Source organism: Nicotiana tomentosiformis, chromosome 6 (genome assembly GCF_000390325.3).
Source record: "Nicotiana tomentosiformis chromosome 6, ASM39032v3, whole genome shotgun sequence".
Lineage (NCBI taxonomy): Eukaryota > Viridiplantae > Streptophyta > Magnoliopsida > Solanales > Solanaceae > Nicotiana > Nicotiana tomentosiformis.
Window position 1 is genome coordinate 139,044,948 of NC_090817.1, and position 54,968 is coordinate 139,099,915.

General features: G+C 34.8%; 3 protein-coding genes across 4 annotated transcripts; 1 reads left to right on the forward strand and 2 right to left on the reverse strand.

Annotated features, from left to right (window-relative positions):
* Window positions 1-4,771: 4,771 nt before the first annotated feature.
* On the forward strand, window positions 4,772-17,919 carry LOC104113515 (lysM domain receptor-like kinase 3). Its single transcript, XM_070177897.1, has 10 exons — window positions 4,772-5,426; window positions 5,671-5,886; window positions 5,978-6,117; window positions 6,205-6,294; window positions 6,544-6,649; window positions 6,849-7,000; window positions 16,778-16,875; window positions 16,987-17,125; window positions 17,387-17,485; window positions 17,592-17,919. The coding sequence occupies exons 1-10, from the start codon at window positions 4,772-4,774 to the stop codon at window positions 17,754-17,756; spliced, it is 1,860 nt and encodes a 619-aa protein (XP_070033998.1). The 3' UTR covers window positions 17,757-17,919.
* Window positions 17,920-17,985: 66 nt separating this feature from the next.
* LOC104117014 (suppressor protein SRP40-like) lies at window positions 17,986-21,337 on the reverse strand. Its single transcript, XM_070177896.1, has 3 exons — window positions 21,203-21,337; window positions 20,240-20,303; window positions 17,986-19,975 (listed from the first exon to the last, which is right to left on the reverse strand). The coding sequence occupies exon 3, from the start codon at window positions 19,934-19,936 to the stop codon at window positions 18,449-18,451; it is 1,488 nt and encodes a 495-aa protein (XP_070033997.1). The 5' UTR covers window positions 19,937-19,975; window positions 20,240-20,303; window positions 21,203-21,337; the 3' UTR covers window positions 17,986-18,448.
* Window positions 21,338-22,082: 745 nt separating this feature from the next.
* On the reverse strand, window positions 22,083-26,844 carry LOC104117013 (uncharacterized). 2 transcript variants are annotated; one of them, XM_009627990.4, is made up of 4 exons: window positions 26,348-26,844; window positions 24,797-25,108; window positions 24,417-24,657; window positions 22,083-23,962 (listed from the first exon to the last, which is right to left on the reverse strand). In XM_009627990.4, the coding sequence occupies exons 3-4, from the start codon at window positions 24,642-24,644 to the stop codon at window positions 22,310-22,312; spliced, it is 1,881 nt and encodes a 626-aa protein (XP_009626285.1). In that variant the 5' UTR covers window positions 24,645-24,657; window positions 24,797-25,108; window positions 26,348-26,844; the 3' UTR covers window positions 22,083-22,309. The 2 variants fall into 2 exon arrangements, with proteins under 2 accessions (XP_009626285.1, XP_009626284.1); XM_009627989.4 differs by lacking the exon at window positions 24,797-25,108 and having other exon boundaries at window positions 26,348-26,843.
* Window positions 26,845-54,968: the final 28,124 nt, after the last annotated feature.

The window sequence follows — 54,968 nt, forward strand, 5'->3', positions numbered from 1 at the left end:
TTCTCATAAGGGGAATTTTACCTCTTATAGCAAAGGTTTACACCCTATTTATTATAAATCAAAACCCGTTTAAAAAATTATTTTCTATAGCTATTTTTTATTTTTTATAGCAAAATAGGTATTTATGGTATACACTACCATTAAGGCATTAAATACGCTATGTACCATTTTTCTCTCTCATTCTTTCAGTTATTCTCTCCCAAAATTAATGGGTTGATAATGAGGCATGTTAGAATTAATTTTGTTGAGCTATATTAGGAGTGTATCATGCTAATTGATATTATTCCCGTTATTAGACAGCTGAACATACTTATTTTTAAGGTTATTGATGTTACTGTATTCATGAATACATGGCTCGAATACATGCGCGTACAGCTGGACTGCCCTGATTTTAGGCCTTTTTTTGCTGTTGTATGCATGAATACAGCAGATACATGCGCGTACACCTAGACTGCCCTGATTTTAGGCGATTTTTGCTGTTGTATTTATGAATACATGGCGCGAATGCATGTGAATACATGCACGTACAGCCGGACTGCCCTGATTGTTAGACACTTTTTAATGTTCTATTCATGAATACAGCAGCGCGAATACAGCGAATACACTACCTTAACAACTTAATAGTAGCTATAGGAAGTAATTATGTATATGGTAGGTATAGGAAGTTAATAGCCACTAAACAATAGTGGTTTCTGAAGATTTCTCATAAGGGAAATTTTACCTCTTATAGCAAAGGTTTACACCCTGTTTATTATAAATCAAAACCCTTTAAAATATTATTTTTTATAGTTATCTTTTATTTTTTATAGCAAAATATGTATTTATGGTATACACTACCATTAAGGCATTAAATACGCTATGTATCATTTTTCTCTCTCATTCTTTCAGTTATTCTCTCCCAAAATTAATGGGTTGATAATGAGTCATGTTAGAATTGATTTTATTGAGCTATATTAGGAGTGTATCATGCTAATTGATATTATTTCCGTTATTAGACAGCTGAACATACCTATTTTTAAGGTGATTGGTGTTACTGTATTCATGAATACATAGCTCGAATACATGCGCGTACAACTGGACTGCCCTGATTTTAGGTCGTTTCTTGTTGCTGTATTCATGAATACAACAACGCGAATATATGCGCGTACACCTAGACTGCCCTGATTTTAAGGGATTTTTGTTGTTGTATTCATGAATACATGGCGCGAATACATGTGAATACATGCACGTACAGCCGGACTGCCCTGATGTTTAGCCACCCTTTGATGTTGTATTCATGAATACAGCAGCGCGAATACACTACCTTAACAACTTAATAGTAGCTATAGGAAGTAATTATGTATATGGTAGCTATAGGAAGTTAATAGCCACTAAACAATAGTGGTTTCTGAAAATTTCTCTAAGGGAGAATGCAGATAACACAAATTCATACCAATTGGGTTGGAGTTGCAAGCAATTTAACAAGTACAAAGTCATTGAGTTTGTGAGTTATCCAACAGAATAGCTAAATTGGATATAGCATGAAGTTCTACTAATTTATTATGAGTCATGACTTACAAACAGTTCTTAAAACTATTTTTATTTCTTTTCTTTGTTTTTCCATTTCTTAAACAATTAATTAACTATATAATTTTGCATATTTTTCCCTTTTTCGTACTCATGGACTGGATTAGGAACTTCACTTCAGGTGGGGTGATACTAGATTCCTTTCTTTCTAATTTCTATAGATTGTTTTGTTAAGCCCCCTGTAGTATATTAACGATATTAATTGCTCAAGATACTCTTGGGAAAGTTAAAGCATCCTTTATACGAATAAGAAGGGAGGCCTTCAATTCCAACGGTACCGAATTGATAAGCTTCACCGAGCAATTCATTAAACTTAAAGGCCATTTTGGTACAAATATCAAAATTGGGACAATATTTAAATACTTTTATAAATGAAAACACCAAATATTATTTTCAACTTAATTATATTACAAATATAATATCAGATTTTTTATGTCCAAACGATTAAAAAAATACTAAGTAGCTAAAAACATAAGTTGTAGCGGTTTTCATCTTTTTTGTGTTTTTCAAGTTCTTTGTTTTGTGTATCAAGTTAATATTTTTTTTGAAATCACATTTGCAATTGAGAAGTATTGGAATTGATGGGAGATTTTCTGGGAGCTTTTTTGCGGGAGTTTTTCGTTATTTTTGCCCGTCGAAGTGACGTGGCTGATTCAGAATCATGTTTTTTTTTCTTTGTTCTAGATCATCGGTGTAGTTTTAGTCTCTAACTTCTTGTTAGTGTCAGTTTATGATTTTAGCAACAACAATTTCTCGACACTGAAATACATCCACGCCGAGCAGTCATTGAAGGCCCTCAATCTCAAATATGAGCATAAACCAAGTGTTTAATGGAGTTAGAGTTTCATCTTCCAACAATAATTTCTCGACATTGCTAAACTATACAGATAAATGTTTTACCGCATTTTATTCAAAATTTATTTGAACTAATACAATGGAGTATGCATATATTTTTATTTGAACTAGTTTATAACAATGGTATTCGAACCATGCATCTTACACACTTCTCTACCATTGACAAAGACTTGTGTAATGTTTCAAGAAGTATTCAATATTATGTTTTTTAAAATTCTCATCCTAGTAATCAAAAACTTTTAATAGTAAATAGAATGTTAAAAATGATTTCGTACATTTTGAATAGCATATTGTGAAATAGGAAAATGGCTTGGTTCATGTTTTTTCCAAGCTCTCATCTGGTGATCTACATTTTTAACCACTAAGTAGATTGTCAATAACTTCATACTTTGAATAGTTCAAATTTATCTTATAAAAACAACAACTACTATTACTATTGTGCTCAATCCCAAAAAAATTAGGGTCGGCTCCTAACAAGTGTAATATCACATGTTAAACTACTCTGATATACAGATATATCGATAGTACTATAACATATCACAAAAAGATGGCCGGCATATGACTAACAGTGACTTACTGCTAGTATCACATGTTAATCTTTGGCTTGCATTCATCTCCTTAAATCCAAAGATAATTTGGTTCGCCGGCACCACAAAAGTCCGCCAAATGTTCCACAAATATTGAGTACTTAGGTTTGATTTTGCCGTAGGCTTTAGTCTTCATTAATATAGTAAACTCAGTGTAGCAATAGGTGATGGTGATAATGACATGAGCTATATATATTAAGTAGGATTTAGAGCTTAAGGTCAGGGTTATGTTCCTGCAGAATACAATTTACAAAAGTTAATTCTTTGAATCAGTCATGTTTTAGGAGCGGGGTATGCCGGGAGGTTAAAAAAGACAATGTAAATTTTTCTCTTTTCTTATACTCAGATCTTATTTTTATGTGATGGCGTTTGGTTAGGCAAACACTTAATTTGCTAATTTGACTTAGATATTATATAGTGGTAGTAAACGAACATATGAAAATAATGACTGAACATTAATCTGATAGAGAACTGAAATTTTAAAAGGTGAAGAGCTATTGAAAGTTGTATAGACTAGTGTTATTAGTGTAATTGGTGTCAGAAACTTTGAGACTCTCAAACAAAAAAAGTGTCATGTACAAAGATGGATATGAATTTAGGGGTCGTTTGGTAGGTTGTACAAGAATAGTGTGGAATAAGGTGTATTAGTAATGCATGGATTAGTAATGCAAGCATTAGTTATGCAGATATTATTTCTTATCTATTGTTTGGTGTGGTGTATTAAAATTATAATGCATTGCATAATTTTTAATAAAAATAGTTAGTTTACAAAAATGCCCTCCATATTCTCAAGCTTTAAGGGACTTTAAGGATAATTTTATCTTTAACCAACCTAATGCATGCATTAGTAGCCTTGATATTACTAATGCCATGGTTTTCTATGCATTACTTATACATAGGATAATACCAAGTATGATGTATAACTAATACAAGGTTGAAAAAATATACTAAACAAGGTATTAGTAATGAATAAAGCTAATGCTTGCATTATTTTTTCTAATACCTCCTACCAAATCATCCCTTAGAGTTAATGAGTTCGGTTTATGGAGTAGGTGTGATCTGTTTTTTATGCGCCATTTGTAAATTTTTTCATAGATATACATGAACAGAGAAAAAGCAATTGGTTCAGTCAAATCCTCGTAAATTAAAGACAAAATCGCTTCTGGTCGTATACATTGTAATGAAATGAGTATTTATTTGATTATTTTAGATACAACAACAACATACCCTTTCCGGAAGAACCTCGGCTCAGGAATATTTGATTCTTTCAGATAATTTTTCATTTTCATGAAATGTTCTATCCAATTCTAAATGAATTGTCCTCCTCACTTGGAAACTCCACCTCCACTACATTGGTTTAAACAGCTTACAATAAAACTTGTAATTTAGCCTTAAAAAGCAAAAACAAAATATAGAAGCCCTAACATTACTTCTTGACTCTCATATATTTCCATTTATGCATTGTAAAAATCGGCAAGTGTGCATTGTAAGCAGTAGAATATTAAAAACCATAAATTCCAACTGATGCAGTATCCTGAAACAGACATTGTAAAATACAATATGATACAATACTATGTTTCAATATATGGCAGTTTACTATTTGAAAAGATAATCAAAATATAACTAAAAAGCATTATGTTAGTATGTATTATACGTCAAAGACAAAGCAACAAATAAGCAATGACAAAGAAGTGTTCTCTTAGAATAGCATGATTTTCTTGATCTGATATGTTTTCATTTCATTTCATTTCACTCCAAAACTTATGGCTTCTTGGGGTTACATCCTTATTCTTTATTTCTTGTTTCCTCTGATTTCCCCTAAAATTACAAGAAATTTGGCTTCTGGTGCACCTACACAGTTAACTAATATCTACCCTTTTCCATGCTCGGATCACATCAAGACGTGCAGCGCTTTCCTCTATCAGCATAATGGCCTATCAAAACAGAATATAACCAAACTTTACTCTGTCAATGCATCAGCAATTAAGCCGATTAGCTACGATGACAGACAAGACTACCTAGTAACTGTACCTTGTACTTGTAAAAATGTTAATGAAACTGTTGGATATTTCTATGACACAAGTTACAAACTACAGCTATTGGATACATTTGCAAATGTTTCTAATAACATATATAGTGGCCAGGCTTGGAAAGTTGGAGGAGAAGAAGAAAGTTACAAAGCTGAGGATGTAGTAACTATGCATCTCTTGTGTGGATGTGTAGAAGATGGCCAAAAAACTGTAGTGACATATACTGTTCAGCAGCGCGATACGCTATCAAGTATTGGAGATTCACTTTCTTCTCAAGTTAGTGATATAGAGAAGTTGAATCCTTCCTTGACAAGTCCACAGTTTGTAGATATTGGATGGCTTTTATATGTGCCCATGTATAAAAATGGAGTTCCTCTACCAAATACCGGTCAGTTATACAGTCAAATCTCTCTATAATAGCCTCGTTTGTTCCAGATTTTTTTGGTTGTTATAGCGAAGTGCTATTACAGGGAATATATATTATAACATAGCATGGAAATTGATTCCAAAAGGAATTGACTTTTATAGTGAAGGGTTGTTATATATCGATGTTGTTATAGAGAAGTCTGTCTATATGTACAATTATTACATAGAAATTTACTTTCCACTGCCTCATTTTCCCCATCATTCAGCAGGAAAGAAGCACGAGGCGCACAAATGGACGATATTAGTTGGAATATTATCAGCTGTGACAGTACTGTCAATGTGTACAGTGATGATATTTATTATCAGGAGAAATAGATTGCAGAAACGCGCCAAGGAAGATCGTGCAGCTATTTCCAAAAGCTTAAGTACTAACAAAACCATGTCTTTGCAGAAGCAGTACATGTATAAAGATCAAACTGAAGGTTTAATTACTGTTTGTCAATTTGTTATGATAACAGGAGAAGATTGAATTATAGAAAAATTAACAAAATCAATTGATTCCAACTCTGACAGACATCCCAGTTTTTGAATCAGAAAGGCCAGTAATATACAGTCTTGAAGAAATTGCAGAAGCTACGTGTGATTTTGACGAGTCTAGAATAATTGGACAAGGTGGATATGGGAGTGTATATTATGGGACAATTGGGAAGCAGGTATATATATAGCAATTCCTTTTGTTTTCATTTCTTCATTTTTGCCCATCAGATGCAATTAAAAGGCAATTACCACACTGATATTAGGAAGTTGCAATAAAGAAGATGAGGTCTAACAAGTCCAAGGAGTTTATTGCAGAGCTCAAAGTCTTATGCAAGATCCACCACATAAATGTGGTAAGTAAGTCAAATTGTTAGGTACTTACTTTTAGCATAACTCGTAAAGTTGCTGCCATGTGACTAGGAGGTCACGGGTTCAAGCCGTGGAAATAGCCTCTTGCAGAAATGCAGGATGAGGCTGCGTACAATTGACCCTTGTAGTCCGGCCCTTCCCCGGACCTCGCGCATAGCGGGAGCTTAGTGCACCGGGCTGCCTTTTTTACTTTTGATGAAGATCCAGAATTTATGAAGAGTTTCATCCTGTAGGTGGAGCTGTTGGGTTATGCCAGTGGGGATGATCACCTCTACTTGGTCTATGAGTACATCCCAAATGGTTCTCTCAATGAACATCTTCATCAACCAGTGCTAAAAGGTACTCTTTATAACATGTAAATTCAAACTTTGACCTCATTTTGCTACAGGATTTAATGTGACATGTAGTATAACTGAAGTTCACAAACTGTATAAGTTATAACCCTGCAAAGCACATCGAAAACTAAGATTTCGAAAAGCAAAAAAAGAAAAATTATGCAGAATAATTAGGTAGCTTACATCAACTTGCTGTGAACCAGGTAATAAACCTCTAAGTTGGACTACAAGAACACAGATTGCTTTAGATACTGCAAGGGGTATTGAGTATATCCATGACCATACAAAATCTCGGTATGTTCATCGTGATATAAAAACGAGCAACATTCTACTGGACGAAGCCATGAGAGCAAAGGTGCCTTCTTTCGACTCTTCCTTCAAGTACACCGATATAACATTTATAACTTGTTGAGGTTTTTGTTATTTAAGATAGAAATAGTCTTAAAATGAGGGTGAATGGGAAATAGAGGAAAAAATAAAAATTTTGAGTAAATTTTAAGTTTTTCCCTCTTGACAATGAGACATTGTCCCATATTGGAAGAGGAAAAGATTTTTGGTGGGTATATATATAATTGCTCTTCTTGTAGCTCTTAAAGAGTTAAGAAGAAAGCAAGCCTCGCACCGTCGTCGTCGTCGCTCCCTCTGCTCCGGCTCCGGCTCCGGCTCGGCTCGGCTTCGGTCAAATGATTGATTAATTAATTTTTTGGACCAAATTTATTTGTTAATAGTCGTTCATGCATCTTCAAAGTTGACTGCTATAAATATGTGCAGCAGCTGTTGAAGAAAGATACACAAAACTGAAAACTACATTGCACTCCTTCCTCTCAGCATTTCCATACGATTTTCTGAGTTTCTACTCCTTTGTTCTGCATTGTTTTAATTTCAAACAAAGTAACTGTAAGTGTGATTTGCTACCGAACTTTGTGTTCGCTGAAACACTGGGGTTTGAAGTACCGCTACACCAGTGTGTGATTCGTTCTATCCTGGGAGAAAATAATCCATAACCTTGGGTACTAGGAGGGATTAAATTCCTTAAGGAAACACTGTGAATTTAGTGGGCTCGAATTAATTACTGTTTCATTACGATAACTTATATTTCCCAGAATTATTATTTACAAATACAGCAATATTGGCGGGACTAACAATCTTAAGAAATTTAATATTTATTTCTGTATTTGTGTTATTCTTATTATTCTGCAAACTAAAACCTTTGTGGTTTTGTGTACTCCCGTTTTGGAGAGTAAAGCCTTCGTGGCATTTTGTTGGAGATAAAAATCTACGTGATTTTTACTCCAGTTTGAAAACGTTTATTAAACGTTTGTTTGTGTCATTCTTTTACAGAAAAAAATGACGACTGAAAGCGAAAACCAAGCTGTTCCGACGGTGACTGCCAACGCATCGACAAGCCGAACACCGGCGTTGGCACCGGCAGAAAAACCCGAAAAATTTTCCGGTAGCTTAACTACGTTATGTCTACAGAAGTTCATCAAGAAAAATGTTCCTGATCTGCCAGATAAAACTCCAGAGAATGAACGCTTTGTCGTGATTGAAGCGTGGAAGCATTTTGATTTTTTTATGCAAGAATTATATTCTTAGCGGACTGGATGAAAATCTGTATAATGTATACAGTGGCGTGGAGACGTCAAAAGAATTGTGGAATGCGCTTGAAAAGAAATATAAAACTGAAGATGCTGGGATGAAGAAATTCGTTGCCGCAAAATCTTTGGACTACAAAATGGTAGATAGCAAGTCTGTTATTACCCAAGTCCAGGAATTGCAAGTGGTTATTCATGATCTACTTGCTGAAGGTCTTGTCATCAATGAAGCATTCCAAGTAGCAGCAATGATTGAGAAGTTGCCTCCGTTTTGGAAGGACTTCAAAAATTATTTGAAACACAAACGAAAGGAAATGTCCCTTGAAGATCTTATTGTTCGGTTGAGAATCGAAGAGGACAATAAAGCTGTTGAAAGGAGAGGCCGTGGAAATTCAACAATAATGGAAGCAAATATTGTTGAAGATAACAAAAAGAGGAAGAAGGCTTCTGTTCCGAAATACAACCTAAGCAAGAAGCGGTTCAGTGGAAACTGCTATAACTGTGGAAAAATCGGACACAAATCTACGGAGTGTCGTGCTCCGAAGAAAGACAAGAAAAGGGGTCAAGCAAACATGGTAGTAAAGCATGATGATGTTGATAACTTGTGTGTCATGCTTTCTGAAATGTAACTTGGTGGGAAATCCTAAATAGTGGTGGTTTGATTCTGGAGCCACTCGCCATGTTTGTGCAGTTAGAGAAGCTTTTGCTACTTATGCTCCTGCTGGACTCGGAAAGACAGTTTATATGGAAAATGCTTCAACAGCAAAAGTTGAAGGATATGGGAAGATATTTCTGAAAATGACTTCTGGCAAGGTCATGACTTTGAACAATGTCCTTCATGTTCCAGAAATGAGAAAGAATTTAGTCTCTACTGGACTTCTTGTTAAGTACGGTTTAAATGCATTTTTGTGTCCGACAATGTTGTCATAAGTAAGAATGAAATATTTGTAGGAAAAGGTTACCTCACCGAGGGCCTTTTCAATCTAAATGTAATGGTTGTGAAAAACAATAATAATATTTTAGCTTCTTCTTACTTACTTGAGTCAAATAATTTATGGCATGTACGTTTGGGTCATGTCAATTACAAAACCTTGCGGAAAATGATTAACTTGGAAGTACTGCCTAAGTTTGAATGCGAAAAATCAAAATGCCAAACATATGTGGAATCTAAGTATATTAAACATTCTTATAAGTTAGTTGAAAGGAATTCAAATCCTTTAGACTTAATTCACACAGAAATTTGTGACATGAAGTCAATACCATCTCGCGGTGGAAAGAAGTATTTCATAACTTTTATTGACGATGGTACTCGATATTGCTATGTTTACTTACTGAATAGTAAAGATGAAGTAATAAACGCATTCAGGTAATACAAAAATAAAGTTGAAACGCAACTTAACAAGAAAGTAAAAATGATAAGAAGTGATAGGGTGGTGAATATGAATCTCCTTTTGAAGAAATATGTTTAGAATATGGAATTATTCATCAAACAACAACCCCTTACACGCCCCAATCTAATGGGATTGCGGAAAGAAAGAATCGCACATTAAAGGAGATGATGAACGCGTTGTTGATAAGTTCTGGTTTGCCACAGAACTTGTGGGGGAAGCCATTCTTACGGCTAATCGAATATTAAATCGAGTGCCCCATAGCAAAACACAATCCATTCCATATGAAAAATGGAAAGGAAGGAAGCCCAACTTGAATTATTTTAAAGTGTGGGGGTGTTTGGCAAAAGTGCAAGTTCCAAACCCAAAAGGGTAAAGATAGGACCGAAAACCGTTGATTGTGTTTTCATAGGATATGCGACAAATAGTAAAGCATATCGATTTTTGGTTCATAAATCAGAAAATCCCGACATTCATAATAATACGGTTATAGAATCAGATAATGCTAAGCTCTTTGAAAATATATATCCGTATAAAAAGGAATGTGAGTCGTTTGGTGAAGGATCTAAATGACCTCGGGAAGAAACAAAAGAAAGTATATGTAATCAGGAGGATCCAAGACGTAGTAAACATCAAAGAACGTCTACTTCATTTGGACCAGATTTTGTGACTTTCTTATTGGAGAATGAGCCTCAAACATTTAAAGAAGTTATGACTTCTTCCGAATCATTGTTTTGGAAAGAGGCAGTCAACAGTAAAATAGAATCCATATTAAACAACCATACATGGGAATTGGTTGATCTTCCTCCTGGAAATAAACCTTTGGGTTTTAAATGGATTTTTAAGAGAAAAATCAAAGATGATGGTACTATTGATAAATTCAAGGCAAGACTCGTAGTCAAAGGGTATAGACAACGAGAAGGTCTAGACTACTTTGATACATACTCTCCAATTACAAGAATTACGTCCATACGGATGTTAGTAGCATTAGCTGCAGTGTATGGTCTTGAAATTCATCAAATGGATGTTAAGACGGCCTTCTTAAATAGAGAGTTGGAGGAAGAAATTTACATGGAACAACCTAAAGAGTTTGTGGTTCCAGGTAAAGAAAAGAAGGTATGTAGACTTGTTAAGTCTCTTTATGGACTAAAACAAGCACCCAAACAATGGCATGCGAAATTTGACCAAACAATATTGTCAAATGATTTTAAGATAAATGAATATGATAAATGTGTGTACATTAAAAATGTTCCAAATCACATAGTCATTGTTTGCCTATATGTGGATGATATGCTGATAATGAGTAATGACATTGCCAACATAAATGCTACTAAGCGTATGCTCAATAGCAAGTTTGATATGAAAGACTTGGGAGTTGCTGATTTAATTCTGGGAATTAAGATCCATAAGACTCCTCAAGGTCTGGCATTGTCACAATCTCATTATATTAAGACAGTACTTGAAAAATTCAAGCACTTGAGCTTTAAAGTTGCAAAGACTCCAATTGACGTGAATCTTGCATTAGCAAAGAATAAAGGCCAAAGCATATCACAATTGGATTATGCTCGTGTGTTGGGATGCTTAATGTATATCATGAATTGTACATGACCAGATATAGCTTGTGCTATAAGTAAACTGAGTCGATATACGAGCAATCCAAGCCAATCTCATTGGATGGCAATGAAACGAGTTTTGGGATATTTAGAACATACCCAGAACTTTGACTTGCACTACAGTAAATTCCCTTCGGTGATTGAGGGATACTGTGATGCAAATTGAATCACCGGTTCAACTGATTCTAAGTCCACGAGTGGATATGTATTCACTATTGGTGGAGGAGTGGTATCTTGGAAGTCGTCCAAACAAACATGTATTGCCCGCTCTACAATGGAGGCTGAATTCATAGCCTTAGATAAAGCCGGTAAAGAAGTTGAATGGCTCCGGAATTTCTTAGAAGACATTCCATTTTGGCCCAAACCGTTGGCACCAATATGCATACATTGTGATAGTCAAGCGATAATTGGAAGGGCTGGGAGCGTTATGTATAATGGTAAATCTCGTCATATATGACGAAGACATAAAATCGTTAGGCAATTACTCTCTAGAGGAATTATCACGATTGACTATGTAAAGTCAAGTGATAATATGTCGGATCCACTTACAAAAGGCCTAACTAGAGAGGTAGTTGAGAAATCATCAACGGGAATGGGGCTATGGCCGAGAACAAGTCATTGTGGCGGTAACTCTACCTAGAAGACTGGAGATCCCAAAATCTAGGTTCAAGGAGATCAAACAAAGTCATTAATGACGGTTCAACATTGTCAAATAAAATTTTAGTCCCTTCTCGTGATGAGACAATGTTCAGTACCAAGGATAAAGCATTAAGGCTTTTTAATAATTTCTAAATTTGATACGGGGTATATCAAATAGTGTATCTACAGGATGACACGTTTAGGAATCACCTATGTAAGTGTGAAGTGTTAGCCGCTTCAAGGAGAACTTTGTAAGGTCAGTTCTCTATGCACTTATGAAACCAGGCGGTGTTCATGGCTGAAACGAACACAACAATGAGAACCAAAGACGGTTAAGGGTTGATTGTGTGACTTATGTTTGTCTAGGTATACACCAAAGATCGACGGTTCAAAGATATCAAATCTACCGATTGACCGAGTATATCCGACATAAGTTCACTACGGAAAGTTCAAAGGGAAACTACTTATCCAGATGCGATTAATCCTTGCTTGCAAATCACACAGTTTTTCCATGCATACTTCCGTGATATAGCCATTCCCCATTCATGTGGGGGATTGTTGAGGTTTTTGTTATTTAAGATGAAATAGTCTTAAAATGAGGGTGAATGAGAAATGGAGGAAAAAATAAAACTTTTGAGTAAAATTTTAAGTTTTCCCCTCTTGAGAATGAGACATTATCCCATATTGGAAGAGGAAAAGATTTTTGGTGGGTATATATATAATTGCTCTTCTTGTAGCTCTTAAAGAGTTAAGAAGAAAGCAAGCCTCGCGCCGTCGTCGTCGTCGCTCGCTCTGCTCGGCTTCGGTCAAATGATTGATTGATTAATTTTTTGGACCAAATTTATTTATTAATAGTCGTTCATCTTCAAAGTTGACTGCTATAAATATGTGCAGCAGCTATTGAAGAAAGATACACAAAACTGAAAACTACATTGCACTCCTTCCTCTCAGTATTTCCATACGATTTTTTGAGTTTCGACTCCTTTGTTCTATATTATTTTAACTTCAAACAAAGCAACTATAAGTGTGATTTGCTACCGAACTTTGTGTTCGCTGAAACACTGGGGTTTGAAGTACCGCTACACCAGTGTGTGATTCGTTTTATCTTGGGAAGAAATAATCTATAACCTTGGGTACTAGGAGGGGATTAAATTCCTTAAGGAAACACTGTGAATTTAGTGGGCTCGAATTAATTACTGTTTTATTACGATAACTTATATTTCCCAGAATTATTATTTACAAATACAGCAATATTGGCGGGACTAACAATCTTAAGGAATTTAATATTTATTTCTGTATTTGTGTTATTCTTATTATTCTGCAAACTAAAACCTTTGTGGTTTTGTGTACTCCCGTTTTGGAGAGTAAAGCCTTCGTGGCATTTTGTTGGAGATTAAAATCTACGTGATTTTTACTCCAGTTTGAAAACGTTTATTAAACGTTTGTTTGTGTCATTCTTTTACAGAAAAAAATGATGACTGAAAGCGAAAACCAAGTTGTTCCGACGGTGACTGCCAACGCATCGACAAGCCGAACACCGGTGTTGGCACCGGCAGAAAAACCCAAAAAAATTTTCGGGATTGATTTCAAGCGCTGGCAGCAGAAGATGTTCTTCTACTTAACTACGTTATGTCTACAGAAGTTCATCAAGGAAGATGTTCTTGATCTGCCAGATAAAACTCCAGAGAATGAACACTTTGTCGTGATTGAAGCGTGAAAGCATTCTGATTTTTTTATGCAAGAATTATATTCTTAGCGGACTGGATGATAATCTGTATAATGTATACAGTGGCGTGGAGACGTCAAAAGAATTGTGAAATACGCTTGAAAAGAAATATAAAACTGAAGATGCCGGGATGAAGAAATTCGTTGCCGCAAAATTTTTGGACTGCAAAATGGTAGATAGCAAGTCTGTTATTACCCAATTCCAGGAATTGCAAGTGATTATTCATGATCTACTTGCTGAAGGTCTTGTCATCAATGAAGCATTCCAAGTAGCAGCAATGATTGAGAAGTTGCCTCCGTTGTGGAAGGACTTCAAAAATTATTTGAAACACAAACGAAAGGAAATGTCTCTTGAAGATCTCATTGTTCGGTTGAGAATCGAAGAGGACAATAAAGCTGCTGAAAGGAGAGGCCGTGGAAATTCAACAATAATGGGAGCAAATATTGTTGAAGATAACAAAAAGAGGAAGAAGGCTTTTGTTCCGAAATACAACCCAAGCAAGAAGCGGTTCAGTGGAAACTGCTACAACTGTGGGAAAATCGGACACAAATCTACGGAGTGTCGTGCTCCGAAGAAAGACAAGAAAAGGGGTCAAGCAAACATGGTAGTAAAGCATGACGATGTTGATAACTTTTGTGCCATGCTTTCTGAATGTAAGTTGGTGGGAAATCCTAAACAGTGGTGGTTTGATTCTGGAGCCACTCGCCATGTTTGTGTAGTTAGAGAAGCTTTTGCTACTTATGCTCCTGCTGGACCCGAAAAGATAGTTTATATGGGAAATGCTTCAACAGCAAAAGTTGAAGGATATGGGAAGATATTTCTGAAAATGACTTCTGGCAAGGTCATGACTTTGAACAATGTCCTTCATGTTCCAGAAATGAGAAAGAATTTAGTCTCTACTGGACTTCTTGTTAAGTACGGTTTTAAGTGCGTTTTTGTATCCGACAATGTTGTCATAAGTAAGAATGAAATATTTGTAGGAAAAGGTTACCTCACCGAGGGCCTTTTCAATCTAAATGTAATGGTTGTGGAAAATAATAATAATATTTCAGCTTCTTTTTACTTACTTGAGTCAAATAATTTATGGCATGTACATTTGGGTCATGTCAATTACAAAACCTTACGGAAAATGATTAACTTGGAAGTACTGCCTAAGTTTGAATGCGAAAAATCAAAATGTCAAACATGTGTGGAATCTAAGTATGTTAAACATCCTTATAAGTCAGTTGAAAGGAATTCAAATCTTTTAGACTTAATTCACACAGATATTTGTGACATGAAGTCAATACCATCTCGCGATGGAAAGAAGTATTTCATAACTTTTATTGACGATGGTACTCGATATTGCTATGTTTATTTACTGAATAGTAAAGATGATGCAATAGACGCATTTAGGCAATACAAAAATGAAGTTGAAACGCAACTTAACAAGAAAGTAAAAATGATAAGAAGTGATAGGGGTGGTGAATATGAATCTCCTTTTGACGAAATATGTTTAGAATATGGAATTATTCATCAAACAACAGCCCCTTACACGCCCCAATCTAATGGGATTGCGGAAAGAAAGAATCGTACATTAAAGGAGACTGGAGATCCCAAGATCTAGGTTCAAGGAGATCAAACAAAGTCATTAATGACGGTTCAACATTGTCAAATAAAATTTTAGTCCGTTCTCATGATGAGACAATGTTCAGTACCAAGGATAAAGCATTAAGGTTTTTTCATGATTTCTAAATTTGATACGGAGTATATCAAATAGTGTATCTACAAGATGACACGTTTAGGAATCACCTATAAGTGTAAAGTGTTAGCCGCTTCAAGGAGAACTTTGTAAGGCCAGTTCTTTATGCACTTATAAAACTAGGCGGTGTTCATGGTTGAAACGAACACAACAATGAGAACCAAAGACGGTTAAGGGTTGATTGTGTGACTTATGTTTAAACCAAAGATCGACGGTTCAAAGATATCAAATCTACCGATTGACCGAGTATATCCGACATAAGTTCACTACGGAAAGTTCAAAGGGAAACCTACTTATCCAGATGCGATTAATCCTTGCTTGCAAATCACATAGTTTTTCCATGCATACTTCCGTGATATAGCCATTTCCCATTCATGTGGGGGATTGTTGAGGTTTTTATTATTTAAGATAAAATAGTCTTAAAATGGAGGTGAATGGGAAATGGAGGGAAAAATAAAATTTTTGAGTAAAATTTTAAGTTTTTCCCTCTTGACAATGAGACATTGTCCCATATTGGAAGAGGAAAAGATTTTTGGTGGGTATATATATAATTGCTCTTCTTGTAGCTCTTAAAGCGTTAAGAAGAAAGCAAGCCTCGCGCTGTCGTCGTCGTCGCTCGCTCTGCTCGGCTTCGGCTTCGGTTTCGGCTTCAGATGGATTTGGATTTGGATTTGGATTTGGATTTGGATTTGGATTTGGATTTGGTCAAATGATCAATTGATTGATTAATTTTTTGGACCAAATTTATTTGTTAATAGTAAATATTAACGTAAGATTATCCGCATTTGTAACGGATATGTTCCAATCCGTGTATTGACCACCAGCTGCAATAGCAGCCGCCTAATGCTCTTCCCACCATGGCCAAGTGCTTGCTCCACAAACAAGCTAGTGCATGCTTCACCATGGAGGGTGGAGGGTCGTTCATCTTCAAAGCTGACTACTATAAATATGTGCAGCAGCTGTTGAAGAAAGATACACAAAACTGAAAACGCTCAACTTTGGCTATACATTGCACTCCTTCCTCTCAGCATTTCCATACGATTTTCTGAGTTTCTACTCCTTTGTTCTGCATTGTTTTAACTTCAAACAAAGCAACTGTAAGTGTAATTTGCTATCGAACTTTGTGTTCGCTGAAACACTGGGGTTTGAAGTACCGCTACACCAGTGTGTGATTCGTTCTATCCTGGGAGGAAATAATCAATAACCTTGGGTACTAGGAGAGGATTAAATTCCTTAAGGAAACACTGTGAATTCAGTGGGCTCGAATTAATTACTGTTTCATTACGATAACTTATATTTCCCAGAATTATTATTTACAAATACAGCAATATTGGCGGGAAACAGAACTTGTATATTTTTTTAATCAGAAATGGACTAGAACTTCTTATAGTTTTCATTAAACATACATCCAAGAAAGTTGTCTCTAATAGGTTGCAGATTTTGGTCTGGCAAAACTAGTTGGTCGAACCAATGAAGATGAATTCTTAGCGACTCGCCTAGTTGGAACACCAGGATATCTTCCCCCTGAGTAAGCATCTGAATTTACACATCTTGTTAGTCAATCTATTTGTTTTTTATAATGGAATGCCTCATTGTCTAGCAATGTCAAATCCATTTTGATGTCTCATATATGTTACAGATCTGTGAAAGAGCTGCAGATAACTACCAAAACAGATGTTTTTGCATTTGGAGTAGTTCTTGCAGAACTAATAACTGGCAAACGTGCACTCATTCGTGAAAATGGAGATCCTAACAAGATGAAATCACTCATCTCAATTGTAAGTCAACCATTTAGCATAGAGAATGAAACACTATCACATCAACGACTACTTGACTAGCATAGAAAATTGACACTTTTTAGAACATGATGGAATAGCAAAAATTTTATATGAAAAAACAAAAAGAACCTAAAACGAGAATAACTGAGATGTCAGGAGATCACTGTCTTGCTTGTTACAGCTTAAGTTTATATAGGCCAATGTTTATTTCAACATAGTTAGTCTTTCATTAACAAAAGAGTGTGTCCGCTGAATGGTCAGATTCAAGAAATATTCCAAGATGAGGATCCAGAGTCAGCATTGGAATCTTTTATAGATGGAAATATAAAGGGATGCTATCCCTTGGAAGATGTATACAAGGTTGGCCATCTAAATATATCTTGATGTTCAAGTCTCTTACGCCTTTTATAAATCCAGTAAACTATGAATTTAGAGCTGACATTTACTTTCTGATTACTCTCTACAGATGGGAGAAATTGCAGACTGGTGCCTAAGTGAAAATGCAATTAACAGACCAGAAATGCGGGAGGTGGTTGTTGCGTTATCTCAAATCAGGACCTCGTCCACAGAATGGGAGGCATCATTAGGAGGAGACAGTGTGGTTTTTAGTGGACTCTTTAACGGGAGATGAAATGAAGCAAAACTCTTAATTTTTAAAATAGAGTGAAAATCTTACTACTGCAAGCAGTTAATTATGTTCTGCTTATTGATGGAATTTCTTTTTCATTTTCCTGTCTTGTAAAGTTACAAAATGTTTGATAAACAGGCATATAAATTCAGCATTTTGGTTTCTACTTGGCTTCAGAGTAATTCTTCTCAATTTCTGATGTTCATTGAACAAATACTTACAGGCTAAAGAATTAGAATAACAGCAGAAACTCTTTCATTTTGGACTAACAATAACAGGAAAACATGATACAAAGTTTCTTTCCCCCACACACCCCTCTTTGTGGACATATAGAATTCAAGACTAAGAAGCAAATAACGGCATGTGCCCCTCAACAGAGAAATCTGGACTATGATTTTATGCAGAAAAAAATCCAGTACTTGATGTTAAGAGTTAATACGCTAACAAGTGCCTCAGCTACTGAAAGCTTAACATGGGTGAGTTACTCATCCAAGAATGTCTTAAGACTCAACCAAATTGACTGTCCTAAGCACTCATTAACTCGATCAGAAATCAAATTTGAGTGATCAATCCCTATAACTAGCTAAAGTAATATAGTCACAACGACAGTAACAACGTATTAGTATCATACAAATACTGCTTAAATTCCTGCACTTCCCTCGCAGATTCCTTGTGTCAAAAAGAGAAAAGTAAGTTTATGATCTCCCAATTGCTGGAGAGGATTTTGGATGCTGAAGGGAAATTATAGTTTCAAAAGCACCCACCAAAGCCTTGACCTTGCTTCTCCTGGTCTCGGCAAGCTTGCTTGCAGTAACTTCAATCACATTGTTGAACAAACTTGGAGCTTCTTTAATGTCTTCTATAGACTGGGGCCGAAGATTTACTTTCATAACTTGGTCTTTAGCAGTACCTGAATGGTCATCAGCAATAGATCTGCTCAAGCCTTTTCCTCTAAGATCACCATTTTCATTTTCGCGCTCATGATCTTGTATGGAGACTTGCCTATATTTTAGTCTCCTTGGACTACTGTCTTTCTCATACTGGGAATCAGTTGTCTTTCCCCCTTTGAACTTGAGCATCTTAGGACTGCAATCTTCATTTTCTAGGCCAACTTGTCTAGCCCCCCTTTGATGTTTTATGTCTTGTTTCTGGTTTGTAGTTCCAGTTTGTCCGGTGCTAATGCCTGCTGCATCACTGTTAAAAGACTCATTTGCTGAAGTTGATGGTAGCGATACCACTGAAGACGAGGAAATGGAAGATTGGGTGGTACCAATGTTTCTTGAGCTACTGCCACCTGAAGATAGAGGAGAAGATCGGTTGCAAAATGGTGATGAAGCCGTCTTACCTCGTGTTGGACTATCTCGATCCAAAGAAAATTCTTTGGCATTACTATTTTCCTGAGAAAGCCCTGAAGTGTGGCTTTTATTCTTTGATTCTTTAAGATGCAACGTCTTCTTTGGAACATTTTCATGATTGATTTGTGCAGTCTTGCTTGGTGTAAGACTAGTCCTACTGTTAAGTTGAGATGCCTTTCTTGGGGAGTTGTTAGTGGATGTTGTGCTTGATACCTTCTTCACTGAAGATTTTGGAGACAATGAAACAGTTGAGGTAACAACACTCTTTTTCTTGCTTAGCACGGAGGATCCACCGTCCTTGTCCATTTTACAGCTGTGGTTTTGTCTACTGCTTGATCCTTCCGATAAAGACTCGTGAAGTTTTGAAGACCTACCCGGTATAAAGATGTCGCTGTATCTTCTGTGATGTCTTCTTGATGCATTTTCTTCTAAAGGCTTCAGCTTGGAATCACATTGATGACTTACAAAAGCATCTGATCTTTTGGTGGATGTTGGGATTTCACGTCCATTGACTTGACATGTTTTCTGGCTCTTGATCTCTGAAGATTGTTTAGTTGAGTTTGGTAGTTTCTTCGTTTCTGAGATTTTTCCTAATGTTGCTCCACATCTTGTGGGCCGGGGAATCTTTGCCTTTGTTGGAGAATCATGGTCAAAACCAGACTTGCACATATCGTGACAAGAACCTGTTGGAACGCCAAGATAACGTGACAAGACCTTGGATCCACCCATTTCAAATCCTAGGCTACCGGTTGAGTTCCTTCTCACAGGACTGACTACACGCTCAATTTTGTCCAGGTTTTCAGGTATACCACAAGACATATCAGCCATTGTACTAAGAGAAGGAAATGAAATCACAAACCAACACCCCTGCAGATAAGTTCAATATGATATAGAGGGTTCAGAGTAAGCAACAAAAAATCTTCTTGTGGTTGTTTTTCTGTTTACAGAAACAACAATAACGCCTAAATCACAAGCGAGTTGGTGTCCGCTAGATGAATCCTCACTGTCGTCCATGTTGCTTCATTTAAACGCATCCAAATCCAATATTAGAATAATATTAAGAATATACTTTGTTGTGATTGTTTTCTTGTTTACTTCTAAAAGATATGATCCAAAACAAAGAGTACTCACCAGGACTTGGAAGCAAGAAGTAGCCGAGTGCTGTTTGAACCGTCAACCTCACAAGTTTGGCATCCTAAATAGATAGAAACAAGGACATGTTAACTGTTGAAGATCAGGTGGGGATGCTTTTTCATCCATTGCCTTGTATGACTTAAGTCTACATTCTGTCATAAAATGCAGATAAAAAGGAAAATTATAGACATTTAGTTCCGCATAGTTAATAACATTCATAACCTACAGTAGCTAAGATAAACTGGAGGATTCACAACTGTCATCACCTAATGAACAATAAATTGAAAAATCCCCGCGCTCACAATTATTACTAACTTTATCGGAAACAACCTCTCTACCTTCACAAGATAAGAATAACGTCTACATACACTCTACCCTCCCAGACCCCACTTTGTGGGATTACACTGGGTTTGTTATTGTTGCATTATCGAGGCTGAGAACATCGATCTAGCACAGATGTTTCTGTATCAAGATTTAATCAACTTATCCATTTTTGACAGAAATTTTATATTCCTTCTTGTTCATGACATTCCGACGATAAAATAAAATATTCTATAATTCCCTTCATCTAAATGATAAAAAGATTATATTCCAAGAACTATATCTCCCAATTGTCCTCCCCTTGTTTAGCTTACCCTTAAAATCAGATTATATATTCAAAAAATAAAATCTAAAAATTGAAAGGATGAATATGGCTTGGATGAGAGGGCTATAAATAAATCATACCATTGAGACATTCATGCAAGTAGCAAAGGTGTTAGCAATATTCAACCAAAATAAAAGATTATTATCATAGAGTTAAATAGATACAGAATTGTTTTTGATCATCAAAAAACATAACTCAATTCTACAAACAAGACAATAAAGAAGCTTATAACTACCAAATAAAGAAAATAAAAAACATCTCGAATTATTTTTTTTTTAAAAATGTTTAGTTGAAGGGAGGAGTCGAAATTGTACCTGTTCCTTACATGTAAGGAAGAGGGACCCCAAACAATTGGTTGAAATTTTATTTTGTGAAAAGAAAGGAATAAGAAAGAAGGGGGAGGTTTAGAATTATGAACTTCATAATCTAGTGGTGGAAAGGAGCTTGATCTTATTATTGTTAGAAATCAGAATTGATAAATTTATGTGAGAACAAGCGTAATTATAGCAGAGGAGATTATTTTTGTTGAAAGAGAAAATCACAGAATAATTCCAATAACATAGAAAGTGAAAATAGAAAAAGTCCTAATCCTTGTGCATTGTAGATTTTAATTCATATCAAACCGTTTGAGTTTTGTCAATCATTTAATATTAGTTGGTTTGATTCCAAAGTTTTGAAACTGAACCAAGCGTTTAATAAATCTAACCTAAAGAAGAAAACTTGCCCATAAGTAAAGGAAAAGGAAAATACTTATACTGTGTACTTGGTGTTTATACTAAATCAAAAGAAATTTAACCTAAAGACTTACAAATTAAAGTGATATTAATATTATTTAATCATATCAAGTGATAAAAGTTCATATGCAAGACACGCGTCTTATATTCATTGATTTATTGCAAACACATATTTTGTATTATTATCAATTTTCCTTTTTACAAGCTTTTTTCTCAGACTAAGTTTATAAAATTTTGAATTAGGATTTTATGATTAAACTCATTTTTTAAACAAACTCATTGATATTACCTAATAAGTAAGGAACAAAATGATGCAGTCAAAAATGAACTTGTTATCTTTGAATTTCAAATTTGGCCCCAGGATACTATTATCTAGCTTCATTAACTTGGGATGAACAGTCCCTGGGGAAAAAGGAAAAGAAACAGTTCACTCCAAACTAATGTGGAGTAATTCAATAAGTGCCATGAACCAAAATGTGGTTTTTTCTGTAATTAACAACTTGAATGTGAACAGTTCCATAGGACTATGTGAAGTATCCTGTATGAATTCTAGGCTAAATATCTGTACATAACATTTCTAAGACAAAAATTGATAATACTGGCAATCAACTTTCTGTACTATTAAGTCTATAACTTAACTTATGAGGCTATAATATAGGTGGTGTCACCACCATAATCTCCATTAAATTACTCATCAGCTAAAAAAGAAAAAGAAGACCAAATATAAGACTGAGCTCTCCGAGCCCTTTGCCGCCTTTTTGTCAGCCCCCAGCCTTTCAAAAATCTGTCTGTGATTCCATGCTTGGTATCCAGAGTATGCTGCAGGAGTGAGCACATTGTCCTCTTTCCATCATTGGACCGTCTCCTAGCTCTGGAACTCATCCTACTCGGAGTTTTCCTCCACGTACATGTTTTTGGAGAAATATCTTTTTCATTTGCCTGATGCAAAAGAGAGTCAACTGCAGGTACTGACTCTCTCAGATTAAGCTTCACAGTCCGACTGCAATCATTCCTATCGGAAAGAGATATATCACGCTCAAAATGGACTTCCATGCGTTGTTCAACCTCATTCTCTGGAAATCTTGCCAAAGCAGCAGCAACTTCAGCAAGCCAACCTAGATAGTTATTAGAAGCTTCAGATGATTCACTGATGGCAGTCTTTGAATACCCCTGAACGGCAGATGATGAAATAAAAATAAGTATATCAGCTGCAACCTTGTCAAGTTCCTCAACGAGATCACTATGGCCTCCTTTTGACAAATGGAGTGATGTACCAATCATAATGTCCTGAGAATCTCCTCTAGGTGGAGAACACTCCTTATTTTCGGGGCTAACAGGACCTTCCACTTCCATATCTCTTTCTGCAGTAGGCATTGTTGCTTCACTTGGACTAGACGATAAAAACTCTTCTTTGATGCAAGAGTTTAAGTCAATGCAAATATTAGTTGTTGAAAGCTTGCTATCAATTCTAGCAGCTATAAGGTGATTATCCCTGGTACATTTTCTAGATTCAGTTGTAGAATCAGGAACAACGCTAATGTCAAGAACCTCAGAATTTTTATGAATCTCTACATTTCTTCCTTCAGGGAAATTAAGACGGGAAATGTTGGAGGTAGACGCAGACTGGTATTCAGACAAATGGTTAGGAGGTGTCAAATTTAAGTCCATGCCTTTCCCTGAACTAGTGCAGTTAGAGACCTTATTGTCTTTAACAGCAGCGATGTGTTCACATGTATTTTCCCTGATTTCCTCGTGAATGTTTTCAGATTCAAATGCAGAATTCTGCCACTCTGATTCAACAGGCTGTACGGGTTCATTTAGGTCAAACAAAAGAGAAGTGCCCCTGCAACTTGAGAGAGAAATCGATGAATCTCCAAAGTTGACTTTAGAATAACACTGAGGTTGAAGCTCTGCGATCATAATATTGGGCTTTTTAACAGGATTTTCCTCTTCAAATGGCTCCCCATCTTCATTGTCTATGTATTCTTCTGCTGGAACTTCAAGATCCAACATTCTCTTTCTTGATACATTGCTTTTCGATGATGATAAGTTGCATTCTTTTGAGACATTTCGTCCTGAAAAATAATCACCACCTTGTTGCACAGTCTTACCGGTAGAATTAGAAGACTCTTGAAACATTTCTTTACTTGGTGCATATGGCTCGATGCTTGTGAGGTTTACTATGGGCCAATAGCTTTTGCCGGAAATTTCGGACCTTAACTGAGACATAAATGTATTTGACTCGGCCTGAAAGTGTAAATGATCCTCCACTAGTTTTCTCCTTTTAATCTCATCCATTAATTCCCTTTGTCTTCCATATACGCGATGGAGTTCCATAACCTGAAGAGAACACATTTAGATATCTGCTCAATCATGATGCATTTAGTGAATCACCATGTAATGAAGCACTCTCTCAAGGTTACCATTGAGAAAGACCCAACTTTGATCAGAAACTAAATGCAAACTTACATATAGCAGGCATACACTAGATTTGTCAACAACAACGACTATGCCTCAGTCCCAAGCAAGTTTGGGTCGGCAATATGAGTCCTTACTGAATAACTAGATTTGTCAACCAAAAAAATGAAATGAAGGAGAGAGAATCTAGGAAGAAGAATCACCAAATCTAGTAACATCTCAGAAGGTTTATTTTAAAACATGAGAACAGGAATAGATATATATAAGTATAATTCACTTGCATAAAAAGCAAACTGAAGATTCAGTCAAATAAAGACACTTTTGTAGAACATGACTATAATCTGTTTCAATGACAGTAAACAGCTCAGGTGTATACCTGATATCTAAATGTTGATTCATGCCTGAGTATCATCTGTCTCAATATTTCCTTTTGATGAACTAAATCCTGGTTCTGGTTCAGCATGAATTGAGGCAATGAAATATTGAAGCCTCTGCTACTGTTCCAGGTAATATCATTGTGAGATATTGACCATGAACTACCACTCGGGGCTGCACTATGATCTCTTGGGTAGTAATATTCGGGGAGATATCCAGTGCACTGCATCTTTCTACCCTCCCTGAAACACAAAAGGCTATAGAATTTAGATTGTAACATGCAAATAAAACACGATAGTGCACATTATGTTCATCACATAACTTAAGAAACGGGGAACCCCTTTTAAGTACTAATAAAACTGCATATAATGAAGTGCTCACAAAGTGGTCACGCATGTTTCTTTCCCTCCTTTGAGGGAGAGAGATGAAAAGCTTCCCACTCTCGAGATATCTTCTATTTGACGTATTTTCTCTCTCCTTCAAGATTCAATTTTCTTGTTTACAACACCAAAAGATTTACTTGAGTCTTGCTCTGACTTTCATGTGATGAGGAGAATTATATCGAAAAGAAGATCAACTGTTGTCAAGAATATGCAATCTCATACTAAATTAAAAGATGCATGTTTCATTTTCTCCATTGTTTTCTCTGCTTCACTGAGCTTAAGGTCAGAACGGATGCAGAATACTTGGAACCTGGTGAAGGAAGCATGAAAGACTAATTTAGAGCATCAAGAGATTCGGTTAAGAGCAAACTATCAGAGGGAGAGGAATGTGTGTCAAATTAGTGTTAGCACTTTAAAATTGATACCTTTCTTTCTATTGGATAATAAAATTTGCTAACAAAACAAGTACTTGATACAGAATTTAACAGAGGTTAAGCTCCAGCCTAAATAAAGAGCATCATCTGCATCACGAAGTAAGGTCACCTATATTTTTCCTTTTTGACAACTCTCACACAACAAAGCAATTACATTGAAATATAACTAAGTTTATGCTTGGTTGGCATGTATTGGTTTTCATAAGAATAATTGTCATCATTTTTCATGTTTAAGAATGTAATATGTCGTGGTTGTTTCAGATTCAATCCGAGTCATCTGCCACAAGTTGGAGTTCAAAAAAACATAAAGCCAATTAACAAGATATGTAAACTCGTCCAAACTCAATGTGGAAATAGAACGAAGGAGATGTAGAACAACAACAACAACAACATACCCATTGCAGCCCCACAAGTGGGGTCTGGGGAGGGTAGTGTGTACGCAGACCTTAAGGAGATGTAGAAGAACACCACAGTTAAGCAAGCAAAAACCAGGGAAAAAGCACTCAGCAATGTAGCCTTAGCAGCACATATTGAAAAAGAAAAGCAGAAAATTTTTGAAAAAGAAAAGCCAAATATCACCAAGCAATTTTCTCCAACTAAGTAGACAACAAAATATGGTAAGGAATTTTGGAGATATTATTAGTTGTTGGCACTTGGCAAAAGAAAATTACACTTGCTCTCATCCTTGAAACACCCAATTAGAGTAATTAAGAACTTGTTGGAGACAACACTAGAAAACCCCATCTGACTTTTTACCTCAAAAACTTGTAAACATACATCATAGTCTTAAGATAAAGAATTGAAAATGCAAGTACTTTGAAACCAAAATTCAGAACAAAATCGTTGAAAAGGGTAAAAAGATCACAATGCACAGATCCAAAGACAGAACTAACAGTCACAAAACTTGCACACACAAAAGGTAGAGATAAAGACAAGACACTCAAAAAATAGAAAGAGGAGAGATGAAACAACACCAACTTCCCAATACAGCAAATATACACAAGCAAAGATGCAACAACGAGAGGATAAAACATATAAAAAGAGGACCTTTACAAGAGAAATCCACTAAGATTGTCATCAGAAATAAGACAATGAACAGAATTTCAAGAAATTACCAAAGATCAAGTCTTTTTCAAAATGCTCAGCTTCAGAACAAAAAAAAAAACCCAGCAAGATGTATCTCATTCAACGCTAGCTCCAGCTCCTAGCTAACACCAAAGAAATCCAAGAAACCCCATCAACCAGAAAGAGGAGATAGCTCAAAAAGAGTAAAATTTAACTCAGAGAAAACTGGAACTTAACAAAAAAGAGTCTATAAAGCCAAGAAAAAAGGAAGCTTGTTAGATTGTCCAAAGTCATGGCAAAAATCGAAATGCGGAAAGGATGGAGTATTTTGGATCTGGTGGGACCACTGTGTCTCTGTACAAAGGAGAGAGAGAGAAGAATAATTAGTACTAACTGACATGGGAAGAGAGAGACATGGAATTTGTCAACATATTTTGGATCTATCTTTCCCATTTATATCTATTCTTGGATTTTTCTTGGTGATCAAGTGTTTGAAAAATGGATCATCTTTTTACATTCTTTCCACTAACCTTGTCCTCTTGCCATGGACCAATTACTAACTACTTAAAATTTGCTAACAAAAATCAATTTGCTAATGTTGAAACCAATTTAATAGTATGATTTGACGTAAGCACAAGATAGAATTTTTTTCCTCCTATGTCTTTTTGGCTAGATATTCCAATGGAAAACCATCTACATTAGCTTAAAATAATTTTCCGAGGGGTAGTAGCCAGTTGATCTCTCTTAAAAAGGAGTTGGTATCTTTATCACTTATTTTGTACGTCTATTATATTATAATGTATTCAATGGATTTCAATTTTCTCTATACTATACATAGAAAGATTTACTTTTCTACTATTAAAATAGTATTTCATTCGTTCACTTTTAGTTATCAAGTATTTCAAAAATAAATTTTTATTTTTACTTGTCACTTTATCAAGGTAAAAATAATTTATTTTTTCTGTTTTGCTCTTAGCATTAATTACTTATTTTAAATCATTTTTCAAGACTATACACCAATTAATATGAGTATCATGATAAATTATATATTTTATTTATTACTATTTCTTAAGGGATATGCAAAATCAATAGTGGACAATTAAAAGTGAACGGATAGAGTATCAATTTCTATTGAGCCGAATGTGTAACTGACAAAAGGGAAAGAGCTTTTTTTCATTTATGTTGATTGTACAAAAGGTTAGTTAATTTAATCAAAAGTAGATGATAATCATTTGTGTTATTATCTGGGTTGTCATAATGATTGGTTTATTTTCTTGTCAAATTAGCTTCCCCTCAAACACTAACTATTCAAGATTCGATTAAGTGGTTGTGACACTTGTGAGTGGAAAACTTTTGGTTAGTCTATCTCAAATTTTAAATGATTGACGTTGTACACTTGCATTATTTCATGCTCAAAATAGAGAGAGAAAGAGAGAGAGTTATGTGGTTTAATTGTACGCTAACCATAATATTACGTAGTAGTTTTCAGCATTATTTAATAGAAAATAATAGGGATTATATACTCCAGCTAATCAGCATCAACTAAGTTTGAGTAAATGATTAGCATGAAATTAATTTAATCCAACATAGAATTACTAGTGTGATAAATTAGATTACCCTTTTCCTTGATTTTTGGTTTCCCAATATAAGGTAAAGTTGAGCGTAACAACACATGTTTTTTTATTTTTATTTTAACGAATAACAAATTTGGTAAGAGATAAAGAGGAATGACTAGTATAGAGTGACTTCATATTTTCTTCCTGGGCTGGATGTTTACGGTCCACAAAGGGATAGAAATGGGTTGGGCTGGATGCTCTGCCGACCAGACGGTCACAAAATTTGGGCAAAATATAAAGAGGAATTTTCAGAAACCACTATTGTTTACTGACTATTAACTTTCTATAGCTAACATATACATAATTACTTCCTATAGCTACTATTCAGTTGTTACGGTTGTGTATTCGTTGTATTCGCGCTACTATATTCATGAGTACAGTAGCAAAAATTGCCTAAAAACAGGGGAGTCCAGCTGTACGCGACTGTATTCAAATGTATTCGCATCATGTATTCATGAATACAATAACGACAATCACCTTTAAAATAGGCATGTCCATCTATCTGATAACGGAAAGAGGATCAATTAACGTGATACATTCCTAATATAACTCAACAAAACCAATTCTACATAAATTTCGCTGCTATTGTTCTGTATTTTATGTATTCACGCGACTGTATTTATAAATACAATGAGGTAAAAACACAGGGATTACAGATGTTTAATTATGTATTCCATGTATTCGCGCGACTGTATTTATAAATATAGTGAGGTAATCCGCCTAAAAATAGTGATTACGAGTGTTTAATAACAGAAAGCGCAATATTGAATTGTATTCAATTTCACTATATTGAATTCAGTTGTATTCAAATAACAAAAAATCAAGAAAATAGGGTGTATATTGTTCTATTCAATTTAATTGTATACGTTGTATTTAATTCACAGATATTCACTATTATACATTGTATTCAATTCACCGTATTCAATTCGACTCTATTCAAATAACAAAAAATCACAAAACACGGTGATATTCGGTTGTATTAAAAAAATACAGATATTGGGAATACATAAATACAGGTGAAAAAATAATATATTTATATAAAAATATAATATATTTGAGTGTATTTGTACAGAATACAATGCATTTATATCATTGTATGTGACTAAAAAAACAAAAAAGAGAAAAAAGTTCCATGCTTCCAGATGAGAAGATTGTGTTCCATGCTTCTCCTATGCCAAAGCATGACCTTCTTGTTCGCAATCTGCTTCATGAAAATTAGCAGAATTTCATCTCAAGAAGTGAATCATGTTCTTGTTTTAATTAGTTTGAGCAAAATTAAGATCTAGCAATCGTGTTCAGCGATTCCAGTATTCAACCAGATTAGGAGGAATTTTGCTCGAAGAGAGAGAAGGAAGAGAGAGAGATTGAAGAAATTTTTTGCTGGGATTTTGAGAGAGAATCGTGTATTAACTAAAAGAAAGAGAGAGAAAAAATATGATGTAACGACTCGGCCAGTCGTTTCGAGAGTTATAGCCATGTTTCCCCATTTCTGCTTCTTTATGTGTTGTTCAGCGGTGTTGAGTTGTATCGAGTTAGTAGGTTTGGGTCCGGAGTAGTTTTGAAGTGAAATGAACACTTAGTCTCTTAGTTAGAAAGTTAAGTTAGAAAGTCAACCGGAAGTTGACTTATGAATAAACAAATTCGGATGTGGATTTTTATGGTTTGATTAGCTTCGTTGGGTGATTTTAGACTTAGAAGTGTGTTCAGAATATAATTTGGAGGTCCGTGATAGAATTAGGCTTGAATTGGCAAAAGTTGGAAGTTTAGAATTTCTTAGGCTTGAATCCGAGGTTGATTTGGTGTTTTGGTGTCGTTTTGGGTGTTTCGAAGGTTCGACTAAGTTCAGATAGTATTATATGACTTGTTGGAATTATTGGTTGACGTCCTGAGGGCCTCGGGTAAGTTTCGGATAGGTTTGGGTTGTGTTGCGCTCGTTTTTCTTATGTTTCAACACCGTTTCTTCAAGCATAAATGATATCATATTGAACAAATGAGCTCCATTTCTTTTTTGATTGAAGCATTAGATCCGTATCGTAATTACGGATCCGTAGCAAAAAGAATTATCGAATTTGGACATCGTATGAGGATTTTATGGTCATTTTACTAAGAATTAGGTTGCCAGATTTTTCAGATTAATTATGGAATTGCCACTAATTGCAAATATTAAAACCTACATATCTCCTTCATTATAAGGTCAAATTGAGTGATTCAAAAGCCTAACTTGACTAAAATTTCACAAAAAATCCATTGGAGGCATAAAATACGAGTTTCGGGATTGTTTGGTATAAGAAACGAGGCAGAATAGATGGTTAAAAAATATATAAAATGAGGGTTTGTTCATTCGGTCATATTTTGAATTGGGGAGCTCGGATTTGGGCGATTTTGGGGGCAATTTTCATCATAAGGATTGGGGTAAGTGGTCTCTACTCAGTTTTGGTTATTTTACAAGAATCCATCTTCGTTTTTGAGATTTGATTGATGATTTCAAAGTGAAATTGAGGGAGCTAGAGTTTGAGTTTTGGAGAGTTTAAGTGAGGATTTGAGGGACCAAACGGAATCCGATTTTGATGAATTTTATATGGTTAGACTCGGGAGAGGACGAGATTTATTATTCTGCTATTTTTGACTGATTTCAAAATGTGGGCTCGGGGGCCGGGTTTTGGCCGGTTTCAGATTTTTGGCATATTTATGTAGTTTTTATTGTGAAATTCGATTCTTTAGACTATGTTGATAGTAGTATTCTGATTTTTGGTTAGATTCGGAGCTTTTGGAGACCGAGTCCAGAGACGAGGGCATCCCGGAGTAGGATTTTACGCTGTTAAGATAAGTAACAGTTTTAACTCTGGCTTTGAGGGTATAAACCGGAAGAATTTGATATAGTGTGACTATTTGGAGGTGATACCCATGCTAGTGATGGGCGTGTGGGTGTATACCTCGAGAGATTGAGACTTGGTCCGTCCCGTGAGGCCTCATGGCCATCATCTGTGTTTACGTAGTTACTTGTTGTTGAACTTGTCTGCCTTCATGTTAGAGATCATGCTTAGACTTTATTTATGCTCACATTATTTGTACTCGGTCATAGAAATTATTGTATATTTTTACCTCAGTCTCTATTATTTGCTAATATGCTGTGATACTTGATGTAGGCTATGTTCCCTTATTTGTTGATGATGGTGAGGCTAGTGAGGTACATGATTGAGTGAGGCCGAGGTCCTGGTTGTGAGGATATTAATACCATAGCGCGTGAGTTGTCCGCATAGCACGTGAGTTGACCGTGCGGGTCCAGGTATTGATACCAAAGCGCGTGAGTTGCCTGCGTAGCACGTGAGTTGACCGTGCGGATCCAGGTATTGATATGATGGCACGTGAGTTGTCCGTGCTTAGCGCTTGGGCTTTGGGAGCCCCTCCGGAGTCTGTACACACCCCCAGTGAGCACAAAGTGTTGAATGTTTTGAGTATTGAGTGCTGAGTGCGAGTAATGAGTGATGAAGTGACACTGCTGTGAGGTTGTATTTATTTGTGTTGTTGCTGCATTTATCTGTTAAACTTCTTTGTGGCATTTACTGAGTTATGGAATTTACCTGTTTATTTCTATTTATTTTTAAATTACGAAAATAAATAATTGGACTGTTTTACTTAGCTCGTCACTACTGCTCAGTTCCTTAGTTATTTCTATTACTACTGAGTCGGTTGTACTCATACTACACCCTGCACTTTATGTGCAGATCCAGGTGAGTTAGAGCACGGCGATCGTTGATTTCAGGCCGGCTATCTTTGGAGTCTGCAAGGTAGTTGTTAGCGTCCGCACGACCTTGTTACTCCTCTTGTCATTTCTTCTTTTGGACAGTTAGACAGCTTATATATCTTAGTTCATAGTTTTAGATGCTCATGACTTAGTGACACCCCGATGTTTGGGGCTCGTTTCCGTATTTTCTATATTATATTTAGAGTTGATTTAATTTATGAGAAATTTAAATGTTGGTATTGTTTTATTAAATTCCTATAATCGATTTAGTAGTAATATTTTGGGAAATAGGCTTGCCTCGTATTACGATAGGCGCCATCACGACCATGGTTAGATTTTGGGTCGTGATAAGTTGGTATCAGAGCCTAGGTTACATAGGTCTCACGAGTTATGAGCTGGTTTAGTAGAGTCTTGCGGATCGGTACAGAGACATCTGTACTTATCTTCGAGAGGGTGCAAACCTTTAGGAAAATTTCACATTCTTGAATTCTTTTCGTGTGGTATTGATTCATCTTGAAGTGTAACTCTTTGAATTCCTTCCACGCATTTGTATGCGCACATGAGTGCTCGATATCAGTTGTGCATCGACGGCTTGTGATTCTCTGGATGAGGTGCGAGATGTGATTTCATTGTGTTGATATCGGGCAAGTCTGGAGGACATGAGGCTGAGTTTTGACTGTACCTTGAGCACTGAGGTGTTGATTGTGTGAGCGCGTGCTTGTGGTAATTTTGGGGTTATTTAATAGAGTATTCAGCGGCTTATGAGCCTTAGGGCAGTGTGATTTTATGCTTGGGTCTCGTGTGGTGAGTCTGGGTTGAGGATTGTGGTGTTATGGCGGGGCAAAGTATTAATTTGAAGGTAATTCAGAAGAAACTCGGATAGAAAAGACATCTTGGTAGTAGGTTAGATCGGTATGGTAATGGGTATGATTAGTTCTTGGGGTGTGTATGAGGTAATGAGTTCTACATGTGTTTTATGGCAATGTCCTTGGGTTTTTAGTGGTTTGCGTAGCTTGGTTGAGTTAGAAGGATTTAGTCCTGACGGATTGGTTTTCTGCCATTGGGGTTCGGAGAGAGTTCTTGATGGTTTTGAGAACAACTCTTGGCATGTTCGAGGACGAATGTTTGTTTAAGAGGGGGGGATGTAACGACCCGGCCAGTCGTTTCGAGAGTTATAGCCTTGTTTCCCCATTCCTGCTTCTTTATGTGTTGTTCAGCGGTGTTGAGTTTTATTGTGTTAGTAGGTTTGTGTCCGGAGTAGTTTTGGAGTGAAATGAACACTTAGTCTCTTAGTTAGAAAGTTAAGTTAGAAAAGTCAACCGGAAGTTGACTTATGAATAAACGAATTCGGATATGGATTTTTATGGTCCGATTAGCTTCGTTGGGTGATTTTAGACTTAGGAGTGTGTCCGAAATATAATTTGAAGGTCCGTGGTAGAATTAGGCTTGAATTGGCGAAAGTTGGAAGTTTAGAAGTTCTTAGGCTTGAATCCGAGGTTGATTTGGTGTTTTGGTGTCGTTTTGGGTGTTCCGAAGGTTCGACTAAGTTCGGATAGTGTTATATGACTTGTTGGAATTATTGGTTGAGGTCCCGAGGGCCTCGGGTAAGTTTCAGATAGGTTTGGGTTGTGTTGCGCTCGTTTTTCTTATGTTTCGACATCGTTTCTTCATGCATAAATGATATCATATTGAACAAATGAGCTCCATTTCTTTTTTGATTGAAACATTAGATCCGTATCGTAATTCCGGACCCGTAGCAAAAATAATTATCGAATTTGGACATCGTATGAGGATTTTATGGTAATTTTATTAAGAATTAGGTTGCCAGATTGTTCAGATTAATTACGAAATTGTCACTGACGGTGTATTTAAAAATCTGCACGATTTGAAAATATTAAAACCTACATATCTCCTTCATTATAAGGTCAAATTGAGTGATTCAAAAGCCTAACTTGACTAAAATTTCACAAGGAATCCATTGGAGACATAAAATACGAGTTTTAGGATCGTTTGGCATGAGAAACGAGATAGAATAACTGGCAAAAAAATATATAAAATGAGGGTTTGTTCATTCGGTCATATTTGAGTTGGGGAGCTCGGATTTGGGCGATTTTCACCATAAGGATTGGAGTAAGTGTTCTCTACTCAATTTTGGTTATATTTCATGAATCCATCTTCATTTTTGAGATTTGATTGATGATTTCAAAGTGAAATTGAGGGAGTTAGGGTTTGAGTTTCAAGAGTTTAAGTGAGGATTTGAGGGACCAAACGGAGTCCGATTTTGATGAATTTTATATGGTTAGATTGAAAAGAGGACGAGATTTATTATTCTACTATTTTTGACTGATTTTGAGACGTAGGCCCGGGGGCCGGGTTTTGGCCGGTTTCGGATTTTTGGCATATTTATGTAGTTTTTATTGTGGAATTCGATTCTTTAGACTATGTTGATAGTAGTATTCTGATTTTTGGTTAGATTCGGAGCTTTTGGAGACCGTGTCCAGAGACGAGGGCATCCCAGAGTAGGATTTTACGCTGTTAAGATAAGTAACAGTTTTAACTCTGGCTTTGAGGGTATAAACCCGGAGAATTTGATATCGTATGACTGTTTGGAGGTGATACCCACGCTAGGTGACAGGCGAGTGGGTGTATACCTCAAGAGATTGAGACTTGGTCCGTCCCGTGAGGCCTCATGGCCATCATCTGTGTTAACGTAGTTACTTGTTGTTGAACTTGTTTGCCTTCATGTTAGAGATCATGCTTAGACTTTATTCATGCTCACATTATTTGTACTCGGTCATAAAAATTATTGTACATGTTTACCTTAGTCTCTATTATTTACTAATATGTTGTGATACTTGATATGGGTTGTGTTCCCTTATTTGTTGATGATGGTGAGGCTAGTGAGGTGCATGATTGAGTGAGGCCGAGGGCCTGGTTGTAAGGATATTAATATCATAGTGCGTGAGTTGTCCGCGTAGCACGTGAGTTGACCATGCGGGTCCAGGTATTGATACCATAGCACGTGAGTTGCCCGCGTAGCACGTGAGTTGACCGTGCGGATCTAGGTATTGATATGATGGCACATGAGTTGTCCGTGCTTAGCGCTTGGGCTTTGGGAGCCCCTCCGGAGTCTGTACACACCCAATGAGCGCAGAGTGTTGAGTGTTTTAAGTATTGAGTGTTGAGTGCGAGTGATGGAGTGACACTCCTATGAGGTTGTATTTATTTGTGTTGTTACTGCATTTATCTGTTAAACTTCTTTGTGGCATTTACTGAGTTATGGAATTTACCTGTTTATTTCTGTTTATTTTTAAATTGTAAAAATAAATAATTGAATTGTTTTACTTAGCTCGTCACTACTGCTTAGTTCCTTAGTTATTTCTATTACTACTGAGTCGGTTATACTCATACTACACCCTGCACTTTATGTGCAGATCCAGGTGAGTTAGAGCTCGGCGATCGTTGAGTTCAGGCCGGCTCTCTTTGGAGACTGCAAGGTAGTTGTTAGCGTCCGCAGGACCTTGTTACTCCTCTTGTCATTTCTTCTTTTGGACAATTAGACAGCTTATATATCTTAGTTCTTAGTTTTAGATGCTCATGACTTAGTGACACCCCGATGTTTGGGGCTCATTTCCGTATTTTCTATATTATATTTAGAGTTGATTTAGTTTATGAGAAATTTAAATGTTGGTATTGTTTTATTAAATTCTTATAATCGATTTAGTAGTAATATTTTGGGAAATGGGCTTGCCTTGTAACACGATAGGCGCCATCACGACCATGGTTAGATTTTGGGTCGTGACACATAAATAGCGTATTTCACGCCTTAATGGTAGGGTATACCATAAATACCTATTTTGCTATAAAATATAAAAAGTAGCTTTAAAAATAATATTTTAAAATAGTTTTGATTTATAATAAATAGGTTGTATACCTTTGCTATAGGAGGTAAAATTTTTAAATATAAATAAAGGAATTTTTACCTTCTTATACTATATATGGAACTTTATTACCCTCTCTAATCAAGTTTTAACCTAATTACATGGCCATATATAATTTACCCATTATATACAAATAAGTTTTAAATGAGTATCTTTTTATATTAGGAATCGAATAAGGAATCAGTTATTTTCCATCCATATTCTCTCTCTCATGCTCTCTCTCTCTCTCTCTCTCTCTCTCTCTCTCTCTCTCTCTCCGTCTCTCTATCTCTCCGTCTCTGTTCTTTCCCCAATTTTTTTTCCTTTGATGTTCTCTACTTTTTATCCTTTCATGTTATATATAGTTTTAATGGAATTCATCAATGAATTTCAATCGTTTTACTATAGAGTTTTAACTTAGCAATTTTCTTTCATGTTGCACAATTGGTATTCAAATTGAAATTGCCAATCAATAAATTTTGAAGGTGTTTGACGCTCCACCATTGACAGCCATTAAAAAGCTTTGAAACTTTGAATTCGAACTTAGATTTTTAAAATCCATTATTTATTTAGATGGAGTATTGTTGCAAGCAATTGGGAATATTGTGTACAGTTTATATCTCAATTTTGAGGGTGTTTGGTGAAGATTAGACTTGATTTTGGCTGAATTTCAAATTAAAACTCGAAAAAGAAAGAAACACTACAAGAAAGTAAGGGTACGACGATGTTAAATAAATGTCGCATAATGCTGTTTGGTGACATTTTTTTAAATCTTCTAAAATGTCACTTTAAAATTTGCATATCAAATTTCTAAAATATGAATAATAATCTTTTATTTATTTTTTCGTCGTGACTCAAATATATATTAATTCGATTTGGGCATTCATAAATGTCAATCTTTATACACAATGTAACAAATATGAAAAAGAAATATTTTCTTCTGCCGTTGTATTTAAAGAACATAGTAACTGACAGTTTCTCCTTACAAGTTAAGAGTTTAAATCAAATGACCTGTTATATCTCAAATAAAACGTATTTCAAACTAAATCATAAAAGATAAAGTAGTTTTAACATGGAACTATGTCAAATTCACTAGTTTTAACATGGAACTATGTCAAATTCACTCCTAATCTAAACGAATTCCCTTAAATTCCAAAATAAATTCTGCAGCAAGGCTTTAAGGATTCATCTTTCCACAAGCCAAGTATTCCTTACCAATAATTGATCTTACATCCTTCAGAAGTTCTGCAAAGAATCACATAAAAGGAGAATTGCAACTATGTAATAAAGCTAAAAAAAATACCATATGTGTTACATGTTTTTCCAAACTTACCCGCTTCTTTTTTTTTTTTGGTCCCAAGTTCATTAGTTTCGTTCTTCTTAATTTTGTTAACCTTGAAAAAGAAATATTAGAAAGGTTACTTATAGTTTACATACTTTAAAATTGAGTGTAGAGTATAGGATAAAATCAACAAGATAAAGCCTATATAGCCCTAGAATGTCGCACGCTTCTACAAAAATAGTATAAGAACTTTAAATTACAAGCAAAAGTCTAGATTTGGTATGGATTGGCATCAGTGCTATGACTCAGTAATTCAATTAGAAAATAATGCAGTAACTAATAAGATCACAAGTGTAAAGGTAATCCTACCAAAAGATGTACACATGCAAAATATCACTGCAGCAAGACCAACAATTACTCGATGATAACAATAAAAAGGAGTACACGCCCAAAAAGTAAAGTAGGTTCCAAAGTAAAGTAGGTTCCAAGCAATGTAATTTCTTGACGGTGACAACTACGAAAATGTTACAAGAATAAGGAAAGAGAGGAGAGAAAAAAGAAAAATGGTATAACTAAACTTCCTAATTTAAGACACTAATAATAGATTATATATAATTTATAAATAATTCTTGTTTAGGACGGGTAATATATAAAACTAGGACAATTTTGATAAATAAGTTTCAAATATTGTATAAGAAGGAAAAAATTCTAAATATAAAATTACCCGGTCGGTCGAAACTAATTGTATTCGCTAGTCAAAAAACGTATAAGAATATTATTTTGTATGTATATAATACACACACATACATATACATATATATATGTTATCGACTATTATGTTTTTAGAAAATAATAGCCTTTCCGACCTCTAACGTATAAAAAGCAAGAGTAAAGAATCATCTCCCTTTTACTATTTCTTTTTAATTTTTGCTTTTCTAGAATCATCTTTTCGTCCACCTTGAAATGAAAAGGTATAGAAAAACTAGCCTTCATGGACAAATAAGGCGAGTATTATAATTGACTTGAAAATTTTCAATAAAAAGATGGCTACCCATACTATTTTTTGGGTACAATAACATTGTATAACAGTGAATACCCATTTCTTTTGGGTGGTTGGGCAAGTGAACGTCTCTTTCTTTTTCCTTTTTCTTGGAAAAACAAAGAGGGTTCTCCGCAAAGCTTCCGACTTCTTTAAAGGGGAAAAAATAGGAGTACCTATAAAAGTTAAAATATTTATCCTGCTCTACCCATAAAAGAATTCTACCCATTAAATAATTATAATTTTATACCCATTTAATAAACAAACGAGTATCTCAAAATAACTATCTCACGCTAATGCCCTACCTATAAAACGCAAAAGCTGCTCAAAATTTCATAAATTAGCGCACAAAAATTGAGATTTCCACCAGCATCTGTTGAAGATTTGAAGATCGCCACCCTAATTTGAAGATCGGAAGTGTGAAAAAATAGAGCGAAGATGCTGATTTCTCTTTAAAATTCGAGTTTTTCTCCTTAAATTTTGTAGAAGTTTCTGATTTGACTTTGGGAGATGCTAAAACTTTTGATGCTCAAAATCGCATCTTATTTTTTCGATTTTAATTTCGTAGATTACAGAAGTTTAACGCTCAAACTTCTGAATTTTTAGCTGAAAGTTCTGTTCTCAGTTTGGATATCTGGAGATCTGAAGGTTTGAATCATAACAGCTGATTTGATTTCGAAAAATCTTCTGTTGAAATTCAGTATTTGACATCAACACTGTTGAAATTTGCATTGTCGAGATTCAATTTTGGACATAAAAGTAGTTATAACTTTAGAATCATGAAAAATATACCAATTCTGCTGCAGTATAGTGGAGAATGGGATGATAACTATAATTTCATAAACTTTCATGTTGATGCAATTCTAATAAAGACCTGTTGGAAATTTGAACAACTTCTTAGAGAAATTGCAAAGCAACTGCAAAAGGACAGTAACACAATAGTTATTCAGTATGCTATTGCTCAAGAATATCCACCAATTACAATTTACAGCAATATGAGTATTAGTGTTTACATGGAATTGAAAAAATCAAGTGCAGGGATGACAACACTCCCACTATGTGTGTCGTTTGCTAAAAATACTATAGCTGCAAGCACCTCCAGTTTCGATGTTGCTACAATTTCATCAGAAATTACACAATTTGAAAGCAGTGATATGATTAGTACTTTTGATGTGCAAGAAGGAGATGACACCGGTATAGAATTTGATGATACAAACATCATAACTAATCAATTTCATCAAAAAGTTAAAAAAGGACAAATTCACAAAGACAAGAACCTGTTGGCTCTCGTTATGAAACAGTATGTCGTTAAAGAAAAATATCAATATCGGGTTAATAAATCATGCCCAAGAAGGTTCGTCTGCATTATTTCAAGTAAATAACTATGTGATACCTATATAGTATATCAGGATGCTATATCGGTATACTATGTGAGTATATAATTCTACTGGTTTGTGTGTGTTTTTTTTTATCAGTAAAATATGATACCGATATAGTATATCACTATGCTATATCAGTATACTATGTAAGTATAGAATTGTATTAGTTTGCGTTTGTATTTTTTTATCAGTAAAAGATGATATAGATATAGTATATAAGTATGCTAAATTAGTATACTATGCGAGTATAGAATTGAACCGGTTTGTCTGCGTTTTTATCAGTAAAAGATGATACTGATATGTATATAAGTATTCTATATCAGTATACTATGTGAATATATAATTGTACTGATTTGTGTGTTTGTTATTAACTGTACAATATGATACCAATATAATATATATGTATAATCGGTATACTATGTGAGTATAGAATTGTGATGGTTTGTCTATGCTTTTTATCAGTAAAACATGATACTGATATAGTATATAGGTATGTTATATGAGTATACTATGTGAGTATAGAATTATACGGATTTGTGTATTTTTTTTTTAATCAATAAAATATGATATATAAATGTATTTGTATTATAAACAGGTATACCCTTGAATGCGTGGATGAAAGATGCACTTGGAGACTTAAAGCATCAAGCCTGCGAGCATCAAATCTTTTCAAAGTGACGGATTTCAATTCTGTTCACAGTTGTTTAAATGATAAGAGATTTTGTTCACAAAAATAAGTTGTCTCAGCTTTTGTTGCAGTTGTAGTACAAGATAAACTTGTTGACCCAAAAACCATATATACACCAACAGATATCTAGAGAGACATCCAAAAAGTATATGGTATGGACTTAAGCTACATGGAAGCATGGAGATCAAAAGAAAAAGCAATGCAATTGTTGAGAGGAACACCAAGTGAGTCATAGAAGAAAATACCAACATATCTTTATATGTTAGAGTACGCTAACCCAGGATTACTAACACGACTACACACTGAAGTAGATGGAAGCTTTTGTATGCATTCATAGCTATATATGCATCGATTAGAGGATGGATCTATTGTAGGCCAACAATTGTAGTTGATGGAAGTTTTTTAAAGTCAACATATAGAGGGACCATACTCACGGCTTCCACGCAAGACGCAGAGGGTAAGAAAAAAAGTTATTTCAGAATTAGTATTGAATAATTGATGTGCTTTACCAATACTGATTCAATACTGATTCTGAAACAACTTTTTTTCTTACCCTCTGCGTCTTGCGTGGAAGCCGTGAGTATGGTCCCTCTATATGTTGACTTTAAAAAACTTCCATCAACTATAATTATTGGCCTACAATAGATTCATCCTCTAATCGATGCATATATAGCTATGAATGCATACAAGAAGCTCCCATCTACTTCAGTGTATAGTCGTGTTAGTGATCCTGGGTTAGCGTACTCTAACATATAAAGATATGTTGGTATTTTCTTCTATGACACACTTGGTGTTCCTCTCAATAATTGCATTGCTTTTTATTTTGATCTCCATGCTTCCATGTAGCTTAAGTCTATACCATATGCTTTTTGGATGTGCTTTATCAGTACTGATTCAATTACATTCAGTTAAAGCTGCAAAAAAGATTTTCAAATATCATATGATACCAATATGGTATACAAGTATACCAACAGAGTATATAATTATTTTGCTACATACCTGCACCTACCTATGACTATACTAATATATGAAATGATAAATTAACATTGTGTGTTGTAACTAATATTTTTTCCTTTGATTTTACAGGACAAATTCTACCCCTCGCATATGCAATTGTTGATTCGGAAAACGATGCATCGTGGGAGTGGTTCTTCGTGCAGTTCAGAGAAACCTATGGACAAAGAGAGGGAATGTACATTGTATCAGACATGCATGATAGTATATGGAGAGCAACTTCGATTGTCTATCCAGAAGTCCCTCATTGTGCATGTATGTTCCATCTGTGGAACAACATAAAGACGAACTTCAGGAAGAACCAAAAACAAATCAAAGAAGTATACTTTGCGTTAGCAAGAGCATACACTGTTGAAGAATTCAACAGACATATGGCAGAGGTAGAATCTATTGATAGTAGAGTGAAAACATACCTGATGTATATTGGATATGATAAATAGTCCCGGGTGCATTCCAAGGCAAATAGAACCATGACATCGAATATTGCGGAATCAGTAAATGCAGCAAACAAGCACGCAAGAGACCTTCCAGTTGTGAATTTGCTTTACTTTATGACAACACTGATTTAGAAATGGAATTACACCAATCGGAAGAATGTCGTGGAATCATTTATGAACATCGGTGTAAAGTATGGAAAAATATCGGCAGATAATATTATCTTATCACAGACGATGACGGTATACATTTTCAGAATCATAAAAACACTACATGTACTGTAGTTTTACTTTGGCACCTTAGAGATTCCACTAAACAACTGCATATTATTATTAAAAAAATAGTATTACTTCATGCAGCTAATAACTTTTCTTTAATTAAAATTATATTAGGTGTTGCCATCAACTCAATTCTTACATTTAGTAATTGATGGCCAAACAAGAAATGTGGTGCACCTACATGAAAAAAACTGTACTTGTGAAAGATTTAAGCTAGACGATATTCCATGTCCACATGCAATGGCAGTTATACAAAAATTCCATATGGATTCATACAGGTATTGCTCGGATTACTACAGCATAGACTACTTGTTGAAACATATGAGATACCATTAAACTCTTTGCCTGATGAAACAACGTGGCAAATTCCAGAACATGTCTCTTCGCAGGTGGTACTGCCACCAAAAGGAAAAATTAAACCAGGAAGACCTAAAAAGAACAGGGGCATATGAGGTTAGGAAGGAAATACAGTTACATGTGCACTATGCGGGAAAAAAGGACACAACCGGAGAACGTGCCAAAATATTCCAAAGAGAGATTGATATAATGCTTTAATATTTTTATAGAACTCATATATCGTAGAATCATATCATTTGAATTGCAGAGAAATAAAATGCATGTCTTGCACTAGACATATATTTAGTATGGTGATTCTTCGCCAAATTACTTTTTGGCAAAAAATTTATATGACTACTTGTGTGTTCTGTAAGAATCTATTTATTTTTTATTTTAGTATATAAAAGTGGGATGCATTTACATCTAGTTGCTGCAGGAAAAAAAGATGCTAAAATATAATGCGATACCCAAGTGGTATATTTATATACCTTATTGGTATATCTGTATACCTTATTCGTATCAAAATATGTGCAGAAATAGAAGTGGTGCCCCAAATGCAACATTTGTACATACATCGTTAACAAAATGGGCACGCTTTGCAGCTCATATTAGTATTGAAGCATAACTAATTGGAAGCCATTTATATGCAGTTATTGTACATCATTAGGTACTCAAATACAATGTGATACCCTAATGGTATATTTGTATACCTTATTGGTATATAGTTGTATTGCTCTAATATGGTTAAACCAAAATATATGTAGAAATACAAGTGGTGCACCAAAAAATACAATATCTGTACATACTTTCTTAATAAAATGGGCACATTGTGCAACTCATGTCAATATTGAAGTATAAAAAAAAGCTACTCAAATACAATGTGATACCCGAATGGTATATTTGTATATATATAAAAAAGCTACTCAAATACAATGTGATACCCGAATGGTATATTTGTATACCTTATTGGTATATAGTTATATTGCACTAATATGGTTAAACCAAAATATGTGCAGAAATACAAGTGGTGCACCAAAAAAAATGCAACATATGTACATACTTCCTCAACAAAATGGGCACACTTTGCAACTCATGTCAATATTGAAGTATAACAAAAAGGTACTCAAATACAATATGATACCCGAATGGTATATTTCTATACCTTAATGATATATAGTTGTATTACAATAATATGACTAAACCAAAATATGTACAGAGAAACACAAGTGGTGCACCAAAAAATACAATATTTGTACATACTTCCTCAACAAAATTGGCACACTTTGTAACTCGTGTCAGTATTTACATCTAGTTGCTGCAGAAAAAAAGGGTACTCAAATACAACGTAATACCCAAATGGTATATCTGTATACCTGATTGGTATATAGTTCTACTGCACTAATATACCTGAACCAAAATCTTTGCAGAATACAATTGGTGCAGCAATGCAAAATCTGCACAGAATTTTTTAGATTCAACTATAACTAAAAACTACTCTCAATACAAATTCAAAACCAGTTCACTTTCTAAAAATATTTCTTCTCATTCAAATCAATGCTCGCCCTATTCTTCAACCAAATAGCAATATAGTTCCTCTTTTTTGAACATCGTAACTCCCTTAAAAATACACCTCCAAAAACAATTTATGTTGGTGTATTACATCGAACTAACAATGCTCCTCCTACTACAAACGGCCGTAGGAGTAGGAACTAACAGTGCTGCTATAACAACTATGTTCTACACTAATGGCTTGACTTCAAGTGCTGAAAATATTTTATCTCCGAAAGGCATTCCTAATAAACAAACAACTTTATTGAAGAAGCCTAAGAAAAGACTAATAAAACAAACTGAAGATAGATTCCAACATTAAAATAGTTATAGCAACATATTGTACTATTACAATTGTATTCATAGAACACACTTTTAAAAGCTAGCATTTTTACAATGTAATAATGTAAAATACCATACTTCACAAAAAACTATTAAAATCCTGCTAAGTTTTCATGCTACGATTAACTAAAAGAAAAAAGAGACCTATACTACTTCTTGCGCTTCTTTCCACGAGTTTTTTTTCTTGCTACTGGAGCCTCAGATTCACTTGATTCGCCATGCAACTGCTTGTTCCTCACATAGTGCCACAACAGTATACCAAACCTAGCTCGAAGACCATCCATATCAAAATTGGCAACAGGGATTGGAAGACCTTCAATAATGTACTCAGCAAAACATGCAACATATACTCCACAATCTCTGAAATAAAACAAATGAATAGAATATAAAAATCGATTAGTAGTAAAAAATATTAATATGAATGAGGAAAATAAAATAAAAAAGTAACTATTCTTACGAATTTTGTTATGTTGGCAGATTTGTAATCAGTTCAATCTCAATTGGATCAGTCAAGTCATTTTCTAAGTGCAAACCATTTTGTAGTACAATATCACTTCTTTGGTTATAAAATTTAATGCTAACTAGAAACACGGGGATCAACACAGCATATGCCTCTGCCACCTTTTGAATAACTTTTTTGTGCTTTCGACTACGTAGCGAGTCATATATATAAAAATATCTCTTATGGAATGATACACACCCCAATATCCAATGCCACTTTTCTGCCAAATTAATTGGAAAGAGGACATGATCAACCTGGTGCCACGGAGTGTTGTAATGTATCCTAAATCCTTTCATGTACTCCATTATATCATCTGATCTATCAATCAAATGATCTTGTTTTTTACCTTTTACAAATTATGTGTAAACTCTTTGGATGATATTATTAAAAAGAGCATCTGTAGTTGTGACTTTGATTGGCATATTAATTATATACTTCACCTTCTTCCTAAGATAGTAGAATATAATATCCAAGTACTGCAAAAATGAGTAGAGAAAACATGACTAACACTAACAATATGCATGAAATAATACAACAACAAAAATAAAAAGCAGTACACATACCAAACTAGACAGTGGCCTGCCAGAATAGTTTAATGTATGGAAAAACGTCTTATCAACAATATGTTCAACTTCAAAGTCAAAACAAGTGTCCAGCTTTTGATCACCAGGTAAATACACTTCCCTATTTCGTATAAAAGAAGATATGGATAAGAAATATATCAACAAAAATTAAGAAAACATAAAAATAAAAGTACATGAAAACGAATACGCACTCTCCCAATTGCATGTTTGCTTCAACAAAATTTGAGAATGCAGTCGTCTTATAATCAACAGCCACTGAAATGTCATTTACAAATAAAAATCTTCTTTTGATAACCTTCGAGGATCCCCCAACTGCACTAACACCAGATTGCCAGTCATTCCTATACGGCGACTGTTTTATAGCTGCAGGGCGTCTTCTCCGTGTGAAAACTGCAGGAGTTGTTTCAACATTTGTTTGTGTCTGGACAACAGTTTTTGATACCGACTGATCAGGTTTAGACTTATTTACATCACGAGTTATCAGTTCATTTCCAGATTGATTTACATTACGTCTCCCTCCTTGTGTAATGACAGCAATTAGATCAAGTTGAGAATCAGTATATTCAAAATCAGAATCTAAGTTAAGATCACCCTCGTGTCGACATGGGGCTTAAATTAGAAAATGCTTGTGAATCAACAAATATACAAAGTTAAGAAATTTTTAAAAAAAAGAATGAAAAGTTATATATAGAAGACATTACCAGAAGGCAAATTCACATTATTGCCACCAACATCCACTTGACCAACACCATCAACCCGAGATGCTGAACACATAAAAGTATTATCAGCATCACTATTTAAATAAAAAAACTATTAAAAATCTCTCATTTACATACTCACTTCAGAATTAGTAACATCAACAATCGTACCCTGTGGAGCAGTATTAGACTCAATAACAACATATGATCGTGTCTGTGCAGGGATTTCTGATGGCAACGGAGCAGGTCCAGGCTTTTTAACATCATGAGATGGGTGCTTATATTTTGCTAATTGCGTAATGACAGTGATTTGATCAATTGCAGATGCAGACAGTTCAAAGTTAGAATCCAAGCCAAGATCATGCTCGTTTACGAAGGGGGTTGAAAAAAGTTAAAAAAGGTTAGTGAACGCACAAATACATAAAGTTAAATAAATAAAAAAAAGAATAAAAAAATTTACATATACAACATTTTACCAGAACGCAAATCATCATTAACTACGCCATGTCTTGTTGTGACGTTCTTCATATTGACACCACTGGCACGATCCTCTCGACCAACCCAACCAAAACTAGATACTAAACATATAAAAGTATAATCAATAGTACTATTTTCAAAAAACAACAGCAAAAAAAATAAAATCAAATTTGTGATTTACATACTAGAAAGCGCTTTGGGCGTGCTATCTCCAATAACTACAGGATCATTCCCACCATCGCCCCTTTCAAACTGGTCATAATCATTATGAATCTCACCAAAGTAAGGATCATTATCCTGTTACTTGTGCTGAAAATGAGAAAATAACAATTTTATTATTATGTATATTACAAGAATACTATGTGCACTAAAAGTAAAGAATGGAATAGTATCCTATAAGCATATATTGCATCTTTGAACAATATACTATAGCATTATATTATATAAAAGATCAATACCACTGAATTTCTCTCTGGTTTCATTGACTGTCTACCAATAGCTGCAAGTACCTACTCAAACTTGGTCTCTACAAAAAGCTTCAAACCTTGTAACTCCTTCATTACCTCAGCATTGGTAGGTTCGAAATCACCTCCAGTACTTTGATGCATACTTTGTGTCTTTGGCAATTGAGTGCCAAAAACCTGAAAGTTATCAGGCTGACTGTCAGTGCAATCAACTTCAATTTCAAAGTTTAGACCACACACATCAAATAGTTGCTTCTCAGCATCAGTTAGGGTGATGTTCTTTAGCTGCAATTATTAAGCACAATAATTAGAAATAAAAATGATAATAAAACGTAGAAAGATAAAAGATCTTTATTACCATATAATGCCACTATGGTATACATATATACTAACAGAGTATATCATTGATATGGGATATTGCTACAACTACCTCTGACTAAAATACTGTACGAAAACATTAAAAGATGCAATAAAGGTATGAGAAAATTAAAAGTATAAGTTGCAGAAAAGATTCTTATTACCATATGATACTAATATAGTATATATGTATATCAACAAAGTATATCATTGATCTGGGATATTGCTACAACTACCCGTGACTAAACTACTGTATCAAAACATTAAGAGAGACAATAAAAATATGAGAAAATTACCTGCTCGCGTTGCAAGCTAAACATTCGCAAAGCAACTCGCTTATTCTATATTTGACCCATGACTACCCAATTCAGAATTCGTGAAAGTTTATTTCCAATATGATCAGCAAAGTAACCATCCAAACTTGGGCAGCATTCATACAACCAAATTTGTAAAGCCAACGGGAAGCCACCTAGTCTATAAAAAGAAGGCTTATCTGGAAACTTGTTGGAACACGAGTCGATTGTAGCGTTATAAATATCTATACCCCAAGGATAATTATTAAAATCACCGTACTCAACCAAATCAATGTAAGACCGTGAAATAACCTTTGTTTTGAGCAGAGAAAGTAAGAAATTATTCACAAAATAAAGAACTGCTATCTTCAACGCATCATCATCTGTTTCCTTTCGTAAAACAATCTTCTAGTTGGGCTAATGTCACAGATGCAATCCCAAAATATTTTAAAATCAACCTATTCTCTTCTACGTTATCTATATTTGTATCACCCTTACATTTCAGTCCAGTAACGAGTGCAAATTCACCTAAACCAAAGCGCAACCTAGAGTCACTCACTACAAACCGCATCTCATTTTTTACCTCATAATGTACTTCTCTAATAAGCAAATGGTGCATAACCCAAATCTGCACAATAACTGGTGGAAGATCCAAAAAATATCCAAAGCATGTTTTCTTAAACATCTGAAGTTGCGTCTTTGATAAATTCTCTTTCAATAGACGAATAACATGGCAGTTGGTATCCCAATCAACCTTTGGTTTATAATCTATGTCCATAGGCACAAGAAAATCCCAACACTGCAAAACATGTTCATATAAATAATTTCAAAAATAGAATTCACTTAAAAATACAACTAAAACAATCAAAAATGTTACAACTACCATACGATACCAACACGACATATAATTATACCAACAGGATATACAGTTCTACTGGCTAATTTCCGACAACTATAAATGACTATACTACTATTACATAACATATAGGCATAAAGAGAAAAAGCAAAGGTATGCATCCATAAAGTACTTTCAAGATATTGTACGATACTATTATTATTAAAGAAAAAACAAATAGCAAAGACAGCCAAAAAAGGATCCAAATCATATGATACCAATATACCAATATAGTATATAGCTATACTAACATGGTATATAGTTGTACGGGGTTGTTCCAATAACTGTCTATAACTATACCAACAGGGTATACCAGGAAATCAAAAATGTTACAACCAAAAAACCAAAAATATTACAACTACCATACGATACTAATACGGCATATAACTATACCAACAGGGTATACAGCTATACTGGCTAATTCCCGACAACTATAGATGACTATACTACTATTACATAACAGATAGGCATAAAGACAAAAAGCAAAAAGGTTTGCAGCTATAAAGTATTTTTAAGATATTGTACGATACTACTATTATTAAAGGAAAAACAAATAGCCAAGACAACCAAAAAAGGATCCAAAAGTATATGATACCAATATACCAATATAGTATATAGCTATACTAATATGGTATATAATTGTACGGGGTTGTTCTAACAACTGCCTATAATTATAAAAACTGTTGCATAACACACATACATTATGTCTATAGGCACAAGGGAATCTCAACAATGCAAAACATGATCATATAAATTATTTCAGAAATAGAATTCACTTAAAAATAACACAACTGACTATAACTATAATATAATACAAAAGCATACCAGGAAATCAAAAAATAACAATGTACTATACATTCAAAAGCACTTAATTTTAAGAAAATTGCCTTCTTGGTTGCGACACCAATATTTTTCTTCTTTAACTGAGAATCATTGCTACAATCAACATCTACTGGTTGTGTCTCTGTTTCAGGTACGGATTCACGCCGACTTCCCCCTAACTCAGAATTCTCAACAACTTTACCTTTTTCCTTATCATTCACAACAACACCTGCTATGACTGGTTCGGAATTTATGTCGGGTAAAGACTGGTAGGGAGTTCCATCGACTGACGAAGCATCAATATTGTTTCCTTTTTCACCCTCTAATTCTACATTTTCAGTTGTGTTTTCAACACGACTACTGCTAGGGTTAGGACTAAACACAGACGGAGAATCAAAAAATAATAAAAAATTAGGACCGGACATGACTGAGGCAACGGAGTTAGCAACTATTTGGGTTGAAGAATGATATTGTCCACATCGCCACCATCTACACGCACAATGCTTCCGACCCATAGTGAAAACAACAACCTATAGATATTGATTCACAAAAGTACAAAGAAAAATATAAAAATTCTATGATTTTGAAAACCCACTTTCACTAAAATGTACTTTCACAAGCAAAAATTTCACCCAGAAATTACTATTAGACGAAGAGATAGAACAGAATCAAAAAATTAAAAACTTGAAACTGGGTGAAATATGGGTTCTCATGGTTTGGCTATGGAGATTTGAAAATTGTCTGTTGTGTCAAAGGATGAAGACAAAATAAATGAGGCATTAAAGGCGGTGGGTATGGGATCCGCTAATTGCGTGGGCTGCTGGGTGAAATAACTTGGGCCGGGAATGAGAATCCACTAATAGGTGGGCCGCATAAATAGTCTGGGTCGTATGGGTAGGAACAGTAAATAGTTTGGGCATGGGTATTAGAAGGTAAATAGTTTGGACTTAATAGGTATAAAGTGAGATTTTCCCTTCTTTAAAGGCAAAATACATAGTTTACCCATCAACATTGCAGCGAAATCCCTATTACACACCTCTCTTTCACGGAAAACCTTTTACGTACTCAAGATTTTAAAAGTGTGTCTAAGGCATACTACTTTTGACCAGATAGCACTTGCGTGTTTACAAAAAAAAAAGCGCGTGAAGCCCGTAAAAAATCTCATTTTTTGTCTCTCCTCCCCCTCCCTCTGGTCTTCTTCCTCACCACCCTCCCCTCATTTTCTTCTCCAAATAGAATTTTTGAAAGAACATATCAATTTTAGATCTAAAATTGAGCAGATTTTGTTGGTTTATTGTCCAAATATTGTGAAAACTATTTATTTGTGATAGATTTAAAAGTTTTAACAGTAGTATTTAAGGTTTAGTGAAAAAATCTAGAATCCACCATTGATGGGGTATCGAAAAAAGCTTGAAAATTCAATTGGGTCTTGTTGATTATCGGGTTATTGAACTCAATTTGTTGCTCGATTATTTTCGGCTAGTTGTTTAGATAGTGTGGTTGAATTTTGGTGTTGTTGGAAACTTTCTCACAAACAACCATGGTGGTAGCAACAATGGTGCTTAAGATACAAAATAGAAAGATGAAGAAGATGGATTTTAATTTTAATTTCTAATTTTTTTTCCTTTTTAAAGTCAATGACACGTGTCACGACCCTATTAGGTCATGACTTTCACGTTATCTGAAAAATTGGTCAAGCACAAAAATAGTGTATCTTAGACACACTTTTGAAAGATTGAATGTGTAAAAAAAATTTCGTGAAAGAGAAGAGTATAACAGGTATTTCGCTGCAAGCTTGATAGATAAACTATGTATTTTGCCTTCTTTAAATTAAAAGTTGTATGCACCTAATTAATACAAATCTATTGACATCTTGACAGAAGCCAAGTAAATGTGGAGTTAAATCTTTTCCCCCCACCTTTTCAATCAGATCACATGGTTAGAAGAAATATATACCGTATGGCGTTGGCTGGAGCTATCTACCACATTTGACAAGAGAGGAATCAGAAAAATTTCTAAGTAAAATGAGTACTCCTGAGGTGCTGGTGAGGAAGATCATACACATACAGAAGGTTCATAGTCGATGCTAAAGCTGGCTGGACAGTTGAGTAAGCCGAATTTATAGCCTGTTTGGCCAAACTTTTGGAAGAAAAAAAAAGTATTTTTGAGCGGAAACAGAAGTAATTTTGGAGAAGCAAAAAAATAGTTTCTCTCTAAAAGTACTTTTTTGAAAAATACTTTTGAGAAAAATATATTTAGAAGCGCTTTTTAAAAGTTTGGCCAAACACTAATTGATAATCAGATGTACTTTTCAAATTAAATAGTCAAATACAAACTATTTCTCACCAAAAGTACTTTTGAGAAAAATATTTTTGATAAAAAATACTTCTCAAATTAATAAGTTGATTTTAGAAAATTGGCCAAACAGACTATTATATTCATAGAGGATGATGGAGTTAGGGGTATGGGTAGTTATTGGTGCGCCTGTGCTGTTGGTTACCAAAGCTGAGGTTTGTTCAGCTTTATGGGTTCTTTTGCTTGGTTGTAACTAAGGGTGTCAAAGAGTATTTAAAAACCGATTAAACCGATCAAATTGTACCGTACCGAATCGATTTTTAGGTCTTTTTTATTTTTATATAAATCTATAACTGTACCAATAATTAGGGTAAGTTTTTTATTTTATGAAAATAAATCGAAAAAATACCGAACCGTACCGAATAAATTTATAATGTGAAAAATATAGTTATATATTAAGTTTAAAAATAGTAAATCATGAAATTTTTTCTTGGGCCTTGGAATTATGAAACAGTTACAAGCCAACAAGTAATTAAACTCAAAATCCTAATTCCCAAACCTATTATGCTACTTCTATTGAAACTAAATTATTTCCAGCATATTCACTAGGAAGACATAAGGTATTGTGGTGATTATATGGAGCAAACTACAATATATTGAATATGTTTCTTTTCGTATGATCTAGATTTATCTTTTTAAATTAATCTTCTATAGACTATATTCTTGAATCACAACTTGGTTAATATCTTTCCACTCGTGTGATTAATATTTTTTTGTATTTACTTAGCTTCTTTTACGATATTATAGACTAGTTGATGGAGCTATACTCTAGCCATCTTTTATGTTTTCTTAATTCATCACCTTTTAAACTGTAAAAATGTCTAGAGAGTTTTCTTAAGTCCTATAAAAGTACGTATGTTATTTCATTCTACTTCTACTAGTGACTTTTACATGACATTTAAAATAATTACCGAAAATCAACCGAACCGTACCGATACCGAAGAGAAACTGACATAATTGGGATGTTTTTTTTTAGTAACTAACTTTTTTATTAATCACCAGTGTAAATAATTACAAAATCATAGCTCGACTAACTCAGTCAGCTATCTGTATAAACACCCAAGAACAAAATCTATACATCATAACTACGAACTATCTACTAAAACTGAAGACTATGCATGATGGTTTGGACTCGTGGTGCTGCTCTAACATAGCACATCACTGCTATCTCTCTTGCAATTGCTTCCCAATTTCTACTCTTCTTCTCAAAAATTCTATAGTTTCTCTCCATCCATATGGCATAGAGGCATTTTACATATGCCATCCTGAATATTTGAGCTTGCGGTGATCTCCCTTTTGCACTTTCGATAGCCCATTCCAGATGGTGCTTCCACTGTGTATGCTTGCAGATTTGATGTTGAATCCACTGCATAGTTTTTTCCCAGAGTCTCTTGGAATATTCACATCCTGCTAGCAGATGATCTCTAGTTTCCTCTTGTGCTTGACAGAGACTGCATTTTCCTTCTACATTCATCCCCCATCTTATGAGTGTGTCAGTGGTCATCAATTTACCTTGTAATCCTAGCCACATAATTATCTTGGCTTTAGGTCGAGCATCATTCCTATACATGAGACATTTCCAAGGCACTCTAGCATTGTTGGGTAGTAATTGTTTATATACCAGGCTAGTAATGCTTTTCTTTATTGCTGTATCATTTTGAATTAGCTTCATATCCTCTCTGACTTCCATTATCTTCCTTATGATCCAACAGGCTCGTTGAGGAATGCATGCTTCCTGAATTTGTTGTCTTTTTATATAGTATGTATGCACCCATCTAATCCATGTCACACCTCCTTTTTTCCGAGGGGATAGGGGATAGGGGATAGGGAGTTTTTCCAATTTAAGTGACATTATTCAAAATGAGATTATTTATTTATTCAGAGTCGCCACTTGGAATAATTTATGGTGTTCCAAGTCACCGATTTATTTTAGAATCCCAAATCGAGAAAATTTGACTCTTATTTATGGTCTGCGAACACAGAAGACCGGGTAAGGAATTCTGTTAACCCGAGAGAAGGTGTGAGGCACTCCCGAATTCCGTAGTTTTAGCACGGTCGCTCAACTATTAATAATTGGCCTAGTTATCTGATTTAATACATGTTTTAAACCTATATGTACATTTTTATTTTTTAAACCGCTTTTAATTATTTATGGAACTTATTTGAACAAGTCGCGATATCGCAAAGACATTTGTTTCTGTACATATTATGAATCGCGTCACGTGAAATGCACCCGCAATTTACAACGTGTTTATTTTAATTATTATTCGAAGTTGAAGTCAAGTCGCGTGAAATGCGCACTTGAGTTGGGGGTTTACATATCGTGACCATGCCACGGGAACCATACCCATAGTCACGATGATTTATTAATCGCGCCTAAAGCAACTAGCACGTGTTCATGATTTATTTTTCCTTACGGGTTTGAGATCTGTGTAAGGTCAAGAGCTATGAGAATCAATTGTGAAAAATGGGTCATCTTTTGCTCTTACTAAATTGGGCATGACAAAAACTATTTTGGACTAGATAAATTAAATTGGATCGTAGTATAATTGGCCCTTTAAAGCCAATTAATGAGTATGCCCAGTTACTAGTTCATCAAGCTACTCCACTATCACTTAGTCAATTGCAGTAGTACATGTTTCATTAAGCAAAGTCCAAACACCGGGCCCAATCATTATTTTTTTTAAAGTCCAAACCTCATTTTCCAATTTCAACTAGCAGACATAGATTTTATCACCAAAGTTCAAACATTCACTACGTGCCCAAAAATCATATTTTTTTATCAATCTTCATGTTAATCATCAAGAAAGTAGCAAAATTTAACAAAGCTAATGAGACCTAACAATTAATACAGAAAAAAAAATTCAATCTTCATGAATCTAAATAAGATCAAATTATATATTCAAGCATAATATATTAATAAAATAATGATGAGAGAAATGGACCTTTACAAGACTGTTTTGAAACTCGGACAATGGACAAGGATGTAAATGGAGCCTCGACCAAAATCGACAAATGGAGCTCGAACTCGACGACTCAATTTTGGAGCTATTATTTTCTGTACAAAAGGGGACTGTTTTGCTGGGTTTTCCGCTCGGTTTTGTCGTGCTTTTTAGCTTGGTTTCCAGTTGGTTTCGGGGTTAGAGTTTGTGATGGATTGCTGGATTTTTCGAAAGAAAGCCGAAGAAAGAATGACACAAATAGAAATTCCCTTAACGTAGAATAAGCAAAAATATTTCTCTCAATTCCCTCCTCCCTATTTTTTTTCTTCTTCTCTCTCCTTTGTTTTCATCACATTTCACTTCTATTTATAGAAACTTTTTTTGAATTTTTCAGATTTTTAATTTTTATTTATTTTTTTATTTTTAATTTAAAAGAATTTTCACTTCCCATTTTTCTTATTTTTTAAAAAAAGTAATTCCCCACTTTCCTTTACTTTTATTTTTTAATTTCTCACTTTTTTTACTTTTAATATATTTAAAATCCCCCTTTTTTTACTTTTCGTTTTTTTTATTTCCCACTTATTTTACTTTTTCTTTTTTTTAATTTCCACTTACTTTTACTTTTATTAAAAAAAATCAGATACTCTTACTTTTATTTTT

What these genes read in the sequence shown, in the direction of transcription:
- LOC104113515 (XM_070177897.1), top strand. Translation starts at nt 4,772, where the DNA reads ATGGCTTCTTGGGGTTACATCCTTATTCTTTATTTCTTGTTTCCTCTG. An exon ending in ACGAAGCCATGAGAGCAAAG is followed by an intron (nt 7,001 to 16,777) that starts GTGCCTTCTTTC and finishes TGTCTCTAATAG; the next exon opens with GTTGCAGATTTTGGTCTGGC. An exon ending in CCTTGGAAGATGTATACAAG is followed by an intron (nt 17,486 to 17,591) that starts GTTGGCCATCTA and finishes TACTCTCTACAG; the next exon opens with ATGGGAGAAATTGCAGACTG.
- LOC104117014 (XM_070177896.1), bottom strand. Translation starts at nt 19,936, where the DNA reads ATGGCTGATATGTCTTGTGGTATACCTGAAAACCTGGACAAAATTGAG.
- LOC104117013 (XM_009627990.4), bottom strand. Translation starts at nt 24,644, where the DNA reads ATGCAGTGCACTGGATATCTCCCCGAATATTACTACCCAAGAGATCAT. An exon ending in AATCAACATTTAGATATCAG is followed by an intron (nt 23,963 to 24,416) that starts GTATACACCTGA and finishes TGTTCTCTTCAG; the next exon opens with GTTATGGAACTCCATCGCGT.